Source organism: Solanum stenotomum, chromosome 5 (genome assembly GCF_019186545.1).
Source record: "Solanum stenotomum isolate F172 chromosome 5, ASM1918654v1, whole genome shotgun sequence".
Lineage (NCBI taxonomy): Eukaryota > Viridiplantae > Streptophyta > Magnoliopsida > Solanales > Solanaceae > Solanum > Solanum stenotomum.
The window spans coordinates 37,500,754-37,565,806 of NC_064286.1; the positions used below are offsets into that span (position 1 = coordinate 37,500,754).

The following is a 65,053-nucleotide window of genomic DNA, read 5'->3' on the forward strand; positions in this document are numbered from 1 at the left end:
GCCCCCCACACCCCTACCCCCTACCAACCCCACACCCCTGCCCCTTACAAGCCCCCCCTCTCCACACCCCATCAGAAAAAAAATTACAAATTAAAATTATTTAAAAAAAAAAAAAAAGAATTACAAACCCACCCCCTACCAACCCACCACCTATCCCAAAAAAGAAGTAAAAAAAAAAGACTTTCTTACTATCCCACACTTCATCATGTTTTTGTTTGTTTGTTTGAATGCACATCTTTTATTCATTTTATCCATTTAACTACCCACTTTTAAATGAGTAATATGGGTATTATTCGTTTTTACCCATTTTTAAATGAGTTGGATACCCAACCCATTTAAAATGGATAAATATGAGCGGATACCCATATTAATTACTCATTCTGTCACCCCTAGTTACAAGAATGATTGCCATAAAGGTGGAGGTTATCTACGTAATAGAGGGAAGTAATGAAGATAATTAGTGAGAGTAACTTCTGGTGTAATAGACATCCACACCATAATATTTTATAAACCCATCTCCAACCCTACTCTATTTTACTCTCCATTCTCTACGTTTGGAGAGTAAAATAGAGAATGCCCTCTCCAAGCACTCTCTATTTTATCCTCTACTATGAAGAGTTGAATAGTAGTTCTCCATACTCTCTATTTCACTTTTTGAATATTATATTATTATTTCTATTATTTTGTAATTAGCATATTATTTTTCATATAAGACTATTAATTAAATCTCTAATATTCACAATTCTTTTAAAATGTAATATACATTTAAAAAGAAATATTATTTAATATATACTACTTTCATCTCGAATTAATAATATTTTATTTTATTTTCAATTTTCATCACTTTGTGATACAATTTTATTTTTTTAATTAAAAAAAACTATAATGCACAAAATTTAAATGATAAGATACAAATTTTAATTTAAAAATACAATACACAACATTATAATTTAAATACAAGATAACAATATAATACAATACATAACATAATAATTTTAAAAATCACAACAACAATTTGTTAATCTGGTAGTTCATTTCTAGATTTAACAATATTCGAAAAAGGAAGTATGTAGTGTATGATTTAGAGAAGTTGTGATTGTGCTTGTCGATTTCTTTTTTCAATTATTCGTAGTTGTTCTTTAGAAATTTAGAATAAAATATAATTTAATATTAAATAAAGAATTTCAAAAAAATAAATGTTATATAACATGCAAATTATATAGGATGATTATTAAAGAAAGAAAAGATTTATATTACGAAATAAGAAAATAAAAATGAAATAAATAATAATATAATATTGAGGAGAGAGAAGAACAATCCTTTTTAGAGAGGAAAATAGAGTATTGGGTTAGAGTTTGTTGTCTGAAAAAATAAAAAACTCTATATTTGAAGAGTAAATTAGAGTGTAGAGTTGGAGATGCCCTAACAAAGAAATAATATATTTTTTTTTTTTTTAAAAAAGACATTTTGACTCATTTAGTAACTATAAAAGCATTACTTGGCCAAAATATTGATTGCGCAAGATTATTTTTGAACTAAAATATTTACAACAAGAATATTTTTAACCTAAAACCAAATGATATTTTTGCATTTTTCTCTTAAAAGAAAATTCTGAAGGACTTTTGCTTGTGGGAAAAGGAAGATTCGGCGCGTGGGGGAAACGTGCACAGGCACGTGGAAAGTTCTTTGGAGAAGACTCTTAAACCCCATTTCTATGTCTCTGTGAAACCCAAAAATCAATACTAGCATTTCCCCCTGTTTCTTAAACCCTTTCAAAACCTTCAAATTTTGCCGACGAAGCTGCCGGTGATGACTAAACTCAATGTATCGAACCCCAAAGTCTGGGTTGTGATCGGCGTCGGATTCGCCGGAATATTGATCCTGGCTGAGGTTAATCGGCGACGATTGAAAGCTAGAAACTCAATCAAACAAGACTTTGGCGCTTTTATTGAACGAATAGAGTTGCTTCCGTTTCCTCAACCACCTCCTCCAGCTGCTCGACTTTCCCTTTCTGGTCTCTCATTTGCCATCAAAGACAAGTTAGTCATACTCCTCTGTTCAAGTTAAAGTTCGGCGAAAACACTTTTTCTTTTGTTATTTTGTGAGGGTTTTGGTTTTGGAAGGATTAGATCTTGTAAGAAAAATAAAATGTTTTGTGCTATTGGACTAATAACAGTTTTGCTGCTTTTCTGGACGTGGAATTGATTCTAATTTCTTTTTCTCTACTTCCACTGTTATAGTATTGATGTGAAGGAATATGTGACGGGTTTTGGTAGTCCTGCCTGGAAACGGACGCATGAGGTGGCTACAAAGACAGCCATGGTTGTAACTGCTCTTCTGAAGAATGGTTCTACTTGTGTTGGGAAGACTAGCATGGACGAATTTGGACTTGGGTATCTTTCGCTTTTTCTATCTTATGTCACATTAATTTTATATGAAATATTTGATTCTACACGGAACTTAAAATGTTGATTTTAATTATACACTACTTGAATAAACATTAAAGCAATCTTGAAAAGTAGTTTTATAGAGAAAGCATGACATCAAGTTTCAAATATTGAATAGTTTAATGCATTTGAATCCGTAGAAGTTGTGAAAGATGTGGCCTCAGGGCTTTGGTTTATTGATAAGAGCACGACAAGAACGTGTCAGTCAGGCACATGCACATTTGAATCCTGCCGCAACAGAAGCTTGGTAGTGGAGAAGGGCAGACCTATCATCCACCGAATATCTAATCGTGCGTCACTAGCTCTCGTGATTTCTTGATTATAAAATGAAAGATTGTAAAGATGTATAGAAATGGAATGGTGCAGCGCATTCTAGGATTTCTCGAAATGGGAAGACTGGCAAAAAAGTTGGGACAGAAGTAGTACGTTTTTCAGATATATACATGGCTATCATCTGTTGCTACACTCTCTTTCCTCCCTCTGTGTTTCTTTTGGCTGAGGAAAACAGTTTGTGTTTGAAGCAATGCAATTTCAGTGAAGGGAATTGATGTCTCTGTTGGAATGTTTCAGGATTACTGGAGAGAATGAGCACTACGGTACTCCAACTAATCCAAAATTGCCATCTCATATTCCAGGTGGCTCATCCAGTGGTTCAGCTGTTGCTGTTGCAGCTGAACTTGTTGATTTTGCTTTAGGTATGGTTGTCAATTTAAATTGCAGTTACTGAAAATCGCTGATTCAAAGTTTCCTTTTCTTCCGTTTCCTGTGTCTGTTCAATTTAGCTATAATGGTTTAAAGTATGAAGATGATGAAGTTACTATACTCACAAATATGTTTGAGTTGTTGAAGATATTTTCATGTTCTAGTCACCAAGGATGTTTGCGTGAGGCCTAATAGTCAATGAAGTGAGAGAAGAACCATGAGGTCTCCGGTTCAAATCCAAGAAAAAAACACCCGGTGATCCTTTCCATCTGATATGCCTTGGTGGCAAAGTTATACCTAGCACCTGGTGGGAGGTCATAGGTACCCTGTGGAATAGTCGAGATGCGTCTAAGCTAGTCCAGACACCACCCGTCTTAAAAAAGATATATTCCTGCTATAGTCTAGGCCTCCTCTTTCCTTTGTCTTCCTCTTATGGATAGATTTAACATTGAGTTGTGTTTTCCTCGTCTTATATATCTGCGAAATATGAACATGATGGAATGAAAGATTTAATTTGTAAGATGGCCGGCTTCTGTTTAACTAATTGGAGCGGTATTAATTTGTAATAAAAATTCACTTTGGTTTCAGAATGCTAGATGGTTATAGAGTCTGATCTATTGCAGGTACCGATACAACTGGGTGCATTAGAGTCCCAGTAGCATTTTGTGGTGTCTTTGGGTTTAGGCCGTCACATGGGGCCGTATCAACTATTGGTGTTCTGCCTGTATCACAAAGTTTGGACAGTATTGGTATGTATCATTTTGTTTTCTCTAGACTATTACCACAGTATTTGCTTTGTGACTAATCATATATTTATATAAAAGAGAACCCTAGGCCCGCCTACGTGGCGCCACCACAAGCAAAAATTTCCTTTTAAATTTATTTATTTCCAAAAATACCCTTCTCCTTTCATGAATTGACGTGACTTTTACGAAAAGTTGTGACTTTTATGAAGAGTTGCGACTTTTATGAAGAGTTGTGACTTTTATGAAAAGTTGTGACTTTTATGAAGAGTTGCGACTTTAATGAAGAGTTGCGACTTTTATGAAAAGTTGTGACTTTTATGAAAGGTTGTGACCTTTCCGAAGGGTTGCAACTTTTCCAAATAGTTGTAACATTTGTGATAAGACACAATAAACATTTGTTCACACTACCATTTGTTGTCTATAAATAGAGGGATTTCCTTAATTTGTGTACTTTGCTCCTGGCTCACCGACACCATTGCTTTGCTTATGTTACAGATGGTATGTATTTTTACAATTATTAATTAATGATTAATGCTTATATTATTAAGGATAAATGATAAGATTTAATAATTTTCATTTTCCTTTACATATATTATTAGTGTTTGTTACTACATAATTTTGTATGTAAGATAATATATAGTGTTCTAGTTTTAATGCCCGATAAGTTTTAAGTATTATTTTATAAATTCCATGACATTAAATTCCTGCGCGAAGCGCGTGTAATTTTACTAGTGCAAAATATATTTGGAGAGGCCAAATTCTATATCTGCAGCCTGTTAAGTAAACATTTAATCAAGAAGTAGAAACAGTCTCCCAGGAGAAGACCTTAATTTCTTGTTGTGAACTGCATTACTGCAACCAGGATAGTAGAGAGTTCTTCACTTTTCCATATAAGAACAGCACCAGAAAAGGAGAAACTAAAGTTGAGAAGTTTGTTTAATGCTGAATGGGATAAAAAGGAACTTTTACTTATTTCCCTCTTTACCATTGGAGGCCCCGATCCAACTCCAATTTTGATACTTTTCATGACCATGAAACTAATTGACAGGCCAACCTACAACCCCAATTTCTGATACTTTTCACGACCATACTAATTGACACATCAACCTATTGGTGGAATGTCTTGATTTAGAGGGTTTTTGGATTGGCTTTTCAAAAATACCTAAAAGCTATAAGTTGGAAATACCCAACTTTTGGCTTTTAACTTATTTTTGTACTTTTCTGGCCTAAAAGTAAGTGCTTAAAAACACTTTCTATTTTTGCCAAACACTACAAGAAAGAGAAAGAACTTAGCCAAAAACACTTAAAATAAGTCAATCCGAACACTCAATTAGTAGGTAACTATGTGAGTACAAGGGAACTATAAACTACTTAATTAGTATTAGACAAGCATTTAACTGGCGCAATGTAAAATTAGGTAGCTTCCTCAGGAATAAAATATATTGTGATAAAAAGGAAACAAGATTTTTTTTTATAAATACGCAAGGGCTTGGAAACATTTCTATCACCAGAGCATTAAGATGATGAGTTTTGTCTCTAAATTTCTCTTTTTGAACAGGTATAAAATATGGCTCTAGATTTCTTTACTTTCTGGCATAAAAAGGTTTGATCAAATCTTCTTCCAAAACATGGGAATCCCTATATGGTGGGTGATTTGGAAGGAAAGAAATGCCCAAGTATTTTGAAGGTGACACTGTAGTTAAGCTTAAACTCAACTATATATGCCTGCTTAGTTTTTGATACAACATTGGTGCCAAATTTCTTAGAGTCAAATGCCATGATTGGATTTTTTAGTTCTCTCACTCTTTTTGAAGTCCTTTCTTTCTCTTGGATGTACCTGAAACATAAGAACCGCGAGTTTCTAGATATTTGGGACACTATTTGAGGGATGAAATGAGGCTTGTCTTTGAGGAACCAATCCATTCTAACCTCAGATTGATGAAGAACTGTATGCAAATTAGGACAAGTTAGAGGTAAGGCAGTTTCTTAGACATGCAAATTACCATAGGGTGAGGGGAAATTTTCATCATTTGTGCCTCATCATTGGTCCATTTCACACCTCGACTATCTCTTTCCTCCAACTTTAGTTGTTCGGCTAAGTGTGCATTATAAGTGCTTAAGGAAGCAGGGTGTGCAAAAAAGGATACATGCTCAAAGGGGCGGACTGGGCAGCAATTAATATAATGATAAGCTTCAAAATTCAAAACAAGTTCTCTATGATTTCTGAAGAGGACCATACCTGTTTACAAAGACCCTTCGATAAGGAGGAGATTCCGGACAACATCAAATTATGTGCCAAGGAGAAAGCCCCAGACCCAGATGGCTCTCCAATGATTTTTTTTTTCCCACACTTTCTGGGATGAAGTATAATAGGGACTTTGGCATATTTCACTCTAATCAGAATTTGAGAAGTGTTTTAATGCAACCTTATTGTATTAATACCTAAATAGTTTGGAGCCTCAGATCTTAAAGATTACAGACCAATTAGTCTGGTTGGAGGATTGCACAAGATCATGGCTAAGTTACTTGCTGAAAAGCTAAAGAAGGTGGTGGATAAATTGGTAAATAAAAATCAGATGACTTTGATAAAGGGAAGATGGATTATGGATGTTGCCCTAATTGCTAGTGAGTGTATACTATAGACTCAAGGATGAAAGATGTGAATGCAGGATTAATTTTGTAAACTAGACATTCAGAAAGCCTATGACCATGTTAACTGGTCTTTCTTACTCAACACTATGAGATAGATCAAATGGTTGAAGTGGATAGAGGCATGTATGAAGACAGTTAGATTCTTTGTCCTTATCAATGGAGAGCTAGTAGGTTTCTTCAATGCCGAAAGAGGATTGAGACAAGGAGACCCTCTCTCCGCCTTTTTGTTTATATTGGGATTGGAAGATTTTAATAGCTTGATGAGAATAGCCACAGAGAACAATGGCTAAGGGGCTTTCAAATAGGAGCCAGAAATGGGGGTGGAAAAGAGATCAGTCATCTGTTGTATGTAGATGATATCCTAGTTTTTTGTGACCTTGAGATTGAGCAATTGAGATATAGTAGACTAATTTTAATTCTTTTTGAAGCAGTACCAAGGACTAAGTGTCAACTAGGCAAAAAGTAGATTGATCCCTATCAAAGAAATTCTTCGGATTCAGATATTGATAAGTATACTTGGTTGTAGAGTAGAGGGACTACCTACCACTTATGGAAATGCTACTAGGTAGTAGGCACAACTTTAGAAATATGGGATGGAATCATGGAAAAGACAAAAAAGAAGTTAGCAAGATGGAAAACTCAATACCTCTCACGGGGAGGTAGAACCATATTGATAAAATCAATATTAGACTCACTTCCCGCCTATGTTATGTCTCCACTTCCTATTCCCTCTAAGGTGGTGAAAATATTAGATAAACTCATAAGAAACTTCCTCTGGAAAAGAGGCAAAGAAGAAAAGGGCTATCATCTAGTGAATGGAATATAGTAAAGCTAAGCAAAGGAAAGGGAGGCTTGGGAATCCAAAATTTGAGAGTGCAGAATTAAAGTCTCCGAATGAATCAGTGAGGAGAAGGCCCTTTGGAGGGAAGTGATATTGGCAAAATATGGTGAACTTAGTCCTTGGGTCTTAGGACAGCTTCAATGCCATGTGTTGGGGAGTGTGGAGATACATCAGAGCCATGTAGACTCACCAGAAGAAGAACTAATTCTGAAGGTAGGGAGCCATGTAGACTCACCGGAAGAGTACCTTTCATATCATCCATTAAAAAGAATTGAGAATGGGCAATTGTGTACTAAACTATAGGTATTTCATTTGTTAATAAGAAAAAACACCTAACTAATCAAAGATACTGATATGTTCCACGACTTGTTAATACAAGAAGGAACTTCTGTAAAAGCAATGGGAAGAGTTACTCTGATACCCATGAGTGAGGCCTATTTGGGTAAGTCATAACTTATAATTGCCCTGGCTAACTCATGAGAAGCTGCAAAGAAGAGGCTTTGAAATAGCTTCTTGGTGTTCACTGTGTAATGAGACAAATGAGACTAATAGCCATCTATTCTCCATTGCAAAGTCACTGCTCAATTATGGGCCATTTTTCTAAGCAAAACACATACAAACTGGACAATGCCAGAACACACTGCAGACCTTCTTAGTTACTGGGTGAGAAGAGGGGGGAGTAAGAGCCAGAAGAAATGGTGGAACATGACACCATCTTGTATATGGTGGACTATTTGGAGTGAAAGAACAAGAGGTGTATGGAAAATACTGCAGAATCAGTGCAAAAGATCAAATGGCGTTGTATGAAGACTTTCTTTTTTTTTGTGTAAAGAGGAGGGTATAGAGGAGGCTGGACAGATTTTAAATTCTCTCTTCTTTATAAGTTTAGTAGCAGCTTTCTTGAGTTGGTCTTTTTTGGGTCACTGAAGTAAATCTTTGTGATGGTTGCCAGCATACCCTCATTGCTGAGGAATACAACTTTACCTTTATCAAAACAAATTGCCCTGGCTAAATTTATTGATGGTAGAGATTAAAAAAAATTTCTTTTGAATTTTGATTAATTGAAATTTAAGATGGTCAATATTGTAAATATACAGACCGTCTCTTTGGGCTTTTAGGTATTCCTGCTAGGCATTAAATCAGTTGTCTATTCTTTATGGTGGCAATCCCTTTTACAGGATGGTTAGCTCGTGATCCATCTGTGCTGCATCGAGTTGGACATGTGTTGCTTCAGATACCATCAATTGAACCTAAGAGGACAAGATGCTTTGTTATAGCCGATGATCTTTTTCAGCTCTGTAACGTACCAAAACAGAAGACAGTGTATGTTGTCACCAAAGTAATAGAAAAATTATCTGGATGTAAGTTGCAGTTTACTTTTTCTTTTTCCTCCTAATATATATCATAACTTTTCGATGCACTCATTTGGTTGCCAGATGCTGGCACTCTCTATTTCTTTGTATCACTTTTCATTTTTCTTGTATTTGCACAGACCAGACACCCAAACATCTGAACCTTGGGCAGTATATTGCATCAAACGTACCCAGCTTAAAAGGTTTCATTGAACAATCAACCATCCAGCAGAATGGGATGTCTACTCTACGAGCTCTCTCTTCTGTGATGTTTCTTCTTCAAAGGTCATGCACATGCCATACTTTGAATATTGTACTAGGCTGATCTTCTTACTTTTAAGCTACTTTTATTATGCTTTCCACTTTCACGTTTCTTGTTTGACAATGTGTCCTGCTATCTTTAGTATCTTAGTGGTTTATTATTTAGTATGGACCAGAATCAGTTAAAATGAAGTGGTATATGCCATAGAAGACAATAGACCTCTTGAGTGCTTGGAGTGGAGTAGTTGGTGGTGTTAACCAAAGGAAATGATGGCAGACCATCCTAGCATGCTTTTGGTGACAGTCTGGAAGGAAAGAAATTTCAAGACTTTTTGGGAATACAAGGAACTTCTCAGAGAGAATAAAATTAAATTGTATATTACTTTTTATTTTGTTGGAGTAAAGGATTCTTTAAATGATAGTGAATCCATACTGCAAAGCTATATAATCCCTGTATGTTTTTGTTGATTAAGGGGAGTTTTATGTTTTGTTTCCTCTGGAGATTGTATTCTCTCTTTCTTTATCAGCACAAACTTTGTGCTGATGTTTTAATGAAATGAGACCATTCTCCAAAGAATAATAAATAGGAATTGGTTTCAAAGATTTGAGTCTCTTTAAAGGATTCTCTCTTCACAAGAATCTCTCTGCATTGATATCTCCAATCCCTATATGTAATCTCTTTCTACTCGTATTTCATTTGGTCATAGTTTAGTTATGGCCTCCTGCATTGGGTTGGACGACTGTTTTTGCTGCTCTTCAAATACAGGTCAATATTGTTGACAAGATCATCTGCTTCTGTCTCACATCTCTGTACCCTCTTGGCTTCTACTTGTATGGAGACATTTTGTTTCTCGGAAGTTCGTCGTTTGTGCATTTCTGGGGTGCTGAAAATCTCATCTAGCATTTAGTAAAATATTGATTTACATAGAAAACTAGAGAACTACTCTCGTTCTTGGTTCAAGACATAATCTCTAGTTTATTGACAACTTCAAATTTGGCATGTAGTAAATATAAATTATCTGACACTCATGCATTACATGATGTCTAAACTCATTTATGGAGTATTTGACATTGGGACTAATGGAATTGGAAGCTGCATGGTTTCATTCTCTAAAACACTTTTTTTGATCTTATCTAAATTGTTCTTCTGTTTAGCATGTTCATCCAGCGAGCTTAGTGGGATTTTCAGCTTTTCTCTGTTGAATATACCGAGAAGGCTTCTGTAGAGTTTATGTTCTATCACCAGAACGACTATGGGACATACCCAGTTGTGGCACTGATGTTTCGTTAATCTACTTCCACCTTGAGAAATTCAACTGCTAACTGGCATTTTCATAGTTCTAAAGGATTCCATCGTTCACCACATTTGGTAAATTTGTCAAAACTGCAAATGATTTGGAAGTTAAGTAACAGTTGACTGGTTAGTTGATAGTTACACTGGCTGTATTTTGCCCTTCTGGTGGTAAAGCACTGACAGCCATGTGCAAGCTGATACTGATTGTGGATGATTGCAGGTAGTGGTGGGATTAACTGGATTTATTTTTGAATAAAGAGGGGATTACTACTCTTTACTTTGTTGCCTTTCCTGATTTATAGATACGCTCAACGACTACATATGTGCTATATCTGGTTTTTCCATCTTCTTCCTATCGTATGTTGTTCAAAATTCTGATTTAGTCGAGGCACTGATTTCCCTGTGATCATCTCTGATGCTTAGTTTTTCTCAGATATGAGTTTAACACAAATTATGAAGAATGGATGAAGGCTGTGAAACCGAGGTTGGGTTCTCAAGTCACCAGTCACATTGCTGCAGCAGTTACCTTGGCTCCTGAGAACATCAAAGTTCTTTACAAAGTTAGGACCGAGATGCGAGTTGCTATGCAGAATCTTTTGAAGGTACATTTCGACAGCATGAAGTAAAAAATGAAGTTCTCTTTTTCTGTTATGATTCCTTTTCTCCCCATTCTTCATCTTTCCTATCTTTTTTTTTGTTTTGGGGGTGTTGGGATTACCACTCCATTTGTGGCAGCTACCATTAGCTTCTTCGTCAAAGCCACTTAATCAGGAGCGTATCTAGGAGGGGGTCACAGGGTCATGTGATCCCATGCTCTCCTCCCGTGATCATGTAGAGTAGTGTTATATTTTTTTAAAAATACTTAAATACAGATGTGTGAACCCATACTCGAAGTATCATATAATGCAATGATGCTTGGGTGTACTTCTCTAAGTGAGGATAGAAATTTGAATCTTTTATCTATCTCAGTCTTTTTTGTTCTAAAATTAGGTAACGCCTCTTTAAGTGGTTATTGGTAGCACTTTTGGGGTTTTAATTAATATTTTTTCTTTCTTTTTTTGCTTTAACCTTTCAAAATTTCAAGTTTGTCACATTGGAAAATCCTATTTTTAGCAATGCAATTTTTTTATATAATTAAACCAATGTGTATATTAAAACAATTAGTACTCGATGATATAGCATACAGTCAATGATCTCCATACCTTCTACACAAAATGTAACTATATGTATAAAATCACTAATTTTTTTTAATATAAGAATCAATTTTGGACCTATAATTTTAAATGTTTAACGGGTTCAAGTGATAAGAACACGAAGGTCAAACCAGTCAAATTTATATATTAAATCCATCTTTTCATAAGTGCACCCATCCTTTAGAAATTTTGCAGATGCCTCTGCGCTTAATATTTCACATAACTTTGATACAAATGTCAGGGGAACAGTTTTGAAAAGTTTACTATGTCATTTACCACTTCAAAAATGTCTGATGCAATATCTAGTCTTGCATCCCCTTTTTATCTAACAATGTTTGTTTTTCGGGTTGTCTTAAAATATTTGGCACACATATAATACACAAACAAATTAGGAGGCATTTGGTTGGCTGATTAAATTCATAGTGCATATAGTATTTGTTGTGGTTCTTTTGTTATTGAAAATTAACAAAAGGTACGTAAGACTCATGTTAGTTCAGTGTCCTTTTTTTGTCGAATCCCTCAAATTAAGGATAAGTATTGCAGGAATGAAGGGATCAGTAATCCCCTCCATGTTAGTTGTTTCCTTTTTGCAATTCCCTATAATATGGTACCTTGCATTACAATACAAATGTATTATAGTTCCATTCTTGATCTCCGCGTTATTATATCTGCATATCAAATGACATAAAAAGGACTTTTTAAAATAGTGAGATGGCATGCTAGCAGCATTCAAAAGATCAAGATGAAGAGTCTAAGTTTGCTGTATTTTTGGTGTAAACAGGATATGTTGGGGGAGGTAGTAAGTCTAGTGGACTTCATAGTACAATTGTTAAGTTCTTTTTTGGATTTTTGGTTATCAGGATGCCCTTTGGGGTTGTAAATCCCACCTCATCAGTTTTTACTTGATGAATTTTTTGGTGTGAATACAAAGTGACCTTATCAAAAAAAAATAGTGAGATGGCACGTTAAAGCTATACGGAGTCGTTTGGTTTGAATTCAAGTTATGACGGGATTAGTTATGATGAGATAAATTATAATGGGATAAATTATGATGGTAAGTTATGTTGAGAATATTTTTTATTGAGTGTTTGGTTTGTTGTATTCAAAATAATAGGCTTTGCATAAATTTTAAGAACAATTTATTTGTTTACAAGAGTACCCTTCGTGAATGTTTTTTTTTTTGACAAAAGTACCCTTCGTGAATGTGAAAAGTGATGTATAGAAAAGGTTTTAAAGGATATTTTTGTCATTTACTTATTTTATCTCGGGATAACTTATCCTGGGATTACGATACTACCCAAGGGGAGGAATAACTTATCCCGGTACTAATTATTAATCTCAGGATAAGTTATCCCGGACATGCCTACCAAACAACAAATTAAGTGGCACTACAATTTAATCCCATGACTATTTTGTGTAATCCTTCACACCAAACGACCCCTACAAGTATTGTTTTACCTCTCTAAGAAACTTCTACGCAAATTCTATTAATGATTTATATGTTATATTTGACTACTATCAGCTTATTATTTGATATAGATTCCCGATTCCTCTGCTTGACTGCATCACATAAAATAATTTATTTTTAAAAGTTGAATGTAAAAATACAATCTCAGTTCAGTCTGAAGTTGAATAAGGAGAACATGCCCATTCAGAGAATCTTTACATTGATTTTATTGTTTGTGGTATCCTTTCATGGAACTTGTGTCTCAAGGACTCATTTCGTTTTGTTTGAAGAACGATGGCATATTGGTTCTTCCGACGATTGCAGATCCTCCTTTAAAATTGAAGTCAAGGAAAGGTCTATCTGCTGAAGTTCATGATAGAGCATTTGCTTTATTGGGCATTGCCAGCATGTCAGGATGTTGTCAGGTAATTCCATGTTGCAGTATTCAAGCATCAAGTAGTACTTAGTCATCCTCATACTTTTGTTTTCTTTCCATATTTTAGTGATTTCACTGTGCACAATCTGTTCCTTGTTTTGAATGTCAGGCTGCCATTCCTTTTGGAGAACATGATAACTATCCTATCTCCCTGTCATTTATTGCATCTCACGGGACTGATAAGTTTCTACTTGACACTGTCTTGGATATGTACTCATCTATCCAAGATGAAGTAATCATACAATCCAGTGCATCTCCATTACCAGATACCAATGGTAGCATTGATGCATCTGAGCTTTTGAAAGAAAAGGTTTTATTCTCCACTTTTTTTTCTTTTAATATGCTAAAATCAATTGTTTAGTTTATTTGACATGATTATTTTGCAGATTTTTAAGTTGGGCATCACACTATTCTGTTTCATTAGTTGGGCATCATACTATTTTGTTTCCTAATCTGAAAGTCTGCAAAGACCTGATAGTTAAATTCCCAGCTCCTTATTACAGCCTTTTAGCTGCAAGCCCCAAAGATTCAATATTATCTCTAATGAGGAGCAGTATGGGGCACTTGAAATTATTATTATTCAATATAGATGGCTGATTAAATATTTGGAATTTTCTTCCAATTTTATCCACATTGTAATCATCCTTGCTTCTTGTTATTTTGCCTTCTTCAGGAAGGTGAGAAGCAAAATGCTCTCATTTTTTCTTCATATCTTTACCCAAACTTGTGCATTTCCACTATATCTCTCTTGCCTGGTCTCTCCTCCAAAAGAAGAGTCTGCTAATAAGACATAATTCAGTTTCTACTCAAAATGCTACTGGCACGCGGTTACCATAATTGTAGCAAATTTTGCAAGCATGGCTAACAGTCTATACTACAGATTTTTAAGTTCAGTCTTAAGTAACAGTATATGCAATTGTTTTATCTTTTTGATACTGTGTTTTAGGCTTCTTGAAACTTAACCAATGAGAAATGAAAGAATTTTGTGCCTGATAGTCATTCGTCTTCAATTTACCATCTTCTGAACGTTGTGGGATCTGTCATTAGTATGCTTTTCTAGTTTATCATGGTAATTTGATGCATTCTATATAGGGAAATGCTGCATTTAAGGGCAAGCAGTGGAACAAAGCTGTAAGCTACTATACAGAAGCAATAAAATTGAATGACAACGCTACATATTATTCCAACCGGGCAGCTGCTTACTTAGAATTGGGATGGTATGATAATAAATTATGATACTAGTGCAACTTCTTCAATGTTTTCTGTTTGAATTCGTCTTTTACCGAGTGATTTAACTTGCAGCTTCCAACAAGCTGAAGAGGACTGTACTAAAGCAATTTCACTTGATAAAAAGGTATCAGGAGAAACTTGGAATTTTGCAACTAATATGAGTGAACTGTTTAACTTCTTTTTTTTGTTTTTGAATTGTACCCAATCTAATACTGTTTCGAAATATTATTTCAGGGTAATAGTAGTCAAACACTTGTATTTGATGAAGGGCTTTTCACCCTATTACAGGGCTTTTAAGGGAAAATCTTTTAAAAAGTTAACCTTAAAGGAGTGTTAGTTTTGAAAAGAACTTTTTCCCTCTGTTTATATTTGCTGTCTGGCGTTTGTCCTGTGGATATTATGTAGTAATCTAAGCATAACATAAAATGCACCCAAAAGTTTATCAGAAAACATATGAATTTCTCAAGTACGTTTACAATTAAATAAGTGATGGTAGAAACTCCTGTCAAGCAAATTTGTTTGAGTTGTGTAAGATATATGAATGTTGTACCATTTCTCTTGTTTGTTCAAGGTGACACATTCTACAATTTCTCTTGTGGTGTTGACTCATATTATTCTACCTTTTTCCTCTTGTAGCTTAGGTTCACTATTTGATGCATGAGAGTGCAGATGCCCATCTCCCATACATTCAATTTCCATTTTTATGATCCAAATATATTCTGACTGGGGTGGATTTTTTTATTTTTGTGTGCAGAATGTAAAGGCTTATATGAGAAGGGGAACTGCCAGGGAGTCCCTTCTCTTCTATAAAGAGGCTCTTCAAGGTAAGTTTGTGATGTTATGTGCCAGTCTGTCTGTTGCAAGGTGCATGTTTCCAGTTGTTTGCGCTCTCTCTGCGTGCAATTTTATGTTAAATCCTTTTCAGCTATCTTTTCATGGTCTCATTTGCGTAGGAAGAAAAATTTTAATTGCACAGAATTTGCTCAGAATTGTTATCTCCCCATGACTGGCTTTCCAAAAACTAATGAAAAATATTTTATTTACAAAATTTGATTTAGTCATCTCATGTAAGTTTTAAAAGATCTGTAGTACGCCGCTCGAGGGGGGAGAGGGTCAGATTTCTGGGTTGGCTGTTATTTCATTATTCAGTGGCTCAGTGCCTTGCGTGTCACCGGGAAAATCTAAGTAGCAGTGTGCGTGATCAGGTGGGATCAAATTAGCAGTAGGTGCAATCTCAGCAGTTGTTTTTGGCTCATGCTCATACATACATATGGATAGATCTGCGTTGAAAAAAAAGAAGCTATGTTTATGTAACCACTTTCTAGTTAATCCTAATAATTTTTGAGGAATATTGTGTTGACTGTAAATTTTGTGACTTGCTTTCCATATTATCTTTTCATGTTAACTGTGAACTATATTTATTAAAGTCAGGTTGGATGGTCAGTCCTGGCCAAAGATGGCCATCCAGTTTCCTTTTAGTTAGTTCATTTATTAATTTACTGTGGATTTTGATATTGCAGATATTAGACATGCACTGGTTCTGGAACCACAGAATAAGTTTGCGAGTGTGTCTGAAAAGAGACTCAGAAAGCTAATTAGTTGATCACTTACTGCTAAGACTGATGATATTAAAAACCCAGAGGAAAATCAGCGGAGTAATAATGTATACGTCAAAAAGGCAGAGGATTTTTTAAAAAGAGATACAGATGAACCTTGTTGGGTTACTGGAAGTTAAGCTTCTAACTAAAACTGTATGATTCCTTGTATTTGCTCATGGATATCTGTTTTTCTTCTTCTTTCTGGTCCAAGTCTCCACATGTAAGTAATTCATCCATTGGAGAAAAATAATTTGTTTTCGTTCCCATTTGATATCGACACACCTTTAAGTCCCAATTGAAGGATGCTATCTTGTCAACTTTTGTATGTAGCCAACACAAAGTAGTTAATTTTGTTCACCATCACCATCCTGATGAGTGAGAAACTACTTAAGTTTTTGGACTTTCTGCAATGAGCCTTGTGAATTGTGTTTAAAGCAGTTTGGATTATGAGATGTTTTATTTTTCCTGATTGGAGACTGACTGCATATCTCAATAAAACAAATAGATAAATACTGAGTGTGTCTAATCTCCCATTATCGTTTTTTTTATTTTCTCCCATCTAACTCTACATTTATGTTGGCTCATTTGCACAAATAGGATAGTTGTGTTGCTAGTTAAATTGTTTCCCCCTTTTAGATAATTTAGTGAGATTTTTTTCTTGTGAAAATACCTTGTAGTTCAAATCTAGTCTTTGTTCAAGAGTTGTCCTATCAAGAAGCGTTTGCGTCTATACGTTTATCCAACAAGAAACATCGTACAACTATGAATACTGAAGATTGTGAGAATTGTATGATGTGTGATGGAAAGCCATATTTTAGGATGTATGATATATGATATATTTTGTATGTTAACCTATCTATACTTGCACAAAATAGAAAGTTAACGGTCTAGAAGGCAATATGACATTTTATGCAACAACTTTACATCTCATTGTTGCTGATGACATGCTTCTTTCATCAATCAATCGGCAGGAAAAAATATTAGACAAAATGTCTATTGAGTCATCGGGGCCATTCACTGCTCTATGAAGTGAGCTAAACAAAGACTTGATTGACGGAGAACAATAGGAATCACAAAAATCAAGAGAAAGCAAATAGCAATAAATCATTTAGTACAACTCAAACATGGTTGTTAAGTCAAAACAAGTGACCTATATGCATTTTAAGTGGCTTTTTAAAAATTCTCTTGCATAAGCCTTCAATCATACCCCTTTATCAATACTACTCTTACATATGTATATAATAATAAAATAATATCTGTGTATATTCATTATTCAAATTCCCACCAGTTTATATCAATAGGCAATACATACATAGTGTTATAACATCATATATCAGGTTGTTATACATACACTATTATACAACTGTTACATAGTTTATACACATTCATGCTCTCCCCTTCCAACCGCCATACACCTCCATTTCAACACCTCGCTGAAGAAGAAGCAGGAGAGATGCAGAATGCAGTGGTTGCTGATCATGGAGGAATGGGAGAAGATGGAAAGACAGGAAGTAAGCATGAACAAAGAAGAAAAATAGGGCTTCTTTTTTGTTTAGGGCTGTTAATAGATAGAATTAAAAAGGGTCGCAAATGCCCTTCAACTATGCCTTGCCCACAATAGTTTGATAAGCTCTTATTGTTACTTACTTAATAGTTTGGTCTAAAAATGTTTACGTAATTAGTCAAAAATGTTTTCCTCCAAATAAATATATATATATATATATAAATATATATATATTTTTTTAAAGAGAACACATTCTTTTCTTAATGATAATTTTTAAATTAGAAATCATCCTACCTCAATTCAGAAAAGATTATTTTCTATTTTATTAAAAACTATTTTATCATTGTTTAAATAAAAAATTAATGATAGGTTACAATGATCTTATATATATGACCTATATTTTCAATTTAAAAGGTATATTGAGTTATTCTTATTTAAACGTTAATGAGATTTAAAAAGAAAAAAAAAGATTATTTCCTACTTATTTGTTGGTTAAAGTAATTTTAAGAGAAAGAAACAAGAATTGGATTCTTTAATAATAGTATTTTTATCAGGAATAAAATATGTTTAAGCAAATCAATATACTAATATATTTATAGGAAAAAGACCATTTTTGACCTATTAAATAACAAAATGTACATTTTTGGACCAAACTATTGATAGATATGACATATTTAGACCAAACTATTAACGGATAACAATTTTGTTCAATTACACATAATTTAAGTACATTTTTTTTTTCCTTTTTTAGAGTTCCCTTCTATGAACTTTGTTGAGAGTGGTTAGACAGTTAGTTAAATAACTGTTAGTTTGTTAGAGAAGTTAGTTACGAGATCTAGTTGATTAGTTATTTAACAGGTCATTAGTCAAGTAATTACTACAATTAACTAAGCTAAAGTCTAAACTAGTTATGTATATAAGCACTAGTATGTAGTACTCTATGATTAAGATTATATAATATCAGAATATCTTCTTCTCAATTACTTTCATTCTACCTTTCCTCTTGTATTTCTTCATAACTGATCTGGCAGAATCTGCCTAATTCTACAAACTTGGTATGTCTCAATTGTTAATTTAGTAGATTTGTGTGGCTGTGGCTGTGGCTGTGGCTGTCATCTATTTTAGCTTCTTTGTTGGTAACATTCTCCACAAGTTATTTGGTCATGTAATTCATAAGGGCATGAGATAGTTTTCAAAATTAATGTACCGCTTGCTTATTTCTGCGAACGTTTAAGTAGCAATCAGATCTCTGTCCATGCTCAGAATTCAACAAGTTCATTGAGAAGTCTACATAACAATTCTCTCTTAATTTTATTCATCCAATAAAACCAGTAGCAAGAATAAGCACAGGCGAACTTTTCTTTTGGCATTGTGATCAGCCAAGAGAATAATACTTGATTGGAAACCTAGTGCTTTCCTATTGCAAATGGTTTCCGTTGCTGTACTGGTAGCTCCAAATCAGGTTCAATTGATGTCAAGGGAGAAAAGTACTCGTCTACCATGTCATTCGTCACATGTTCCAAGCTTGGAGGATCCCACTGCATGTTTTACCAACAGTTCAGATAATTCTAAAACTGACAATTGGCATGCTCCAAGAACTGAACTACGAATAGTTCAAACAATTCAGGTATACAAGGCCAGATTTCTCGAGAAAATGGTATTAAGCAGCATTACTCCACAACATGGAGTTGCATTGAATCAAAATGAAATACACCCAATAGAGTTAATGCGCCGTTAAGCATGCATCATAGTTCCTCGTTTTTGTGTCCATAGGCACTTTGTATGTGTCCCCTTCCCCACCCCTTCAATTGTAATAAACTATTGAAAGTGACAAGAGTGGTATGCTTTAGAGGTGCAAATTTTTCGTTGACTACCTACAATATTACTTCATGCCACTTGCTCCACATGAAAATATTATTCACTCTTGACTATTTGTGACTATGATGAAAGATCACACATGCCTCACCCACTACTTAATACTTCCATCACATGCCACTAACCTTTATCTCTAATCAACGATTTCAAGAAAATCATTCTCCACATAAATTGTTTCTATGAATATACATCATATCAATGAAGTGTAAAAAGAAATGGTGTACCTTGGGGGAACGCTCTTTATCCAACATCCGCGCTCGAACCCCCTATAAGAAGACACCCATGCAGTTATAAACGCAGAGAGTCACAGTTTCTACCAATTGAACCAGATTCAAGAAACATGATGTACCTCGCAGTAGTCACGAGTAATATGTCCAAAGAATGCTTGTAATGTCATTCGATACTCACGAATTATGCACTGGTCAAGAGTTTGATTTCTACCTTCACGTATCTGTAGGAAGCACAACCTTGTAGTGTCATCCAAGAATGAAGGGGGAGCATGTTGCAGAGTTAAGTGTTCGAAAGGAACTTACTGATCGTAAGGAAACCTTCAAGCTCAACGGCGACACCTCTCTTAGTCTCTTCAGTGTTGAAATGCACCAGGCATCTGCTGTTTTGGTTGTTTCACTTTCCTAAATTCTTTAGGAATTAATGATCAGATGTATGCTAAAAAAAATATTTAGAGAACAAGTGAAGTAATTTAGATCCTGTGCGTACTGCCAGGAAATAAAACTACTGTCCTGTAGAAATTATTTTGAATAGTTTTGCTAGCTTGGGTGGCTGTGGTATTAAATTCAAAACTCCTAGAAAAAATTGTATGTATGTATGCTTTCTGAAATATAGTTGTGCCGACAAGGATTGATATGTGGATATCTGTTACTTACACTGACAAAAACTCTGTTTCTGGATCTCTGCCAGTTAGGTTCTCATCCTTTAAAATTGTTTGATTGAACACAAAAATGAAGATATTATTCATCAGAAACAGTTTCATATCTTTTCAAGAGATTTTGTAGGATGATGTCTTTGTTACAAAAACATAAGGTAAAGATTACATTCTTACCAGAGAATCAATGATTTCCTCCACTGTCTCATTGCTGAAACATTTATTAAGTATTTCAATCCTATACAAAACAGATTAAAAGGATTAACACAAACATCAGATATAGGCAGGTTTTCAAGCAGAAACCACATAGAAGGACAACAGGTAAATAACCAAAAAGTTTTGAAAACTAAAGAAAAACCACAATTAGAAGACAGGAGAAAGCATGAAGCTTGAATCAAAATCATCAGCCTGTACAATTCATACTACGCAAATCGCCCAACTTTTAAGCATCGGAACTTAAGGCAAGCAAGGTGTAAGGTTGGACAGCAGGTGAAACTGGGTGATGAAGAACTTCCAATTGTCATAGATGCAGAATAATGCTAACATACAATCAAGTCGCAATGAAGAGTGCTAAAGAAAGTAACTAATAATGCAAAACAATTTGTTTTTGAATAGTATTTCTTTTTTAAAGATTGCATAGGGTACTCTCCAATAAGTGTGTTTATGCATCCCAAAAAGATGTAGCCATACGTAGTGAATGCCACAAATTGAAATTTATTATAAAAAGAAGCTAAAATTATTGCTAGAAGGCGAGAGAACAATTCAAAATAGGTTAATGCACTAAGCAATAAGAGAACTAGAAGCATGAAAAGATCAGGGTCCATTGACTGATGCAGGTTAAATGGTTTCTACAACAAGAGGGAGGAAGAGATTGATTTTCTAAAGAAGCCTAGATACCTAAAGAAGCTTTACAAAACCCACCCCACTCCCCATCTGAATGGAAGCTCAAACGGTATGGATCTCTAATTTGAAACTGCTGCACAAGATGAGCAGTACCTTTGGAATACACTCATTTGATCCAGATGGACAACATCTTCAAATTTTGCAAGAAAATTTCCAATGACAGAAGGATCATCCGTCATAAGCTTTCCGAGTTGTTCCTCGACTAAGGGAAGCCTCTCAGAGGTTTGGAAAGGAGAAAGCAATATAGCCAGATACAGATTTATCAGGTAATCTTAGTAACTGTGCAGAAACTAGAGAAATTTAAGATTCAATGGAAGGAACTGACTTCGCTGAGAGAGTAGTGTGTAGCAAGACCACAGGACATCATTTCCGCTCCACTGAGCTTGTCTCCTGTTAGGGCCAAGTACTCTCCTGCAAAATGCAGTAATAGTCAGCTCCTTAGCAACTAATAGTGCCTGTTGCGACAAATCCTGAAACAGGGTGAGCCACAGCACACACAGCAAAATGATCACATTGCATGGTATCATGTATATGAATTTCTTAGTAAATAAATAATATTCATGATGTTATGGAGTATGTATCTGAATATCGTTATGTAGTGTTAATAAATCCAAAGAGGAATTGCTAGCTGCAGTTTCGTGTTTTAGATTTCCTTTCCTTCTGTTTCTTTAAAAGAGCCACCATCCAAAAGTGTTCCCTGCCTCAAGAGACTGGGTGATAACTGATGTTGGGTATATATACACTCTGTTAGCCATGTTTTTCCCACATTTGTACTTTGTATTGAGGATAATCTAGCTTAATACTTGCTACATTCTCTCACTTACATGATTTAGAGCTTATGGAAGGTGTTTTGTGCATTGTAGGGGAAAAGATCACAAAATCAACTAAGTATGGAGCAAAAATGGACGAAACTTGCAAAGCCAGGCCCAAGGCAAAGTGCTGGAGCTCGCCTCGCGAGGTGGAAAGCGAATAGGGGTAAAAAATAAGCCCCCGCTGAAGTTTACACCCTGCACAAGGCAAGGGAAAGGCGAGACAGAAAGTCTCACGATGCAAGAGGCGAAGTGGACTACTTCACGATAATCCAGACCTGGCCAATTTTTTACCTTCTCCTAGTCCGACTTGGTGGGTGTTGAAATCTGCCTCATGAGCTGTTAATTGATGTTGAGTTGGCATAATGACATGGCTGCTGATGTGTGTTCTGTTTTCAGAAGATAGATATTTTCTGTTTTAGTCTTTCAGTTGTGAATTTCCTAGTCATTAGGCATGTAGAGTTGTTGGTAGACTTAGTGCCTAGTTAATAGGAAGATTCTGTTTTTCAGTTACTACACTATTTACTGCAGACTGTTAGGAGTTCCTTCAATTTAAATATTTCTTCTTTCAGCTTAATAAAATATCTCTTTTTCTTCTTCTGTCGTATGTTTTTCTTTAGCTGTTAACACCAACAAATTGGTATCAGAGCCCTCTTCTTAAGGGACTTGTGAGTGTAGTCTGAGTGAACCATCAACAAAGTCCCTACTTGTTGCCCTGAAAAGCCATCAGAACACATGGATTCAGAACACTCTTCTGGTTCTTATGCTATTTCTCCACCGGTGTTTGATGGAGAGAACTACCAGGTATGGGCTATCAAGATGCAAACTCACAAGGAGGCATGTGATCTCTGGGAAGCAGTAGAGGAGGATTACGAAATTCCTGTTTTACCAAGCAATCCAACAATGGCTCAGATCAAACTTCACAAGGAAAGGAAGACAAGAAAATCCAAGGCGAAATCTTGCTTATATGCTGCACTTTCACCTACAATTTTTTCTAGAATCATGACGTTGGAATCGGCAAAAGCAATCTGGATTTTCTAAAAGAAGAATACCAAGGAGATGAGCGAATCAAAGGTATGAAAGTTATGAATCTCATTAGAGAATTTGAGATACAAAGAATGAAAGATTCTGAAACTGTCAAAGAATACTCAGATAGGCTTCTTAGCATTGTGATCAAAGTAAGAATGTCGGGCAATAAGCTTCCTGATAGCAGAGTTATTGAGAAACTTCTTGTTACATTACCTGAGAAGTTTGAACCAACCATTGCTTCCTTAAAAAATACTAAGGATCTGTCAAAGATCACTTTGGCAGAATTACTAAATGCATTGCAGGCACAAGAGCAAAGAAGGTTAATGAGACAGGAAGGGTCGGTAGAAGGTGCACTTCATGCCAAGTTGCAAAACTATCCTGGAAACAAATAGAAGAAAATCAAAGGGAAGAAGAATTATGCTGAAAATAATCAGGTTTCCGCTGGTAATGGAAGTAGCCACAATTCAGGCGGCAACAGAGGAGAAAAATTCCCTCCGTGTCAATATTGTGGAAGGAAGAATCATCCTCACTTCAAATGCTGGAGAAAGCCGGATATGCGATGCCGAAAATGTCAAAAACTTGGGCATGCTGAGATCATCTGCAAGGAAAAAGGACAGCAGCAACAAGGAGAAGCTCAAGTTGCAAATCAACACGAGGAAGAACAACTATTTGTTGCATCATGTTTTGCATCTAGTATTTCAAGTGACAGTTGGCTTATTGATAGTGGTTGTACAAACCACATGACTAGTGATGAAAAGCTTTTCAAAGGCTTGATAGAACAACAACATCAAGAGTCAGGATTGGAAATGGAGAATACCTCCTTGCAAAAGGAAAGGGGACTGTGGCTATTGAGAGTTATACAGGTACAAAACTTGTTTCTGAAGTTTTGTTTGTTCCTGAACTTGATCAGAATTTATTAAGTGTTGGACAGCTACTTGAAAATGGGTTCAAATTATTTTTTGAAGATAAGGCGTGTCTGATCATTGATCCAAGTGGTCAGGAACTATTTAGAATTAAAATGCAGGGTAAAAGCTTTTCTTTGAATCCAATGGAGGAAGAACAAATAGCTTTTCCAAGTCAGTCCAGTGTTGCAGAAACTTGGCACAAACGGTTGGGTCACTTCCACCACAGGGCGCTTTTGTATATGCAGAAAAAAGGGTTGGCAAAAGGTTTACCTCCACTTGAAGAGGAACTCCCAAGTTGCAAGGCATGTCAATTTGGTAAGCAGACAAGATTGCCATTCCCAAAATCAACTTGGAGAGCGACTCAAAAATTGCAATTGATTCATACAGATCTTGGAGGCCCCCAAAGAACTCCATCATTGAAAGGAAGCAGGTATTACATAATATTTATTGATGATCTAACAAGGATGTGTTGGATATACTTCTTAAGATTCAAATCGGAGGTTGCTGAAGTTTTTTGGAAATACAAAGCCTTGGTAGAAAATCAAAGCGGCTGCAAACTGCAAGTGCTCAGATCAGATAATGGGACTGAGTACACTTCAGATCAGTTCAAAAACTTTTGTGAAGTTGCTGGAATAGAGCATCAACTTACTACTCCATATACTCCCCAGCAAAATGGAGTAAGTGAAAGGAAGAATAGGACCATCATGGAGATGTCAAGGTGTATGTTGCACGAGAAAGAGCTTCCCAAAAAGTTTTGGGCAGAGGCAGCCAATACTGCTGTATTTTTGTTGAATAGGCTGCCTACAAAGGCAGTGAATGGTCAAACACCTTTTGAAGCTTGGCATGGGTACAAACCTTTACTAAAGAATCTCAAGATTTTTGGTTGCTTATGTTTTTCTCACATACCTCAGCCGAAAAGGGATAAACTTGACAAGAAGGCAGAACCTGGAAAAATTTTCCAACCACAAACTGGAAAAATTTTGGTAAGCAAAGATGTGGAATTTGTAGAACAAAAGCAATGGGATTGGGATGGAGAAAAGCAAGAAAGAGAAGCTAATGAGTTGCACAATTTTGAGGAACGAGAAGATCATCCTCCCATTCGAGGAACCAGATCACTCGCAGATATCTATCAAAGATGCAATGTAGCCGTATTTGAACCTGCTGAATATGCAGAAGCTGAAAGAGACAAGAAATGGATAGTCGCAATGCAGGAGGAGCTAACCAAGATCGAGAAAAATGACACATGGAAGCTGGTAGAAAGGCCTCCAGACAGAAAGGTTATTGGTGTTAAATGGGTTTACAGAACTAAGCTAAATGCAGATGGTTCGGTGAACAAACACAAAGCTAGGCTTGTGGTGAAGGGTTATGCTCAGATTTTTGGTGTAGATTTTTCTGAAACATTTGCACCAGTCGCAAGACTTGGCACGATCAGGCTTCTTTTGGCAATTGCAGCACAAAAGGGTTGGAAAATCTACCAACTGGATGTTAAATCAGCCTTTTTGAATGTTTTCTTGCAGGAAGTTGAGCAGCCTGAAGGATTTGTTGCAGAAGGACAGGAAGACAAAGTCTACTTGCTGAAAAAGGCCTTCTATGGATTAAAACAAGCTCCAAGGACTTGGTACAGTAGAATCAATGATCACCTTTTTGACTTAGGTTTTCAGAAAAGCCCAAGTGAATCAACTCTTTACATAAAGCATGTTAACTCTGACATTATTATAATTTCTTTGTATGTTGATGATCTTTTAGTAACAGGGAGTAATGTTGTGCTCATAGAAGAGTTGAAAAAGGAGATGATGAAAGTCTTTGAAATGACGGATCTCGGAGAGATGGCTTTCTTTCTTGGAATGGAGGTTAAACAAATCCAAGATCAAATATTCATTTGTCAGAAGAAGTATGCAAAAGAAATTCTGAGGAAATTTAGAATGGACGATTGCAAAAGTATGAGTACGCCTATGAATCAAAAGGAGAAGTTAATCAAGGACGATGGTGATGAACGAGTACAAGAAGGAAGCTACAGAAGCTTGATAGGATGTTTGATGTATCTTACAGCAACAAGGCCAGATATATTGTATGCTGTAAGTGTACTATCCCGATTCTTGAATTCTCCTAGTGAATTGCATATGCAAGCTGCAAAAAGAGGACTCAGATATGTCAAAGGCACAATGGACTCTGGAGTCAAATTTAGCAAATGCCAGAATTTTAAACTTCAAGGATTTTCTGACAGTGATTGGGGTGGTTCTGCTGAAGATATGAAAAGTACTTCAGGGTACTGTTTTATTTTTGGCGCTGGATGCTTTTCTTGGTGTTCGAAAAAACAAGAGATTGTTGCTCAATCAACTGCAGAGGCAGAATTCATTGCTGCTACAGCTGCGGTCAATCAAGCTTTATGGATAAAGAAAATCTTTTGCGATCTTGGGTTGGAGATGAAGGAAAGCACTGAGATATTTGTGGACAACCAAGCTGCCATTGCTATTTCTCACAATCCAGTTGTTCATAGAAAGACCAAGCATTTCAATGTGAAGCTATATTTTCTTAGAGAAGTGCAAGAGGATGGTTTAGTGAATCTGGTATATTGCAGAACGGAGGAGCAGCTGGCTGATATTTTTACAAAAGCTCTTCCGGCAAGCAAATTTGAGTTCTTGAGAAAGGAACTTGGAATTTGCAGCTCTTGATGCAAGGAGGAGTGTTGAAATATGCCTCATGAGCTGTTAATTGATGTTGAGTTGGCATAATGACATGGCTGCTGATGTGTTTTCTGTTTTCAGAAGATAGATATTTTCTGTTTTAGTCTTTCAGTTGTGAGTTTCCTAGTCTTCAGGCATGTAGAGTTGTTGGTAGACTTAGTGCCTAGTTAATAGGAAGATTCTGTTTTTCAGTTACTGCATTATTTACTGCAGATTGTCTGGAGTTCCTTCTATTTAAATATTTCTTCTTTCAGCTTAATAAAATATCTCTTTTTCTTCTTCTGTCGTATGTTTTTCTTTAGCTGTTAACACCAACAGTAGGCCATTGAGGGTATTTTTTTAAAGTAATAAATACTCATACTTAGTCGTTTTTTTATAATGAGAAGAGAGGATGCAAAGGACACAGAGGACGAACATATTAGGAGCACATAGAAAGAGTGAAGCACCATTCTTCTAGGGTTACTTCTTTTAACTCTTTCCATTGCTTTATTTCTTGTTTGTTTATGAATTCTAGTAGTTGTAATCGGATTATGAGTGACTAAAAGACCTCAATCTGGTTTATGGCCATAGTATGAACATCATATCCATTAATCGATTGTTATTGCAGATTATACCATCCATGTTTTGTTCTCTTAATCTTATGTTTACTATTTTGTGGCTTCACAACCCATAAGATAAACAAATAATTCCTAGTGGTACTCGAGAGAAGAAAGTTAGGAATAGAACGTGGGTTAAAGGGAGTAGGGTTCGTGTGCGGACAGATTAGCGGCTAGGATGGAGACGTACCTAGATTGCCTTACTTGGCTCAAATACATGAAGATATATAAACACATTCGGATTGATTTACCATATCCCCACTCAAAGATGTAGGTGTGAGGCTAATCTAGGTAGAAGGTCAGAGGCTCGAGAGACCACGACCATATTTATTTATTTTTATGACAAGGAAAACCCACAGCTGCTACCCTTTGGGTGCACACAGGGTAAAACCTCCGCTCCTATGCAATAGCTCGTAAGCTATGACCATATTATCAACCCTATGACTCAGCAATTCGTTAGATATCTTTATCATGCTTAACAACGATAAATATATATGATGAAATTATGCAAGCGCCATAGCCCTAGACTCTAGTAACTCTGTGAACAACTCCTATTATATTCATCTACTTTACTTAATTGCTTTAGTTATAATTAGTACTCCCTCTGTCCCAATTTATGTGACACATTTCATTTTTCGAGAATCAAATAGTTTAACCGGGAATTTGCGCATGAAATCTTTAATTTTTTTAAAATGAAATTTATATATTTGTAAATTACATAAAAAGTACTATAAATCAAAATAATTAACAGTCCAAAATATTTAGAAGATACATGAAAAATTTACGGTCAAAGATAGACTTGTTTGAATCTCGAAATTCGAAATGTGTCACATGAATTGGAATAGAGGGAGTAGTAGATTAAACAACTCTCCTGAACTGGACAACATTTGTTCTCATAATTATAATATAGTTAAATCATTAGTTTGTCAGCGACTAAGTCCCTGTGGGATCGATACACCCGATTGTGTGACAATCACTTTATTACTTGTGATCACATACACTTGCGTGTGTTGGGAGGACAACAATAACTGATAGAAAAAACAATTGGGGGGAATTAAAAAGTTCATGGACATTTCACAGAAAGGTGGAGAAGTTACGTAACATAACAAGAGACATCTTAAAACCTGGAGAGTGGAGCACATAGCTTTTTTCATATGAAAGACCCCTTAAAGAAACCCAATCATACCCAAGCTCTCCTCCCTTCCTTTTCCTATCTACTGTCCATATGTGTAATGACCCTCTAGGTCATTTCCTCCATTTTCCGATCTTTTCAGTGTTTAAAGCTTTCCTGTAGCGATCCCAAGTCATTTATGACCTGTTGGTACTGACAGTTCGGTCATCAAGTCGTTCATTTGTGTTTTGAGAAAGTTTCCATGTTTTGGAGCCTTTGAAACTTGAATAGTTGACTTCGGTCAAAAGTTTAGAAAGACGGCCTTGAATTGCAATTCTAAAAATTTCATCAGCTCTGGAAGGGCCATTTTAGGCTAGGGGCACGGTTGGTTCGGGCCCCGAGGCTTCTGGTGCGAGTTTGTGCCATTAAGCGTTTTAAGTTTAAAGCTTAAGCCAAAATTTGACTTCTATCAACATTCTTGGTAAAGGTGCTCAAATGAGAATTCTTTCGGTGCGGTTAGATCCAAAATGTCGAGTTTGGTCAAGAACGACCCTTTGTGCGGATCTCGAGGCTTCTGGTCTCATTCTGAGCCCCTTTGTGGATTTTGGCTAAAAAAAAAGCTTGGGTGTGGGACCCATTTTCATTGAGACGACCTTCAGTGGACGTTTTGATAGTTCCGTTGAGTCCGAAATGTCAAATTTAGTGGGGTAGCATATCTGGTTTATTTTCATCGGGTCCCGAACGAATCCCGAGGGTCCATTCGGAGACTTTGAAAAATAGCAAATTTGGTGTTGCTAGTGTAGACTTTTTAGCAACCAAAATTTAGTCTTTCAGCAACCGAAATTGACTTTTAGCAACCAGATTGCTGCTATTTAAATCCCAAATTTTCAACCTTCTTCCCCTTTTTCAAAATGCGACTTCTTGAGCTATAGAGCTCTGATTGAGCTGATTTCAGTTGCGTTGGTTCGAGTTTGTACGTGGTTACGTGTTGGAGTGATCGGGAAAGCTTGGAAGTCATCGTTTTGAGGTAATTTCCGCCCCAAAGGGGTTGCCTAAGCTTGATTTTTGAGCTTTAATGGTGATTTTATTGCATGGGCTGTTTTAGCCCATTTCCGAGCTCGGATTGTGCCTGATTTCGAAGCACAAGTTCCTTGAGATATTTCGGAACTTTTGACGGAGTAAATTTCAGGATTCCCGATGCGGATTTTGACTCAATTTTGGGTCCATTTCCAACTATTGCGAATTTGGTGTCTAAACATCCGTACTGACATTGTGATCGATAATTTGATAGTGTGGCAGCGTTTAGAGGCATTTCGAAAGTGGTTAGCTCTTGTGCGGTGGATTTGGAGCGCGCGTGATTGGCTTCAAGGTAGGCCTCGGTCTACTTTCTTGATTGGGCTTTTCAGATAATTCTTAAGTATGAATTGCATGTGATTTAGGATTGTATTTGCCGGGTATTAGTTCCCCCTCCTGTTCATTCTATCTTTTCTTGTTTTCATAGGAGCTTTGGGTTTATTATGGGTGGCGAGATCCTTAGTTTAGGCTTGTAACCTCATTGGTGGTATAGCTTATCATATTTATCCTTGTTAGGTTTGATACTTGTGGCCTTAGGCTAGGTTTGAGCATTAGATGTCTTAGATTGTGTTTTATCGCCCTTGTAGTTGTGAATTGCTTCTTGCAGGGCTTGTATTAGGTTGTTCATCCTGTGTTGGTGCTTGAGACCTTGGTTGCTCGTGGTAGCTGTGGATTGGCTTTAGTTGTGCTCAATCGTAGACTAGAGCGGTGTGTTTGGGGGTAAGGCATCGTTCCTTGAGTTATTTCTTCCCCCTTTGCTATTGATTCGAAAGCTTGATGCTTATCGTGACCAAGGACACTAACCTACGGTACGAGAGTTTACGATCGACGATAATATAGTAATCCAACCAAGGGTTGGGGTTGTGTCCCAAGGGAGTGGTTTCGAGAATTAATAGAAAAATAAAATTAGTTCTAACTAGTCGTAGCTAAAGACATTAACGACTAAAAACATTGTAAATTAAAAGGGGTGACACAAAAGTGTCAAATATCAAATGGGGGTTTTGTCACAAATATAGCAAAAACAATAAAAATAACAAAGAAATCTATGAATGAGAGGGGGTTCTTGGGATGTGACCGCAATATATATTGGTATAAATCGTTGGGTCATGCTTTTGATAGGAAATTTGCAAGATAATAGTAACTAGGCTAAGCTTTATATAGAAATAAGTTCCCTCTTGGGCAACTTACCCCGTTTCAAATGGGTTCCTCTCGGACACCCATTTGACGCATGAAGGCCAGCCTACGCCTTACCCCACTCACTCTTTCGAGCTGAGTGTTAGGATATGGGACTAGGGCTCACCCTCTCGGGCTGAACCTCATGTCGAACCACTCCTTAGGCCATCAGTCTAGCGGTCTTGGTTTCGCGACCTCTCTCTCGAGCAAGCCGAAAACACATGGGTGGTTTTGTATTTGCAACTACAAACCCATTAAATTAAACCACAACCGCTAGGTGAAATCACCAATAAAATACATCTAACCTATCATCAAGCAAAACCCAACAATAATCTCAACACATATTTGCTAAATAACACCCCAAGAATTGGGGTTTTTAGCCACACATCAAGAGATAGAAATTTATACCTAAATGAGCTTGCATTCAAATGGGTATGAAGATTTAAGTCTTGTTACAGGCCAAGAGTGAAGAATCCGAGAGACCCAAGTCCAACTCCTTGGAGATTAAACCCTCTTCTTCTTCAAGTTTCAAAACCCTCTCAAACTCAGAGAAAAAGTACTAAAATTATAATAATTGTTTCACACTAAAAAATATTATGATACTAAAATTTGATACTAAGCTATAACTCTCAACGAGTATTTATAGTATTCAAAAATTTGTGCTGCAGAGGGTCATTCGGTTACATTAGTCGGAATTCGATCAACTCGGCAATTCGCCCTTCTTCTGGTTCATCGCCTTTTGTGCTTTGCCTTCAGCATGTTTGTGTCCTGGATCATTGGGCGGTATATCCCTGCTTCACGGAACTGTTCGGCGACATGCCGACTGCTCCTTTCATCGTCTTTTTGATCCTCTTCCTTCAGGGCTTCGCGTACTGGAACAAAGGGCGGAGTATGTCCCTTCGGCGACTCGCCAAGTGTGCTTGGCGAAGTTCAGGCTTCAGTTTCTTCGTTCTTTTCAGCCTTTTTGTTCCTTTTTGCGCGTAAGTGTCCATGCTTTCACTCAAACTTCAAATACCTGAAACTTAAGAGTTTTCATCAGATATTGAGATAAAATAAGCATTTGAGGACACTATTTCTATTAAAATAAAGCCCTAAATGAGTCCGATTTGTTGACTCATCAAAGCTCCTCTTTATTCCTTCGCTTGTTGATTAGCGCTAGGCTTGTTTGAGTATTAAGCTATGATTATATTATTGGGCCCAAGCCCGTGTTCGAGGACCAGTTGGATCTCAGGTTAGTACTCTCCGCCTTGGTAACGTGGTTGGTTGGACTTATATTTATTTGATTGCTAGAGTCTTGTTTGAATGTTGGTGATGGTATGCATTGCATTGGTTGTTCATTCTCATTTGTTTTGTGGTACAGTCCTGGCTCATGCATTGGTTCATCATTATCATTCATGGAAGAATATTGTTTTCACTCAAATTCTATTCTAAACTGGTTTTAACGGGAGTTGTACCACCTGGATCACTGGATTTACTGATTTTGAGACTTATGAGGCATCATTGATGTGCTTCTTTTCTACTTTAGACATTAGAGGCATCTAGGATGTGCTCAGTTTTTACTTGACTAGCCAGTGCGTCGATGCCCTTTCCTACATGGCTTTGGTTACTCACTCCTCCGATACCACGACGGAGTTGATTCCTACTATTTGCAAATTCAAGGTCTGGTCTTATCCTCTATGTAGTTAATTTGTTGTAAGACCTGGATTCGGGCTCAGGCAGTGAATATGGACTTCCCGAGTCCCTTATGGGCCCCTCTTACCATGAGTACCACACTATCGAATGAGGGAGTTGCATGGGTCCTACCTCACCCGCACGGCAGGGAGGTAGGTCTGTACACTTGGTTACTAATGGTCACAAATAGTCCTACTACATACTCTGCATATACATTTGCCTATAACCAGTATACTTGTTTGTTGATTGCACCCTCCGATTTATGGGGGTCGGTTGGGTTATGTTTGTCGTTTGTAACTTCTAGGCTTATGGAGTCCGATTAGGTTATTGTTTGACTTTATTTTGTTCTTTGTTGTTATTGGTCTGCTAGCTGATAGGTTTTGGTTTTAGAATTGTGGTTGCTAGTCCTCCTGACCCTGGGTAGTTGACTTTGTATCTTAGTTGCTTGTGACTAGGTTGTTGGCTTGCATTCTAGGTACGTTCTTGACTCGGTTCCTTATTTCTTATGTCCTACTTTTGTTCCTTATTGCTTGTATATAATATTATCTCATGTTTAGTTGTCTATGCTATGATTTTCTTATTACTTGTTGCTTATACTTGTGTTATCTTTGAGCTCAGTCGACCAATGCCTACTGAGTGCTATTTTTGGTACTCATGCTACACTTTTGTTCCCTGCAAATCATTGTTTGAGTTCTCACCATTGATTTGGAGTCGTGCGGAGCAGCTTGGAGTTCGGAGACTAGGGTAAGCTCCTGGCGTTCGAAGTTGTCGGTTTCCATTTGTTTTGGCTAGGCTTAGTCTTTATGTTGTATTCAGAGATAACCAGTACTCATTAGAATTGTAAAAGCCTTGTACTCTTATTTTGATTAGATGCTCAATTACTGACCGATGTCAGGTCTTGGCTTTGTATTACATAACTGATTCTACCCTTTCTTCGCTTTGTTTTAAGATTTATGCTTCTTGTTTGAGTTCCGCTTGGTAGCCCATTGCTTATGGCTCCGGGCTAAGGGTTAGGCTTACCTACTGGTGGGGTTTAGTAGGTGCCATCATGACTTGAGAAATCAGGTCGTGAAAATACGACCAGCACCCCAACCCTTTCATTACCTCCTCCTCCTCCTCCTCCTCCTATTCTTTGTGCCAATGAGCATAGCATCGCTAGAATGCCATCCCAACTTTCACTCTTTTCAATATTCACAACACAGGCTTTTTTGTTTTTCACACACAAATTTTGTTTCACTCCAATTTTTTCAATATTTTGTGTCCAAAATTGTGACTCAGATGAGGACAACTGAGGAATGTCGACTGATCAATTCTTTTTCTTTAAACAAACGGACATAAGAGTCATAATGTTGGGAAAAATGTCCAGAACATGTACTTAGGCATATGTAAGACAAGTCTGACAGCTTTGTTTGCATGCTTGTGCTTCCCACAGAAAGGCTTCATGAGAGCAACTGACAACAAAAATGAAACAACGCAGCAAAAAGATGTCTCAATCCGTTATTCCCTAATTCCCTGATTGAAGGTAAGCACACCTCTCCAACAAAAAAGTGAAACTCCAATGCGGATTTGACAGTGTGGTGTAGGTTTCCACTAAGATTACTAGAAAATGTCCAAAGAAGACGATTTAGGCATTAGCTTTTCAGTTTGTTAACTGAGTTGATTCCTGATAACTAGCTGCTAATCAATTAACACCATTTGAATCTCTACATAACATCAACAATATGACTATACTTGCCCAATCAATTGGAATTTGCCACAGCTTTACCTAAATAACCAGGTAGGTTTGAGAGGTAAAAGGATGCACCAGAATCTGGATGGAAACCAATCAATGTTTCAGGATTGGCAAAAACCTACAGTTATCATAGCAATATTTTAATTAACCAGAAGTCCATAAAGGAAGCTATATAAGGAACCACTTCAAGTGTTTTTTGCAAGGATAAACCCCAATACATTCACTTTAACTACCACCTATTCCACAGTCCAAATTTAGTAGACCTCTTTAGACTTTCAGATCAAGTAAATATCATGTTTACGCAATATGTCACAAAAGAATATCAATATGAAAAATCACAAGTTGGATCAATAACCCGAGAACTCTGGTTCGAATGAAGAAGTCCAAAGGTCAAGCCGGGAAAATTTGTGTTAAAGCCTATCATGAACAAAACTGTTGGTTATTTTAATAAAGAAATTAAGAAAATAATAGAGAAAGACTTTGAGAGAAAAAATATTGCAGTATTATCAAAGAGAATTATTTTATTAATAATCCAGAGACTTGCATTTATAGATATAATTCCTAACTAGAAATAGAAAAATAAGATACTAACTTATCAGTTTAGTTCAAATAACAAAGAAAAAGAACTAACTCCCTAAATATAAGTCAAATAGGACTCTAATAACATAATTTAAAAACCCTAAAAATAGCTAACTGTTTTATCCTTGGATCAGGAATTGTAGATTGTAGTCTCATCTGAAATTGACCTAGTGAACAAATCTGCTAATTCATCCTTTGTCTTGCAAGGCTTGTGTGCATCTTATGTTGGATTAAATGAGAAGCTCTTACCTCTCATTTCAATTTGTAAAATCTCTTGCTTAGTAGAATCAAAGATTCGACAATTTAAATCCTTTTTCTATTAACTGACCAACACTAAACAAACTTTTATCAATATCAGGAACATAAAAAACATCTGAAATTATTTTAGTACCTGAGTTTGTTTTAATTGAAACAAACCCTTTTCCTTTTGTAGGAATACAATCATCATTCCCAATTCTGACTTTCTTATTTTCCATAGGAATGAACTCTTTAAAAAGATTTCTTTCATATGTCATGTGGTTTGTACAACCACTATCAATCATCCAAAAATTAGATTTTTTGGTTGAAAAACAAGTTGCCACAAATAAGTGGTCTTCTTCTTCTTCTTCAGTAGTGACTTGGGCAACTGTTTCATCTTTTTGAAATTTGCTTTTGCAAATCACTGCTTCATGACCAAGTTGTTTGCAGTTCTTGCACTGTGCATTTGGTTTTTTCCAACATTTATATGGAGGATGTCCATTTTTTCCACAATGCTGACAAGGTGGGTAATTTTTCAAAAATTTACCTTTGCTTTGAGTTTTGTGGCTGGCTACTAATGCTCCTTCAACCATGTCATCTTGCCTCATAAGTCTCCTTTGTTCCTGAGCCTGCAAAGAATTTAACAATTCTGTCAAGGTAACTTTGGACAGATCTTGTGTGTTTTCCAAGGTAGTTATACATGCTTCATATATTTCGGGCACGGTAACAAGAACTTTTTCAACAATTCTTGTGTCTTTAAATTCAGTGCCTAGTAATCTTACCTTGTTGACAATACCAAGAAATCTGTCAGAGTATTCCTTGACTGTTTCTGACTCTTTCATTCTCTGCAATTCGAATTCCCTCATTAAATTTAATACCTTCATTCCTCGTATTCTTTCATCTCCAGCATATTCTTTCTTCAGATAATTCCAAATATCTTTTGGTGATGTGAGAGTCATGATTTTCGTGAAAACAATTGTCGAAACAGCAGCAAAAAAAGTTGTTTTTGCTTTGGACTTAATGGTTTTCTTTTCCTTGTGACTCTTGATTTGGGCCACGGTGGGATTATTTGGTAGCGAATTAATTTCATAATCCTCTTCCACGGCATCCCAAAGATCAAGAGCCTCCAAGTAAGTTTCCATTCCCACAGCCCATAGTTGATAATTCTCAACATCAAAAATAGGAGGAGCCATTCGTGAAAAACTATTTTCGGAATCCATTTTTCTACTCACAGGTCCCTCAAGAAGAAGGCTCTAGATACCAATAGTTGGTTTTTTTAATAAAGAAATTAAGAAAATAACAAAGAAAGACTTTGAGAGAAAAAATACTGCAGTATTATCAAAGGGAATTATTTTATTAATAATCCAGAGACTTGCATTTATAGATATAATTCCTAACTAAAAATAGAAAAATAAGATACTAACTTATCAGTTTAATTCAAATAACAAATAAAAAGAACTAACTCCTAAATATAAGTCAAATAGGACTCTAATAACATAATTTAAAAACCCTAAAAATAGCTAACTGTTTTATTTCTGCAATATCCTAAGACATATTTTCAACAAAAAGTTCACTGCATGCACGAAAAATGACAAATGAACAGGAGTGGATATAAAAGATGAACCCATAATTATATAATTGAAGAAAGAGAGTGAAGTTGGTATAAAAAGGGGGGTAAAGGAAAATTGTCATTGTTAAAACCAACAGGTGTTACGGCATAAGATTTGCAACTTCTATCTACAGATAAAAAGAAAATAGTTGAGCATGAAGCTCAACATAAGGTACCTCAATTCATGATATGACAGGTGACATTTTATAGAGGAGTTAAGAGGCAAAGTGAACAAATGAAGAGGACTGCAGGGAACATGTCTTCTTTTGATCCTATGAAGAAAAGATAGGTTAGAAATTTTTGTTTCCTTTGTCAAGGTATATCCTTGTTAGGAACTCCAAATCTCTTTACCTTGAGTGAGAACTCAGAAGGAGGATTTTTCTCAAATATTTTGAAAAATTGAGAATGATGGCTACTGTTCTACAACACAAAAATGACAATCTGGAGTTAAAATAGTCAAGCATCTATCACTAGTCACATAGGCACTCCCAGTAGGTAGCATACGACACGTCAAACGCTATTCAATCTTAATATATTAAAATGTGGTCAATTTAAAGGTACAGATAACAAGGATCAGCAGAAGTTATGTTATTCATTTATGGGTACATGTTACGTATGGATGTGCATTACTATTCAAAAGGTGCGTCAAACTTTGTGCTAATTTACAGAGTAGTTTGAAGAATTTGCACCAAGTATTCACACCATTATTGCACCCATTTGAGTTTTGATAGGGGTACATTAAAGCAAATTAAAGATGCTTAAAAGAACAAAATTGCACAAGGACAGATATATTACAGTCTTTTCAGTCGCAATACGGAATGTCCCGGGGATAGAAATTGCAGCTCCACCACCCATTGTGATCCCATTTAGAAGAGCTACCTGCATGAGAATCATAAGAGTCCATTAATTGCAAGAAACTCAGTATCGGAGCAAGCAAATGTCCTAGGTTCAAGTCTCACTACCACCTATATCAATCAAATAGCAGCCCATCAAAGTTTTAAACTCTAAATAGTCATACTTTATTTTGATACCCCATTATAATCAGCTTCCACGAGTTATTTACTTTTATTAGCCAGACTAATAGTTTGAGTAAATGTAGGATTTTGATTATAATCATGTGTTTATAAGGATAAGGATAGGTACAAATCTTATTTATATCTATATCCCTTTATACATGGTAGTATATATCACTCAATATCAATATTACTTTTCTATTCAATTTATACATATAAAATACATGTGTTATACAACAACCATTCATATTACTTATTAGTATTGTTTATACATATATTATACATGCATCAGTTTATAGACATGCATTTACAACGACTATACATATCAACATTATTTATACATCTATTACACATGGTTTGTTTATATCAATATTAATTTTCTACTTAGTTTATACATGTAAAATACATGTATTATACAACAACCATACATATTAGTATTATTTGTACATATATTATACATGCATCAGTTTATACATATATATTTACGACGACTATACATATCAACATTATTTATACATCTATCCTACATGGTTTGTTTATACATCTATAATTCAGCATACACCCCCACCACTTGAAATTTACGTATGAATAAATATGTTCACAGACCAAACATATTTATCCATAATATATAAGTAACAAACATAAATCTGATATGGCCACATTATTTTATGGCTAATTATTGTAAAATTATTTTTAGGGCTATCAAAAGTTATAAACACTTTGGGCTTGGTTATATACGTTTTTTGCCCTATCAATTTCACGTGCTTAGGCCATGAAAAAGAAACAGACTCACACGTGGTGAGGCATGTGAAGACATAATTAAGTAAATAAAGCTTTACTCTCTCTAATAGCTTAATAGCTTAATAGTTTAGATGAGATGGTCACATACTTCAACATGACTTATTATCCTCCTCATGTTTCCCTCCATGCTACTAAAGATAGTATTAATCAGTGTTTTATGTCTAAACCAGGAGCGGAGCTATGACTTGGCGAGGTGGTCAGATGAACAACCTTTGTCAGAAAATTTTTGCGAGTATATATACGAAATATCAATATTTTTGGATATGTACTAATTGTTGAATACCCTTGACACAATAAAGGTAGACAACCCAGCGATTAAGGCTGTGCAAAGCCGCCTTAGCGTTTCGGGTTCGAAACCCGAGTGTAGGCATTTTGTTTAATTTTTTTTGTTATTAAGATTTTTCTCTTAAAAAATGCAAAACTCAGGCTTTTGTGGCCTGGGTTTGAGCCCAGGCTTGAGCGTTTCATTTACTTTATTTTTGTTCCGTTTTTCTCTTAAAAAAGAGTACAAAAGTGACCTTTTTTAAGTTCAGAAAAACAAAAGGTCTTCTCTTGACTTTTCTTAATTTAAAAAAAGAATAGATTCATAGTTATTTGTCTTTTCCTTTTAGTTTTTTGTCTTCTCCTTCTCCCAAAAACCCTTTACAACATTACCTTTCTCTCTTCTCCATTTTTCATACATATTTGCAAGTTTTAAGAAATTGGAAGCTTTAATCATTGTATATTTCTTCCTCAACCGCTATTGAAGTGCGAAAAGGTATTTCTCAATTCTTTTTTTCCTTTAGTTTATTTTTTTTCTAATCATGTGTTGAGAGACTTGTATATCTTAATTTTTATGTTGAAAGCTACTTTATTTATTCGAGTATCGATCAAGTATTTGGTGTATTGTGGATTGATTTTAATAAGTGTGGTACACTTGACTGCTATTTCAGTTTGGAGTTCAATGAGTTTAGAGAAATATTTTTAGAGTACCCAAAACAAGTTTGGCGCCTCAAAATCAAAATCAACTACGCCGAGATGAAAATGTCGACCAAATAGAAATACCATCTCACTCTTCTCAAAGACAAGAATTTGATGTAAATGATTTAAAAGTTGATCCGGCTGAAAGAACTCCAATTTTAAATTATCATCCAAACCTTCGTGATGAGATAAGGAGGGCATACATCATTAAAGGTCCTTGTCAACCTCGAACTCATCAGTTTCCTCAAACAGATTTTTTTGGAACACCACGTCGTTTTGTTTATACGTGGTTTGATGCAGTGGCGGAGTCAAGATTTTCGTTAAGGGTGTTCATACTTTAGGGCAAGTAAAAAAATAAACCTCGCTGGTCAGATTATAAAGATTGGCTACAAAATAGCCATACCTCAATTATTGATTTCTACATAGTGCTCCAAGTTATTCATACTCTTTACCTGTTCAATATCAAATTAACCAACTATCCAAAATGAAAATTCTTAAAACGAAAACTTGCAAAATATCAATGGATAAACTAACGAAGATGAAGTTGGACAAATATATTGACGGATAGTTTCATACACACCAAAATATGTGAAGTGGAAACTACAATTGCACTCGATGACACTTCATCTCTTGAAATGTTTTCATAATACACTCATTAGAAACATCTTTAAATACTTTTTTCTCTGCATAAGGCACTATGCAATCATCTAAGAATTCATCATCCATTCGATTTCGCAAGTCATTCTTGATAATCTTCATGGTCAAAAAAACTCTTTCAACTGTAGCAGTGACAACAAGTAGAAGTAAAGCAAACTTCACTAAAGGAAATATGAGAGAATAGTTTAAATGCTTCTCTCAACCAACTTTCTTGAAAGTTCCCCAAGTCCACCCAAATTGGAGAACCTTTCATCAATATCACGAACATCAATAGTGTAATTAACAACTTGATTCTCAAGAGCTCTCATGTTGGACTCATCAAAGTCATCAGGATATAATTCAGTCATTCTCATTATCTTCTTTATGTCAAAACTAGAAAATGAATCAATTGGATTCAAGCAAGATACTCCATTAATCAAATCACTTCATTGAAACGGTCATTATGTTGTAGCTGCCAATCAATGATTTTATAAAATACATCCACATGATAATGGTGCAAAGTAGTAGAAATAACTACATTACATCGTGATCTCCCAAAAATAGCATATGGATCATCAAATTGGGTAATGAAATGTCATGCTTGATACAAAATGCTTCTACCTTTTCTTTAAGTGAATCTCATCCAATATTATTCTTAAGAGAGGATCTCATTCATTATCTCTTAAAGCTTGCAACCTCTCTTTGCTACCTTTACAAGATCGTGGCATTTGCAATATCCTTCTCATTTTTCTTTAATGAAACATTAAGATCATTTGTGATTCCTAAAAGATCAGTCATCAAATACAACAAGAAAACAGTCTCAAACGTTTGACAACTTCTAAGAAATCTCGATGCGCTTGCTCTTTCTTCCAAAGTACTTGCATTTACAACAAGAGTATCAAGTACATCAACAATAGAGTCAAAGCTAATAATAAAGTTTCCAAATGACTTGTACAGAGATCCCCAACGAGTATCACCGGCTTTAACAAGACCAAGTTCTTAGTATCAACCCTCTACCCGTTTCTAGTTCATCCATATCCAATGTCATTCGAAGATATTTTTTTTGAGATTCTCGAAAGTTATCCACACGTTTAAAAGAAGCTCCCAACACATTCAAAATATTTGAAATTAATAATACAAGTTCACCAACTTGAACACACTTTTTAGAAACCACAACAAGAGTCAATTGAAGTTGATGAGCAAAACAATGAACAGAATGAGCCGTTCTACTTTCTTGCTAATCAACGTTTTAAGACCTCCTAGCTCACCTTGCATATTGCTTGCCCCATCGTAACATTGCCCACATACATTAAATAAAGTCAAAGAATGGTGAGCAAGTACATCTACAATTGCTTCCTTTAGAGATAAAGCACTAGTATCTTTAATATGAACAAGTCCAATAAATGCCTCCATCACAAACCCCCTTTTGTCAACATATCTTAGACAAATAGTCATTTGCTCTTTGCGTGACACGTCTCTAGATTCATCAACCAATAAAGCAAAGTAGTCACTATTTATATCCTCTATTATAGCCTTAACTGTTTCAATCTTACACGCAGTCACAATATCTTTTTGGATGTCATGAGAAGTCATTTTATTATTATTTGGAGCTTTTTCTAACTCAAAAGGTTTAATTGCATCACATCTAGCAGCATACCAAGAAAGAACTTCAAGAAAATTACCCTTGTTCAATGACGATTCACTCTCGTCATGACCACGGAATGCAAAACTTTGATTCAAGAGAAGTCTTACCACATCGATTGAAGTGTTTAAGCGAACCCGCTATTCATGCATACTTTTATCATCCAACTATTAAAATGCGGCTTGAATGGATTGTTGTCCTCGCATGAGATCTTCACACTTTCTTTTGGATTGATTATGAACGCTATTCGGTGGACCAATATGTGTAGCAAAGCTATCCTTTCATGCCAATTTGTAAATCCCTTAGTCGAAAATACATTACCACCACCTTGATTAATGTTTTCTCCTTGAAATAAATAACAAGGTAAACAATAAGCAACATCCACACTAATACTGTATTCCAACCAATCACGATATTCATCAAACCACATATAAACAAAATGACGTGGTGTTCCAAAAAAAATCAGTTTGAGGAAACTGATGAGTTCGAGGTTGACAAGGGCCTTTGATGATGTATGCCCTCCTTATCTCATCACGAAGGTTTGGATGATAATTCAAAATTGGAGTTCTTTCAGCCGGATCAGCCTTTAAATCATTTACATCAAATTCTTGTCTTTGGGAAGAAAGATGGTATTTCTATTTGGTCGACATTTTCATCTCGGAGTAGTTGATTTTGATTTTGAGGTGCCAAACTTGTTTTGGGTACTCTAAAAAAATATTTCTCCAAACTCATTGAACTCCAAACTGAAATAGCAGTCAAGTGTACCACACTTATTAAAATCAATCCACAATACACCAAATACTTGATCGATACTCGAATAAATAAAGTAGCTTTCAACATAAAAATTAAGATATACAAGCCTTTCAACACATGATTAGAAAAAATTAAACTAAAGGAAAAAAAAATTAAGAAATACTTTTTCACACTTCAATGGCAATTGAGGAAGATATATACAATGATTAAAGCTTCCAATTTCTTAAAACTTGCAAATATGTATGAAAATTGAGAAGAGAGAAAGGTAAAGAGTAAAATTGTAAAGGGTTTTTGGGAGAAGGAGAAGACAAAAAACTAAAAGCAAAAGACAAATAACTATGAATCTATTCTTTTTTTTCGGAAAAAAAAAAAAAAGATTAAGAAAAGTCAAGAGAAGACCTTTTGTTTTTTCTTAACTTAAAAAAGGTCACTTTTGTACTCTTTTTTAAGAGAAAAAAGGAACAAAAATGAAATAAATGAAACGCTCAAGACTGGGCTCGAACCCAGGCTACAAAAGCCTGAGTTTTGCATTATTTAAGAGAAAAATCGGAATAACAAAAAAAATTAAACAAAACGCCTACACTCGGGCTCGAACCCGAAACACTGAGGCAGCTTTGCACAGCTTTAACCGCTGGGTTGTCTACCTTTATTATGTCAAGGGTGTTCAACAATTAGTATATATCCAAAAATATTGATATTTAGTATATATACTGGCAAAAATTTTCCAATTAGTGCGAATGCTGCTTATTGTTTACCTTGTTATTTATCTCAAGGAGAAAACATTAATCAAGGTGGTGGTAATGTATTTTTGACTAAGGCATTTACAAATTGGCATAGAAAGGATAGCTTTGCTACACATATTGGTCCACCGAATAGCGTTCATAATCAATCCAAAATAATGTGAAGATCTCATGCGAGAACAACAATCCATTCAAGCCGCATTTTACTAGTTGGATGATAAAAGTAAGCATGAATATCGGGTTCGCTTAAACAATTCAATCGATGTGGTAAGACTTCTCTTGAATCAAGGTTTTGCGTTTCGTGTTCATGACGAGAGTGAATCGTCATTGAACAAGGGTAATTTTCTTGAAGTTCTTTCTTGGTATGCTGCTAGATGTGATGCAATTAAACCTTTTGAGTTAGAAAAAGCTCCAAAAAATAATAAAATGACTTCTCATGACATCAAAAAAGATATTGTGATTGCGTGTAAGATTGAAACAGTTAAGGCTATGATAGAGGATATAAATAGTGACTACTTTGCTTTATTGGTTGATGAATCTAGAGACGTGTCACGCAAAGGGCAAATGATTATCTGTCTAAGATATGTTGACAAAAGGAGGTTTGTGATGGAGACATTTATTGGACTTGTTCATATTAAAAATACTAGTGTTTTATCTCTAAAGGAAGCAATTGTAGATGTACTTGCTCACCATTCTTTGACTTTATCTAATATACGTGAGCAATGTTACGATGGGACAAGCAATATGCAAGGTGAGCTAGGAGGTCTTAAAACGTTGATTAGACAAAAAAGGAGATCGGCTCATTATGTTCATTGTTTTGCTCATCAACTTTAATTGATTCTTGTTGCGGTTTCTAAAACGTGTGTTCAAGTTGGTGAATTTGTATTATTAATTTCAAATATTTTGAATGTGTTGGGAGCTTCTTTTAAACGTGTGGATAATTTCAAGAATCTCAAAAAAAGTATCTTCGAATGGCATTGGATATGGGTGAACTATAAACGGGTAGAGGGTTGAATCAAGAACTTGGCCTTGTTAAAGCCGGTGATACTCGTTGGGGATCTCATTACAAGTCATTTGGAAACTTTATTAGTAGTTTTGACTCTATTGTCGATGTACTTGATACTCTTGTTGTAAATGCAAGTACTTTGGAAGAAAGAGCAAGCGCATCGGGATTTCTCAGAAGTTGTCAAACGTTTGAGACTATTTTCTTGTTGCATTTGATGACTGATCTTTTAGGAATCACAAATGATCTTAATGTTTCATTACAGAAAAAGGAGCAAGATATTGCAAATGCCATGATTCTTGTAAAGGTAGCAAAGAGAAGGTTGCAAACTCTAAGAGATAATGAATGAGATCCTCTCTTAAAAAAAATATTGGATGGGATGCACTTAAAGAAAAGATAGAAACATTTTGTATCAAGCATGGCATTTCATTATCCAATTTTGATGATCCATATGCTAATTCTGGGAGATCACGACGTAAAGTTGTTATTTGTACTACTTTGCACCATTATCGTGTGGATGTGTTTTACAAAATCATTGATTGGCAGCTACAAGAACTTAATGACCGTTTCAATGAAGTAATTTGCTTAATGGTGTATCTTGCTTGAATCCAATTGATTCATTTTCTAGTTTTGACATAAAGAAGATAATGAGAATGGCTGAATTATATCCTGATGACTTTGATGAGTCCAACATGAGAGCTCTTGAGAATCAACTTGTTTATTACATTATTGATGTTCGTGATATTGATGAAAAGTTCTCTAATTTGGGTGGACTTGGGGAACTTTCAAGAAAGTTGGCTGAGACCAAGAAGCATTTAAACTATTCTCTCGTATTTCTTTTAGTGAAGTTTGCTTTGCTTCTACATGTTGCCACTGCTACAATTGAAAGAGCTTTTTCGGCAATGAATATTATCAAGAATGACTTGAGAAATCGAATGGATGATGAATTCTTATATGGTTGCATAGTACCTTATGTAGAGAAAAAAATATTTAAAGATGTTTCTAATGAGTGTATTATGAGAACATTTCAAGAGATGAAGTGTCATCGCGTGCAATTGTGATTACCACTTTACATATTTTGGTGTGTATGAAACTATTCGTCAATATATTTGTCCTACTTCATCTTCGTTAGTTTATCCATTGATATTTTGCAAGTTTCCATTTTAAGAATTTTCATTTTGGATAGTTGGTTAATTTGATATTGAACAGGTAAAGAGTAGGAACAACTTGGAGCACTATGTAGAAATCAATAATTGAGGTATGACTATTTTGTAGCCAATCTTTATAATCTGACCAGCGAGGCTTATTTTTTTACTTGTCCTAAAGTATGAACACCCTTGACGAAAATCCTGGCTCCACCACTGATTTAAACAGGTAAACAAGTGAATCTCTGCATGGTCCTATTAGATTACAGGAGAGCACATCTATGGTACAATAGCCAAGATAACTAGAGTTAAGACCACTTGGAGTTACACCGAATAATTTAGATTTCTAAATAAAGTATGTCTTCCACTCACTAATGCCTTCTTAGTCAGAAGGAACTGAAAGTGTAATGAGTAGCAAAACTGCTAATTTTTTCACTATTCCAGTGTATACTACAGTGGGAAGGAGAAGCCAATGAGAGGAACCAAGAGACTGATTACTTCTTTCATAGGCATATTTCTTAAGAACTAGACAGGGTCAGCACATCCAGATCTTTCAATGCAGTAAACAATGAAAGCTAATTGAAGTGGTTAAAACCTATGCTCACCAATCATTTAGATTCTTTAAAGGCTATCCCACGAACCATTATACTAGGAGTTAAAAAGGTAAATAACTATCCACTTGTAGAGACTGCTTCCTTTTAGAAGCAGTATCTTTCAAAGTTGAACCTTGGACGCAGATGTCATTTCAGCTACAGCTTCATAGAATCTCAGATTTTCCAAGCTTTTCACATGATTGAGAAAAGGTAACAAAGGAGGAGAAATTGGTATAGGAAGCGTGGATAGACCTACTAAAACTTCTTCTTTAGTTGTCAGCAACCTGTTTTAAGTTCCACGGCATAAAAGACATCAATACTATGGTATCTAAACTAGATCATAATGGTGGCTGAAGATGTGTGACATGCTGGTTACAGGGATTCGTTCTATTGGTGACCAGTATCTCACCTGGAACTTGCGACCCAGGGTAAGAAAAGAGGTACGTCCAAATTCTACAAAAAATTCTGATATTTATTATCTCGAGAAAGAAAAACAAAAAAGACACTCACCTGTGGTTTCAAGTATGTGCCAATAACATATGCAAGACTATATATTTTCTGATAAAGTTCTTTGCATTCATCAATGTTTCCTGCATAATACAATGGACGAAAAAAGATCTATCAATGAAAGTAAAAGCTAACACAATTTAGTTACAGTATTGTAGAAGGTTCCCAGCAGCATTCGGGTAACAATTAGCTAAAAAATCTAATATATTATGATTCATGACATATACATATACCATGGCTGCGCACACAACTAAATAGACAGCTTCTAACTAAAAACTGAAGTACCAAAAATGAAGCAACAATACAATCAACATTCTTCAAACAGTCAAAAGAAAATATGCATGAACTACTATTTGTGAAGAGCATAAGACAGGAAATATATCTCCTGTACACGTTACAATCACACAACCATACATCTCATTGTTGTTAAGGTTGTTCGCCAGTTTCTCGAGCTCCGTATGAAAATCATTGAAATGCAGTAATTTGCATTCTTACTTACATCAAAGGTTCACATAGGCATGTCTTCTATGAGGATAGGGGACATACAAATACTATAGGATATTTTGACTCAAATTGGCAGGATTTCATTCAGGACCATCCACCAAGGTTTCGATGGTTAATTGGAGGAATTATATTTTGGAAAAGCAAAAAGCAAGTTGTAGAAACTAGACAAGCACCAAGGCATAATACCAAGCAATGGCTTTGGTTACATGTAACTAATATGGCTAAGACAAGTTTTTAAAGAGTTAAGGTGGCAAAAAGATGCACCCCTGCAACTGATTGATGACAATCAGGCTGAATATACATTGCTTCAAACCCACTGTTTCATGAGAGAGCGAAATATATACAAGTAGATTGTCATTTTAATTGACAAGAGATTTGAGTCATTTGTGGCAAGTTAGGAGAATACAATATGTACGCCCCAACTTGAGGAAGAAAGTCAAGGAATTAGGAAATTTTTAATATGACAATAGTTACTCATTCCTTGTAAATACGGTAAGCACACAATTTATTCCCGACATCTCCTCTTCTGTATAAAGTTTGACCTAAAAAGGTCTGGATTGTGTCATACAAACTGGTGAGAAGGAATAGAAGTTGTACCTTTCTTTATCATATTATAAGTATTGATCACATCACCGCCAGCACAAAATGCACGGCCCTCCCCCTTTCGGAAATCGGAAAGAAAAAAAAGGATCACTGAATGGCAAGATGAATATATAGAGGGAGAAAAAATTTCAACAAATTACCTTCAATACCACACACCTGGATCATCTTCCCAACTTGAGTAGAGCTGCAATAACCTAGATACCTGTATGGAAGAATACCAATTGAGTCATTCACAACAACATTCTCCCTTTAATAAGTCCAAAAAAACGTTGGAAGTGTTTTCAGAAGAATAGAATTTGAATGTAAGAGACTGACAGTGAAATAGTTGAGAGAATTAAGCACAGAGGGCCTGTTGAGTAAAAGAGTCGTCGTATTAGAACCTTTCCTTTCAACCAACACCTGAAGCAATAGAAAATGAAGAAGAATGTTGGTTTGAGGATCAAAAGGGGGAAGTGTGAAAGAAAGTGAAGGTGCTTACTGGGTCATCAATGGTGGACAGAGTAGTATAACGATTGCATTGAGATATGAAGAGACGGCTGCGCACAGAAGGACGTAAAAGGAAAGACGATTTGAATCTCTGCATTTCTCTGCCGGACGAATTTTGTATAGGTATTCCACGGACGGAGACAACAAGATCTGTCAAATAACAAAAAAAAATTCAGCAATTCTTGTATCTTTAAATTCACCGCCTAGTAATCTTACCTTGTTGACAATACCAAACAATCTGTCCCGAGTATTTCCTAATTGTTTCTGACTCTTTCATTTTTTCCAATTCGAACTCCCTCATTAAATTTAATATCTTCATTTCTCGTATTCTTTCATCTTCAGCATATTCTTTCTTTAGATAATTCCAAATATTTTTTGGTGATGCTAGAGTCATGATTTTCGTAAAAACAGTTGTCAAAACAGCAGCAAACAAAGTTGCTTTTGCCTTCGATTTAATGATTTTCTTTTCCTTGTGACTTTTGATCTGGGCCACGGTGAGATTATTTGGCAGCGGATTAATTTCATAAAATTTCATAATTCTCTTCCACGGCTTCCCAAATATCAAGAGCCTCCAAGTAAGTTTCCATTCTCACAGCCCATAGTTGATAATTCTCACCATAAAAAATAGGAGGAGTCATTCATTAAAAACTATTTTCAGAATCCATTGTTCTACTCACAAGCCCCTCAAAAAGAAGGCTCTAATACCAATTGTTGGTTTTTTAATAAAGAAATTAACAGAGAAAGAGTTTAAGAGAAAAAATAATGCAGTATTATCAAAGGTAATTATTTTATTAATAATTTAGAGACTTACATTTATAGATATAATTCCTAACTAAAAATAGAAAAATAAGATATTAACTTATCAGCTTAATTCAAATAACAAATAAAAATAATTAACTGCTAAATATAAGTCAAATAAGACTCTAATAACATAATTTAAAAATCCTAAAAATAGCTAACTGCTTTATTTCTGCAATATCCTGAGACATATTCTCAACACTCTTTCTTGGATCAGGAATTGTAGATTGTAGTCTCATCTGAAATTAATCTTGTGAACAAATCTGCTAATTCATCATTTGTCTTGCAAGGCTTGTGTGCATATTCTGTTGGATTAAATGAGAAGCTCTTACCTTTCATTTCAACTTGTAAAATCTCTTGCTTAGTAGAATCAAAAATTCGACAATATTTATCTTCAAATAATAATTTAAATCCTTTTTCTATTAACTGGCCAATACTAAACAAACTTTTATCAATATCAGGCACATAAAGAACCTCTGAAATTATTTTTGTACCTGAGTTTGTTTTAATTGAAATAGACCCTTTTCCTATTGCAAGAATACAATCACCATTCCCAATTCTGACTTTCTTATTTTTCCATAGGAATGAATTCTTTAAAAAGATTTCTTTCACATGTCATGTGGTTTGTACAACCACTATCAATCATCCAAAAATCAGATTTTTCGGTTGAAAAACAAGTTGCCACAAATAAGTGGTCTTCTTCTTCTTCTTCTACAGTAGTGACTTGGGCAACTGTTTCATCTTTTTGAAATTTGTTTTTGCAAATCACAGCTTCATGACCAAGTTGTTTGCAGTTCTTGCACTGTGCATCTGGTCTTTTCCAATATTTATATGGAGGATGTCCATTTTTTCCAATGTGCTGACAAGATGGGTAATTTTTCAAAAATTTAACTTCATGTTGTCGTTCCTACTTATTATTAAATGCATAAATTAAATCTTTTTCCCTATATATACGAGATCAATAATAGCTCATCCAATCATCAGAAGACTAATTAACACAATGTACACTTCTACTACATCAATAATAATGCACACACTCAGGATATTGCAGAAATAAAACAGTTAGTTATTTTAAGGATTTTTAAATTATGTTATTAGAGTCCTATTTGACTTATATTTAGGAGTTAGTTCTTTTTATTTGTTATTTGAATTAAGCAGATAAGTTAGTATCTTATTTTTTAATTTTTAGTTAGGAATTATATCTATAAATGCAAGTCTCTGAATTAAAAGTTAGTATCAAAGACTTGCATTTATAGATATAATTCCTCACTAAAAATAGAAAAATAAGATACTAACTTATCAACTTAATTCAAATAACAAATAAAAAGAACTAACTCCTAAATATAAGTCAAATAAGACTCATATAACATAATTTAAAAATCCTAAAAATAACTAATTGTTTATTTCAGCAATATCCTGAGACATATTCTCAACACTCCTTCTTGGAACATGAATTGTAAATTGTAGTCACATCTGAAATTGACCTTGTGAACAAATCTGCTAATTCATCATTTGTCTTGCAAGGCTTGTGTGCATCTTCTGTTGGATTAAATGAGAAGCTCTTACCTCTCATTTCAACTTGTAAAATCTCTTGCTTAGTAAAATAAAAAATTCGACAATATTTGTCTCCAAATAATAATTTAAATCCTTTTTCTATTAACTGACCAACACTAAACAAATTTTTATCAATATCAGGCACATAAAGAACCTCTGAAATTATTTTAGTACCTAAGTTTGTTTTAATTGAAACAGACCCTTTTCCTTTTGCAAGAATACAATCACCATTCCCAATTCTGACTTTCTTATTTTCCATAGGAATGAACTCTTTAAAAAGATTTCTTTCATATGTCATGTGGTTTGTACAACCACTATCAATCATCCAAAAATCAGATTTTTTGGTTGAAAAACAAGTTGCCACAAATAAGTGGTCTTCTTCTTCTTCAGTAGTGACTTTGGCAACTGTTTCATCTTTTTGAATTTTGCTTTTGCAAATCACAGCTTCATGACCAAGTTGTTTGCAGTTCTTGCACTGTGCATTTGGTCTTTTCCAACATTTATATGGAGGATGTCCATTTTTTCCACAGTGCTGACAAGGTGGGTAATTTTTTAAAAATTTACCCTTGCTTTGAGTTTTGTGGCTGGCTACTAATGCTCCTTCAACCATGCCATCTTGCCTCATAAGTCTCCTTTGTTCCTGAGCCTTGTTGGCAATACCAAGCAATCTGTCAGAGTATTCCTTGACTGTTTCTGACTCTTTCATTCTCTGCAATTCGAATTCTCTCATTAAATTTAATACATTCATTCTCGTATTCTTTCATCTCCAACATATTCTTTCTTCAAATAATTCCAAATATCTTTTGGTGATGTGAAAGTCATGATTTTCGTGAAAGTAGTTGTTGAAACAGCAACAAAGAAAGTTGCTTTTGCCTTCGACTTAATGATTTTCTTTTCCTTGTGACTCTTGATCTGGGCCACGGTGGGATTATTTGGCAGTGGATTAATTTCTTAATCTTCTTCCACGGCTTTCCAAAGATCAAGAGCCTCCAAGTAAGTTTCCATTGTCACAACGCATAGTTGATAATTCTCACCATCAAAAATAGGAGGAGCCATTCGTGAAAAACTATTTTCATAATCCATTTTTCTACTCACAGATCCCTCAAGAAGAAGACTATGATACCAATTGTTGGAAAAGACCAGATGCACAGTGCAAGAACTGCAAACAACTTGGTCATGAAGCCGTGATTTGCAAAAGCAAATTTCAAAAAGATGAAACAGTTGCCCAATTCACTACTAATAAAAAAAAGAGTTTCTCATTTAATCAAACAGAAAATGCACACAAGCCTTGCAAGACAAAGGATGAATTAGTAGATTTGTTTACAAGGTCAATTTCAGATGAGACTACAATCTACAATTCCTTATCCAATGAGTGTTGAGATCAAGAGTCACAAGGAAATTAAGCTGATAAGTTAGTATCTTATTTTTCTATTTTTAGTTAGGAATTATATCTATAAATGCAAGTCTCTGAATTATTAATAAAATAATTCCCTTTGATAATACTGTAGTATTTTTTCTCTCAAAGTCTTTCTTTGTTATTTTCTTTATTTCTTTATTAAAAAACAAACAATTGGTATCTAGAGCCTTCTTCTTGAGGGACCTGTGAGTAGAAAAATGGATTCTGAAAATAGTTCTTCACGAATGGCTCCTCCTATTTTTGATGGTGAGAATTATGAACTATGGGTTGTGAGAATGGAAACTTACTTGAAGGCTCTTGATCTTTGGGAAGCCGTGGAAGAGGATTATGAAATTAATTCGCTGCCAAATAATCCCACCGTGGCCCAGATTAAGGCAGGGCACTGGAACGGGTTGTACCGGTTCGTTCCGGTCCGGTAGTATTTGGGACGGGATGGGATACATTGAACCGGTACACGGAACCGAACGGTATCATGATTTGGTACCGATATACCGGTACCGGTTCATCCCGGTTCATTCCGGTTCCGTTCCGGTCCGATCTCGATAAATCATTTTTAATTAAAATAAAAAACAATATTTTTGTCATTAGTTACTTTTATCAGCATTTCTTTTTTGTTTATTTAATTTTTTAAAATTACAAACTTAAGTTATTTAACTTACAAGTTATAAGTATAACTTAATAACTTATAAACTTCAAAAGATTCAAATCTTTAAAACTTATAACATAACTACATAAGCTCAAAAACTAAAAAAAAAAGCTTTATTAAACTTAACTTACAAATTTATATACGTAAAAATTAAAAAAAATTATCTTTAAAATAAACGTAAGTAAAATTATTATAAATTTTAAAACTTAAATACTATAAACTAAAATAACTTAGAAAAATAAAAAAAACATTCATATTTTTGTAATTCAAAATAACTCAAAAAAAATAATTATTTTTTGAAATAGCTATATGTGTCGTCCTGTTTATCCCATCCCATTCCATTCTGGTCCATTCCGGTCTGTCCCGGTTCTATCCTGGTATATAGTGGGATGGGACGGAACTGAGCCTCCATCCCGATAGTTCCGGTCCGGTTCATCCCGGTATCGGTCAACAACCCGGTCAAACCGTCCCGTTTCGGTCCGATAACGGTTCGTTTCGGTCCGGTGGTCCCATTCCGGTCCGGTGCCCAGCCTTAACCCAGATCAAGAGTCACAAGGAAAAGAAAACTATTAAGTTGAAGGCAAAAGCAACTTTGTTTGCTGCTGTTTCGACAACTATTTTCATGAAAATCATGACCCTCACATCACCGAAAGATATTTGGAATTATCTAAAGAAAGAATATGCTGGAGATGAAAGAATACAAGGAATGAAGGTATTAAATTGATGATGGAATTCGAATTGCAGAGAATGAAAGAGTCAGAAACAGTCAAGGAATACTCTGACAGATTGCTTGGTATTGTCAACAAGGTAAGATTACTAGGCACTGAATTTAAAGATACAAGAATTGTTGAAAAAATTCTTGTTACAGTGCCCGAAAGATATGAAGCATGTATAACTACCTTGGAAAACACACAAGATCTGTCCAAAATTATCTTGACAGAATTGTTAAATTCTTTGCAGGCTCAGGAACAAAGGAGACTTATGAGGCAAGATGGCATGGTTGAAGGAGCATTAGTAGCTAGCCACAAAACTCAAAGCAAGGGTAAATTTTTAAAAAATTACCCACCTTGTCAGCACTGTGGAAAAAATGGACATCCTCCATATAAATGTTGGAAAAGACCAAATGCATAGTGCAAGAACTGCAAACAACTTGGTCATGAAGCTGTGATTTGCTAAAGCAAAATTCAAAAAGATGAAACAGTTTGCCCAAGTCACTACTGAAGAAGAAGAAGAAGAAGAAAACCATTTATTTGTGGCAACTTGTTTTTCAACCAAAAAATCTGATTTTTGGATGATTGATAGTGGTTGTACAAACCACATGACATATGAAAGAAATCTTTTTAAAGAGTTCATTCCTATAGAAAATAAGAAAGCCAGAATTGGGAATGGTGATTGTATTCCTGCAAAAGGAAAAGGGTCTGTTACAATTAAAACAAATTCAGGTACAAAAATAATTTCAGAGGTTTTTTATGTGCCTGATATTGATAAAAGTTTGTTTAGTGTTGGTCAATTGATAGAAAAAGGATTTAAATTATTATTTGGAGACAAATATTGTCGAGTTTTTGATTTTACTAAGCAAGAGATTTTACAAGTTGAAATGAGAGGTAAGAGCTTCTCATTTAATCCAACAGAAGATGCACACAAGCCTTGCAAGACAAAGGATGAATTAGCAGATTTGTTCAATTTCAGATGAGACTACAATCTACAATTCCTGATCCAAAAAGGAGTGTTGAGAATATGTCTTAGGATATTGCAAAAATAAAACAGTTAGTTATTTTTAAGATTTTTAAATTATGTTATTAGAGTCCTATTTGACTTATATTTAGGAGTTAGTTCTTTTTATTTGTTATTTGAATTAAGCTGATAAGTTAGTATCTTATTTTTCGAATATGAGGATTTTGCCATCTGTATCCATTCATGTGATCTCTTTGATATCAACTTCTCTGGAAATCCTGGTGGAATGGCAGGGTGGATGAAGAATGTATTTTCAAGAGATTAGATAGGATTGTTGTTAATCAATCATTACTTGACATGTATGGTAATATTGGTGTACAACATCTTGCTAGAACAGGCTCTGATAATGCACCATTACTTCTTTTATGAGGGGTGGGCAATACTCATATAGCTAATCCTTTCAAATTTCTGAAAATTTGGATTGAAAGGGAAGATTTCAAAGCAATTGTCAAGCAAAATTGGGTGACTGAAAATTTTGATGACATTTTCATCCAGCTGAAACAGAAACAAAAAAGGACCAAAAGAGCTTTGTCCAAATGGAGTAGAGAGAAGTTTGGGGATATTTTTAAACAAATAGCTATTAGAGAAGAGATTGTGAAGATTAAGGAGGTCCTATTTCAGGAAGATCCTTCACCTGATAATAGATCTATCTTGCAATAAGCACATGCAGAATTAAAATTGTACCTTCACTACAAAGAAGAGTTTTGGAGGCAGAAGACTAGTATGCAATGGTTTGAAGAAGGGGACAATAACACAAAATTCTTTCATTCCTTAGTTAGGGGGAGAAGAAGAAGGCTTGCATTGAGAAGAATATTAAAAGCAGATGGTTCATGGGCAGAATCTGAATGTGAAATCATAAAAGAAGGGGTTTGTTTTTTTGAAAAACAATTTACTAATGGTGTCATTAATGAGGAAATGCCCTTGTTACAATGGATACAACCTCAGATCTCCCAAGAAGAAGATGTTTGGATTAATGAGATGCCTGATGTTGTAGAGATTGAAAAGGTGGTATTTAAACTGAATGCGGATAGTGCTTGTGGTCCTGATGGCTTTAATGGGAGTTTCTATCAAAGTTGTTGGGATATTGTAGGTCCTGATATAATATAAATAGTTCATGCTTTCTTTCAGGGTACTACTTTGCCTAAATCCGTTACACATACTAATTTGGTCCTACTACCTCAAAAGGACATTATTCATTCCTTTTCAGATCTTAGGCCAATAAGTCTGAGCAATTTTCTGAATAAAGTCATCTCTAGGCTTGTTCATGATATAAGCAAGGAGATCCTTTATCTCTCGCTCTATTTATTTTATCTGCAGAAGTGTTATCCAGTCATTTATTTGATAAATATGAATATAAAAGCTATGGATTACCTGAATGAAGTGATAAATTGAATCATTTGGCATATGCAGATGATACAATTATTTTTGCAGCTGCAGATAAAAGATCCTTACAGCTTATAATGGAGGTATTGAGGAAATATGAAGATCAGTCAGGATAGTTGATCAACAAGGAGAAGAGTTCCTTTTATTTGTACAGTAAAGCAACAGTAGCTTCTAATCAATTAGTGGAAGAGGTCACTGGTTTCACAAAAGGAAGCTTTCCCTTGATGTATTTGGGCAGCCCTATTGGCCATCATAAGAAAAAGAAGGTGCATTTCATAGACCTGATAAAAAAGATTCAAAGCAAGCTGCAGTTATGGAAAGGAAAATTATTGCCTTTTTTTGGGTGTAAAACTACTTTAATCAACAGTGTCTTACAGAGTATTCCAACATACCTATTGTCTATCATAATCTTCCTAAATGAGTAATATATGATATCTATAGAATTTTTGCCAAATTCTTATGGAATTTCAAGGAAGTGGGTAAATCTACCCATTGGATTGCATAGAAGGATATTTGTGTACCAAAAAAAGAAGGGGGTTGGGATTTAGATCATTGTTTGATATTTCGAAGGCTTTATTTGCTAAATTATGGTTGAAATTCAGGACCATTAATACTATGTGATCTAATTACATGTGGAACAAGTATTGCAAGAGACACATGCCGCAATGGAAAGGGGGATCACAAGTATGGAAAAGTATGTTACTGGCAAGAGATTTTTTTGATCAAGAGATATGGTGGGAACCAAAGGAGGGACATGTAAGTGTATGGTTTGATAATTGGACACAGCTGGGGCTCTGTATTTTCATATGGATATTCAGCAGGATCATAGTCAAGTGGAATCTGTAATGCAACTGGTCAATGAAGATGGATGGGATCATGCAATGTTACATGCAAATTTTAATGAGGATGTATGCATTCGCATACACAATGTCTTGGAAAATCTGGTTCTTACTCAGGGTAGAGATAAACCTTGGTGAATGCCTAGTGGGTCTGGTAAAATCAAGGTAGGAACAACATGGGATTTGTGCAGATACATGAAGGAGCCAATAGAGAATATATCTAACATATGGGTGAAAGGATTACCTTATAAGGTGTCCTTCCTATTATGGATGATGTGGTTTAGAAGAATTCCGATTGGGGAAATTTTGATCAGAAGAGGCATAGTAGAATCTGAAGAATGTTGTTGTTGTAACAACAGGATACAAGAATCCTTTGTGCATCTATTTATTAACTGTCCTGATTCTAATCATATTTGGAAGTGGTTTAATGAAGCTGCAAGAGTACGATGCCAATTAATGCAGATTAAGCAAGTCTTGGAGGAATGGTGGAAGGCTGATTGTGCTACTAAATTAAAGTCTATTTTTAAAGCAGTCCCTGCTTTTATAATATGGAAAATTTGGAAAAGGAGAAATGTCATTAAACATTGGGGGTTATGTCTAAACAAACCATGATGTTGGAGATTAACATAAATATATATTTGTTTACCAAGTATAAATATCCATGGTTAGAAGGAATACCTCAAAATTGGCCATTGATTGTGAAGTTATTGGAAGGTTACACCCCATTGCTACAAACCAAAATTGTTAGATGGATACATCCTCCGAGGGGTAAATTCAAATGTAACACTGACGGTTCAGTGAGGTTTGGGTCTGGATCAATGGCCTTCTGTATCAGGAATGAAGAAGGGGAGATGATATATGCTGAAACTAGGTTACTAGAGGAGGTCTCTGTGATTGAGGCTGAAGTTAAGGCGATTAGAATTGGTATAGACTATTGCTTACAACACAGTCTAGTACCTTTGATTATTGAAACAGATTCATTAATGGCTCAAAAAAATTAGAAATAGAATATGGGAGGTCTCTTGGTTGATAACTCGGGATATAAGCTATATAAAGGACCTGATGATGAATAGGGAGGTGGAGGTGGTGCATACATATCGGGAGGGAAACATGTTAGCAGATTTTTTCACTAATTATGCTTTTGATTTTGCAGGTACACATAGACACCAATTTTATATTATGCAAGAATTTCCACAGCAAGCAAAAACAATTATTCAATTGGAAAAAAAAGCATGCCATATCTAAGAATAAAAAGAGTTCAAAATACTGGGTACAAGCTACATGAGTAAACAATAGACGAGCTGAATCAAGGAAGCTAAACATACAACAAACAACTGAGGAAGCATAGGATACTTTCAATAACTGATTTCTCAATACATGTTTTGACAACTGAACACTTTTTCCTCTTTAACAGTGGTATCAACTTCTTTGGGATTCATTCTGTTGAGAGAAAAATTTATAAGTTGAAATAATGGGAAAATAAGAAAGGTATGGGGAAGGATTCAAATCGACTAACACCTTTTGTTTTAAGTGCAGCTATGTCACATTCATGTTGACGAAGTCTTCGTTAGTGTTGAATCATGATGTCAGTGAGAAGTTTTGACATCCAGATGATTACAAGCCGAACATGAAAGTGTTTGTAGTGCTACTGAGGATCGGAGGTGTTTTTTTTATTTTGGGCGTTCACATTGCTGGCGCACAACTGCAGCTTCATGGTTTTGCTGAAAATTGTAGGAGGAGCTGAAGAGATTAACTTTTTTCCTTTGTCACTTCCCTTTTTCTATTTTAGGATAGCTTTTCCGGGTTTGGGCCACTTTTGGGCTGAAGCCTTTGTACTTTTCTGATTTGTTTTTTGTTTATCATTAATAAAAAGCCCATCTTGGGCATCTTCAATTTTTTTTAAAAAAATAAATCCGAAGAACAAAGTTTTTTCTATATAAATATAAAAAACACTCAGGTCCTTTGGGGTGACGGATAGGAATAAGAAGTCATGGATAAAAAAATAGTCCTGAGATAATATTTTGGTTTTTTGTTTGGATAACTTATCCCACTATTTATATCATAGTGATGAAATAAGTTATCTCATATATATGGTGATAGGGGTGTACATAGGTCGGTTTGGTTTGGATTTTCATTAAAAAAAACTTGAATCAATTATGTCGATTTATTAAATCTAAAAACCAAATCAAACCACATAAAGTCAGTTTTAGTCGGTTCTTTCGGTTTTTTGGTTTTTTTTTTGATTTTTTACAACTATACGGTATTTGAAAGAGAGATCAAATATATTGTCACTTACCTGTGTGATAAGCTAAACTTAAAAAATGTTAAATTAATAGAAATTTTCAAAAAGACGATAAAATTCACATGAGTACAAAAAAATAATTGAAATATTAACGTTCATTATGTTAAATTAATAAGATTAAAGGCTAGAGGCAAACTGAATACAAAATAAAATATTTACAAAGTAAATTGTTAACTTCGAATTTGAAAAACTATAACAATATAATTGTAACTTTGGATCTTAATACAAAATAAAATATTTACAAATTTGACAAGCCCAAATTTGAAATAAAATATATAAACATTGAAAACTATAAACTAATTAAAAATATATTAGCAAAGTAGATTATAAATAATATTTTTTATCTATAAATAAAATAAAATTATATATATATATATATATATATATATATATATATTACAAAATTTTACAAGCCCAAATTTGAAATAAAATATATAAACATTGAAAACTATAAATTAACTAAAAATATATCAACAAAGTAGATTATAAATACTATTTTTTATCTATAAATAAAATATAATTTTATATATATATTATGTCGGTTTGGTTTGGGTTCGGTTTGACTTTGTTCTGTTAATACCAAACCAAACCAAGAGTGGTTGGTTTTTTTTCAACTGCTAAACCAACCAAACCAAACCACAAATCGTTTTTTTTTTCCGGTTTGATTTGGCGGTTTGACTTTACGGTTTGACTTGTACACCCCTACATGGTGGGATAAGTTATCCCAAGATAACTAATCCCAGATAATTAATCATAGGATAACTTGTTCCCAACCAAAAGAGTCTACATAAGAAAAAAATATGTGGTGTAGTGTATTAAGATGTATCTAAGTTTAGTTAGTCAAATATAGAAATATTTTTTAAGAATGTTAATAATTTTCGGATAAAACTAATAATTTACATCAAGATCAAGTTCAAGAGTATTTTTAAGATTTCTCACTTTTGCCCTTTTAATTTTAAAATCCCAATTTATAATTATACTAGTCTATGTTATGCACAGACCCAACGATATTAATTTTATAACAATTGGTTATAGTTTTTATATTATATAGAATAATATTCATGTTTGAATATACAACTATTTTAAAAGAAGTTAGAAAATAAACTATGAATTGTTTTTCAAGTTTGAAACATAACTTTAAATTATGTTTCAATTTTTTAGGGATAAGGATTTAAAAAATATCTCAACTTTGGTCGAATTTGCTGTTGCGATACTAAACTTTCATGAGGACCTATTACCTCCCTAGACTATTTAATACCGTATTTTAAACATATATATTTGCCCATGTGGACATAAAAAATAATGCAAAATTATAAATAGTAATGTGTCCACGTGGGCACATATATACCTTTAAAATACACTAGTTCAGGGGGTAAAAAATACGATATTAAATAGTCTAGGGAGGTAATAGATCCTCATGAAAGTTTAGTATCGCAACAACAAATTCGACCAAAATTGAGATATTTTTCACCCTTATCCCAAATTTTTATGACCAAATACTGGTTTTTAAATAAAGTGAAGGAATTGAGGAAACGTGCAATTTTCTTTTATCTTTTCCATTGCAACAAAAAGAAAATGTAGTTGCTACAACAAAATCTCAGTTGTGCTTTGGATCTTTTGGTAAATTTTACCATTGAAAATAGTAAAAAGTTGTCAAATACTCCTTCATTTTTATTTGTCTGCTATATTAAAATATTTTTTTTACTTTTAATTCTCACTTTAGCATATCAAAAATTTATTTTCCATATTTTACCTTTAATATTTATTATTTATTTCCCAAATTATTTTATACTGTATCAATTAATATAAATATATGATAAAAGGCTCATAACCATTATTTAAAGGAAAAATTGTATGAAATAACAAATTATTAATTCAAATTAAATGTTATAGCCATAATTTATTTTAATTGTAATTCGCAGCAAACATCCTTTTTTTGCCATCTGATTCGATATACAATTAGCCATTTTTGGTATACAATTAGTCATTTTATACATTTCGGTATAAAATGCGTTTGTGTTTGTATAAAGCGAGAGAAAAGTGTATATACAAATATATATATTTTTGTCATATACACTTATAATTATATAAATACAGATTTTATTATACTAATTACAATGTATAAATGAATTCATACAAAATTGAACAATTTGTATAAAATTGAATGTTTGTAGCGAATTATACAAATCAAAAGCTCAATAGCAAACATAAAATTTGTTATGGAGCACAATTATGCAAACTATAGCTATAACATATAAATATGATTTTTATATTTGCTATATGTGAAAGTTGCTCCTATTTAAATGGCATGCAAAATTTAATGTGAATAAATAAAATTAAATGAATTGTGTACAAAATATAGATCAAGCGTACGAAATAATTTCATGAACTCCACCTTGTGAATATTCGTGTTGTCAGCTTCCTGTTGAATCATTCACTAGTAAGTACTTATATTAGTAAGTAGGTACCATCCTTCACCCAAAAAAATTGACACAATCAATAAAAATTGTGTGAGGTTTTATTTTATTTTTTTAGGAAAAATTAGCTACTTAGTCATAATATCTAACATATTTAGTCAAAATAATAATACTTAAAAATATTTATTTAAAATGTCAGAATGTCAATATTTTCAAAAATAATTTGTATTCACATTTTATTATTTATATTTCCTTTTATTAATCAAAAGAGTCCATCATTGGACCAAATTCTAACCAATAACAAATTAAAAATAAAAAATAAATACAAAATTATCCATTAATAGTCTTTCCACATCTCACACGTTTCCCACCTTTCACGTTTCTAACTTAAGTTTTTATTTTTCCCCACCTTTCACGTTCCAGATTCTCTTTTTTCAAGTTTTTTGCTAACCTTGAAACACAAATTATTCAAAGTTTGATTCTTCAACAAAATCTCTGTATTAATTCAAGAAATTTCTCGGTTGGTAAAAAAAATCTATATATTAATTCAAGAAATTTTGAATTTGGTAAAGGTAATTTCGATTAGTTATTTAGATTTCTTTTGATTTGTTTTCAATATCATCGTTTATGATTTATATTTGGGATAAGGGTCTAAAAAATATCCCAACTTTGGTCGGATTTGCTGTTGCGATACTAAACTTTCATGAAGACCTATTACCTCCCAAGACTATTTAATACCGTATTTTAAACATATATATTTGCCCACGTAGACATAAAAAATAATGCAAAATTATAAATAGTAATATGTCCACGTGGGCACATATATACCTTTAAAATACACTATTAAATAGTTCAGGGGGTAAAAATACGGAATTAAATAGTCTAGGGAGGTAATAGGTCCTTATGAAAGTTTGGTATCGCAACAGTAAATCCGACCAAAGTTGGGGTATTTTTCAGACCCTTATCCCTTTATATTTCGCATTGTACATATTACGAATTTTTCGTCAATTTTTTTGATTTTTATGCAAGTTTGTTTACATATTCATCTAATATTTATGTATTTCAATTAGTTATTTAGATTTCTTTTGATTTTTTTTCAATATCACTGTTTATGATTTATATTTCGCATTGTACATATTACGAATTTTCGGTTAATTTTTTCGATTTTTATGCAAGTTTGTTTACATATCATGTAAAATTTATGTATTTTAGATTTTTAGTCGATTTAACAATTTTTTTTATTTCGTTTTAATATTTCAGATTTATTAGAATCTACAAATTCATTCATATGTTTATTTTGTTAGATTTTTAATACATTTATATTTGCTTTTAGGGTTTTAGATTTGGGGAAAACATCTGTCTGTCTATAATGTCTGAATCAATAGTTTATTTGTGTATTCATTCTATCTATATATCAACAAGTTTTACATTTTTTTGTTTTTACATTGTATTTCAATCTCAATTAGTATACCAACATGTTTGTATTTCCTTCTTAATTTGAATTCATCCTAACTGTATGCTAACAATTTTGTATTTTATTGGGTATTCATTATGTATTTCAATCTCAATTTATATGTGAACAACTTTGTATTTCTCTTTTGTTTTGTATTCAACTTAATTGTATACCAATAAGTTTTGTATTTTATGTGCCTACTTTACCTTTCAAAGTCACTTTGTATTTCAAATGAAGAGAGTATTTAATTTCTTTTGTATTCACAACTTTATATTCAATCTCACTTTATATTTATAACTTTGTATTTTCATCTCACTTTTGTATTCATATATTGTTGTATTCAACATATAGTTCATGATCCATTAGTTTGTATTTTACCTTTCAAAGTCACTTTGTATTTCAAATGAAGTGAGTATTTCTTTTGTATTCACAACTTTATATTCAATCTCACTTAGTATTTATAACTTTGTATTTTCATCTCACTTTTGTATTCATATATTGTTGTATTTAAAATATAGTTCATGATCGATTAATTACATTAACTTAATGGGATACAAATTATTGTATGCATTCAAACAGAAAAAACAACTACTAAACTAAAAAAAAACAATTTCATTCGTTATACATCATAATTTGGATACAAAACGTCTGAAAAAAGCTATAAATTCCAATGCATACAAAGATTTCACTGATTCAATTAGGAAAAAAAAAACAACACTCTTGTACTCGACATATACGAATATCTCATCCAAACAAATAAAAAAAAATACCTTATTGTTTTTCGATTGTTCACTGGATGCGACAAATTTATAGTTGTCAATTTTTTTAAAAATTGTTTCAAAAATATGTCGTATTCAACTTGATTTTTTTTTTGTTCTTAAGAAGAAAGCAAAAAAACGTTCGACGAAAATATGGTTATTTATGCTCTTTTCAAAACGTAATTGATTTGTATTTAAAATCTTTTTTACTTTTTTTGAATTTTTTTGTTCCATGATTTTCCTTGTTCTGTTATTAATTATTTGTATTCTTTCAAATTAATCAAAATAAAATAAATACATAACTAATCCCTTAGCAAACTAAAATAATGACATTTTTAATAAATAATGAAATTGTTGCTAAGGAGTCCCACTAAAAGCTAAAATATTGTTGTTTTTAAAATTTTCTCTTTTTTTTTTGACAATTGAATAAGTGGGCNTATATATATATATATATATATATATATATATATATATATATATATATAAAGCTTAATATAGAAAAGGTGATGTGACACCTCTCTATGGCCACCATTCTTATTTATCTTTTTTCTCAAATTTTTAAATTTTTTAATACATTTCTTAATATAATAATCTACTAAATATCTCAAATGCATCTATTAACCTACAATTAAAGGGGATAATGAAAAGTTTTAACATAAAGAATATTTTTAATCTTGTAATGGATAATAAACAGTTGTAACGGTTGTCAATAACTTATTGCAACAATCAATTAAAAACGTATAAAAAATATAGGTTAGAGAGGACATAATCTGAAATACAACTAACAAAATTCAAGAATCATTGCCAACAAAAAAGTTTTACTACATCAAGTAAGTGAAATTTGTGATTTGTTTATACAACTAAAATTAGGCAGGAGAGCACATAAGCTGAAGCTAACTTGACAAAGTGGAAGAATCATTGCAAGAGAAGATTTACTACTTGTAGGAGAGCACATAGTATGAAGGTAAATTGACAAAATGGAAGAATCATTGCAAGAGAAGATTTACTACTTCAGGTAAATTGAATTTTTGAAAAGCTTTACTACCTCAGATTAATCCAATTTTTGATTTGTTTGTACAAATGAAATTAAGCAGGAGAGCACATAATATGAAGGTAAATTGACAAAATGGAAGAATCGTTGCAAGAGAAGATTTACTACTTCAGGTAAATTGAAATTTTAATTTATTTGAATAAATAAAAATTACGCATAAGATAAAATCGAGAACTCATAGCAAGAGAAGATTTACTACTTCAGATATTTGATTTGTTTATATAAATGAAATCATTAGAATATACTTGGGCAAATTTGACTATTTTATGCCAACAAGAATTATAACAGTAGATCTAGAAAAATAAGAACGAAATCAGGAACTCAATATACCGAAGATCGAAAGACATCAAAATGTCCTCTAACATTCAATTTGTGAACCGTGAAAGTGATGTCCACCATGAAGTATTAGTTCTCTCTTCTTTTTTTTTGTTCTTTACAAATGCTTAGGACTATAGAGTACTGAAACAATATGAAAAGCTATAAGAAAAATAAATTTTTGATTCTCTTTTCTAATAGTAAAGAATAAATATAGTGTGGATATAATTGGAAAAGAATAAGAAGACAAGGTAGCAAATCGCAAGATAAAAGGAATTTTTTTTATAGTAAATTAAGTAAAAAAAAAAAAAGGAAAGAATATTTTTTAGAAGTAACTATGATAAAAATAAACACACAAAAGAAAAATTCCAAACCGTTACTTTTTGTTTTACATTTCTTTAGCTAGGAATTCTTTTTTTTTTTTTTT

General features: G+C 34.2%; 2 protein-coding genes across 3 annotated transcripts; one reads left to right on the plus strand and one right to left on the minus strand.

Moving 5' to 3' along the window:
* Nucleotides 1-1,723: 1,723 nt before the first annotated feature.
* Nucleotides 1,724-16,719, plus strand: LOC125865137 (outer envelope protein 64, mitochondrial). Its single transcript, XM_049545317.1, has 13 exons — nucleotides 1,724-2,039; nucleotides 2,241-2,393; nucleotides 3,018-3,142; nucleotides 3,773-3,898; nucleotides 8,567-8,749; nucleotides 8,881-9,025; nucleotides 10,729-10,897; nucleotides 13,226-13,360; nucleotides 13,481-13,681; nucleotides 14,464-14,588; nucleotides 14,674-14,725; nucleotides 15,356-15,425; nucleotides 16,122-16,719. Exons 1-13 carry the CDS (start codon nucleotides 1,810-1,812, stop codon nucleotides 16,202-16,204), a joined length of 1,797 nt encoding a protein of 598 aa, XP_049401274.1. The 5' UTR covers nucleotides 1,724-1,809; the 3' UTR covers nucleotides 16,205-16,719.
* A 2,189-nt stretch (nucleotides 16,720-18,908) lies between these two features.
* Nucleotides 18,909-48,111, minus strand: LOC125865141 (3-hydroxyisobutyryl-CoA hydrolase-like protein 1, mitochondrial). 2 transcript variants are annotated; one of them, XM_049545322.1, is made up of 14 exons: nucleotides 47,952-48,111; nucleotides 47,789-47,872; nucleotides 47,630-47,675; nucleotides 47,468-47,563; nucleotides 46,370-46,449; nucleotides 37,369-37,452; nucleotides 34,182-34,266; nucleotides 21,690-21,775; nucleotides 21,458-21,579; nucleotides 20,639-20,699; nucleotides 20,112-20,210; nucleotides 19,928-20,029; nucleotides 19,803-19,844; nucleotides 18,909-19,241 (listed from the first exon to the last, which is right to left on the minus strand). In XM_049545322.1, the coding sequence occupies exons 1-14, from the start codon at nucleotides 48,054-48,056 to the stop codon at nucleotides 19,110-19,112; spliced, it is 1,224 nt and encodes a 407-aa protein (XP_049401279.1). In that variant the 5' UTR covers nucleotides 48,057-48,111; the 3' UTR covers nucleotides 18,909-19,109. The 2 variants fall into 2 exon arrangements, with proteins under 2 accessions (XP_049401279.1, XP_049401278.1); XM_049545321.1 differs by lacking the exons at nucleotides 34,182-34,266; nucleotides 37,369-37,452; nucleotides 46,370-46,449; ... (2 more) ...; nucleotides 47,789-47,872; nucleotides 47,952-48,111 and adding exons at nucleotides 35,512-35,593; nucleotides 35,747-36,621.
* Nucleotides 48,112-65,053: the final 16,942 nt, after the last annotated feature.

Bases quoted from the DNA above. Each gene is read 5' to 3' on its own strand.
- LOC125865137 (XM_049545317.1), top strand. From the start codon at position 1,810: ATGACTAAACTCAATGTATCGAACCCCAAAGTCTGGGTTGTGATCGGC. The intron at 3,899-8,566 runs GTATGTATCATT...TCCCTTTTACAG, and splicing joins ACAAAGTTTGGACAGTATTG to GATGGTTAGCTCGTGATCCA. The intron at 8,750-8,880 runs GTAAGTTGCAGT...GTATTTGCACAG, and splicing joins AATAGAAAAATTATCTGGAT to ACCAGACACCCAAACATCTG.
- LOC125865141 (XM_049545322.1), bottom strand. From the start codon at position 48,056: ATGCAGAGATTCAAATCGTCTTTCCTTTTACGTCCTTCTGTGCGCAGC. The intron at 37,453-46,369 runs GTGAGTGTCTTT...ATTCTCATGCAG, and splicing joins GCACATACTTGAAACCACAG to GTAGCTCTTCTAAATGGGAT. The intron at 20,211-20,638 runs GTAAGAATGTAA...TAAAGAATTTAG, and splicing joins AGGAAATCATTGATTCTCTG to GAAAGTGAAACAACCAAAAC.